Raw genomic sequence first — 72089 nt, forward strand, 5'->3', positions numbered from 1 at the left:
GCCTTAACAGTTTCTTGTTCATCGCTTTCTTTTACAACCGGACGGTAGTTTGCCGAAAGGTAATATACGGAACAAGTAAACTAGATGGGTGCTTTCTGATACAGGGATAGCAGTGGATTACACGATCCTAAAAGTTTTTAGCCAAAATATTGATCCACAAATATATTTTGCAACACCGATGGTGGGTCAAATCAGAAAACTTATCTTGGGTAAAAGCTAGAATGAATTTTCAAAAGATCAAATGTTTTCATAAAGATCCAATTTCCTTAAAAGATCTAAATTTTCATAGTCATGTGGGACTGTAAACCACATCGTTACTATCATTGTTTATACCGCCGTATCAAAATCACTGATGTATAAAGTGTGAGAATAAAAAAAGTGATTCGAGTGAAGTGTGATTTAATTTCAAGTTCTGTATTGCTTGAGGACAAGCAACGTTCAAGTGTGAGGATATTTGATAGTGCTCCAAATGAACATATATTTAGTAGCAATATCCTTCCAATATGTAAAGCTTTTAGTTGCAATTGTTCTATTTTTATGTAATATTCGTTTAAATAAATAAGTGCGAAGACAAAAGAAGAAAACGACGATTTGAAGACGCAAACGTCCAAAAACCTCAAATGTACAAGATACAATTCAAGTGGTTCAAATTATTGATAAGAAACGTCTAAAAATTACAAGAGTACAAGCCGTGAAACGAAAAGTACAAGATATCTACGCGTACGAAAGGACGTTCGAAAATCCGGAACCGGGACATAAACCGGGCATAAATGCGCGACGCAACGGACCTAAAATTACAAGTCAACTATGCACAAGAATAAAATATAATATATAAATAATTATATAAATTATTTATATATTATATATATATATAATAAATATGTCGACAAAGCTAGGATCCAAAATTTGGTGAGCTGGAATCCGAATCTCCGCACTCGCGGAGCTGTAAAGGGTAAAAACTCCGCACTCACGGAGCTGTCTGTTTCAAAATCTGCCTTTAAAAGGCCACAAATTCTGCCGAGTTACAATCCCAATTCAATCTCACTGTCTGTTTAATATATAATATATATATATATATATATATATATATATATATATATATATATATATATATATATATATATATATATATATATATATATAATATAGTTTAGTTTTATATTAGTTTAGTTTGGGTAATGTAAAGGTTATTTTACGGGTTTTAAAGTCGAAATTCTGTCCGTGTAAAGCTACGCGATAAATAATCAATGTAAGTTATGTTCTCCTTTTTAAATTAATGTCTCGTATTTAAGTTATTATTATGCTTATTTGAGCTGAAGTAATCGTGATGTTGGGCTAAATATTAAGACGGGGTTATTGGGCTTTGGACCATAATTGGGGTTTGGACAAAAGAACGACACTTGTGGAAATGGGACTATGGGTTATAATGGACTTTATATTTGATTAATATAGAGATTTACAATTTGACGTAGTTATATATAACCACATACGCTTGATCGGGTACGGTAGGCGGAATATTTATAAATACTAATAATTGTTCATTTGACCGGACACGGGGAATGGATTAATAATCAATGGACTTATTAAAACAGGGGTGGATTACATACAAGGGTAATTGGTGTAATTGTTAACAAAGTATTAAAACCTTGGATTACACGCAGTCGATAACCTGGTGTAATCATTAAATAAAGTATTAAGACCTTATTACAGTTTAAATCCCCAATTAGTTGGAATATTTGACTTCTGGTATAAGGTTAATTTGGCGAAGACCCTCGCACTTTATAATTATGACTGATGGACTATTATGGACAAAACCAGATGGACTTATCGAATAATCCAGGACAAAGGACAATTAACCCATTGAAAGGACCCGTTCATATACATTATAAACGATTCACAATAGTTGATTACATCGCGAGGTATTTGACCTCTATATGATACATTTTACAAACATTGCATTCATTTTTAAAAGACAAACTTTCTTTACAACGAAAGTTGATGGCATGCACACCATTTCATAATACATCCAACTATAATTGACATAATAATAATCTTGATGAACTCAATGACTCGAATGCAATGTCTTTCAAAATATGCCATGAATGACTCCAAGTAATATCCTTAAAATGAGCTAATGCACAGCGGAAGATTTCTTTAATACCTGAGAATAAACATGCTTTAAAGTGTCAACCAAAAAGTTGGTGAGTTCATAGGTTTATCATAACAATCATTTCAATATATTAATAGACCACAAGATTTCCGTTTATAAATATATGTACACTCGCAAGTGTATAAAAGTATTCTATAAGTTGTAGGCACCCGGTAACAAGCCTTAACGTTCATGTTTTACCATCTGAAGTACACCAGATCAGGTGTGTTTAAAATAACTTCGAAGTACTAAAACATCCCATAGACAGGATGGGGTTTGTCAGGCCCAATAGATCTATCTTTAGGATTCGCGCCTACCGTACATAGACAAGTAGTTTAATGTTACCAAGCTAAGGGTATATTTTTGGTTTAAACTCACGTAGAATTAGTTTTAGTACTTGTGCCTATTTCGTAAAATATTTATAAAAACAGCGCATGTATTCTCAGTCCCAAAAATATATATAAAATGGAGCAAATGAAACTCACCATACTGTATTTCGTAGTAAAAATACATATAACGTCATTTAACAAGTGCAAGGTTGGCCTCGGATTCACGAACCTATATTAATTATATATATTTATATGTTGGTCAATATTTGTCTAACAATTTTTGGTCAAGTCATAGTGTACCACAATCCTAATGCTCGAGACTAATATGCAAAAGTCAACAAAAGTCAACTTGACCTAAAATGACTTTTAAAATTTATACGTGTTTATTATATAACTTAACTATAGTCGTTTTATATATTTAAATATATTTATTAGATTTTATAATAATAAAAGTCATTTATTAATAAAAATTTATATTAACGTTTATATATGATAAAATATACTTTTATATATCTTAAGTAGTAAAATTTATAAAGTTCACTTAATATCGTAAAACTATAGTGGTAAGTATTATTAATGTAATTATATTACGCGTGGTGAAAAATATCTTTGTATCCCCTATTTATTTGATAAAATAATATTGATCATAATAATAATAAGTAAAAGTTGTATTATTTTGTAATAATAATTATTATTATTCTATAAAAAAATAACAATATTTATATTTACTAAAAATGGTATTATGATAAAATGATAATACTAATATAATAGTAATAATGATATTTTATAATAACAATGATATTTCTAATAAAATAATAACGACGATAGTAATAATAATCATTTTAACAATAATACTAAAATTCAGTTGACTATAACTTCTAATCCGTTCATCGAAACCATTCGATATCTAAATGAAAAGTTCTTAATTTTTCGCTAGCTTTCCAATGACATGCATATCATATACCCTATCTCAGTAGCATATGTATCTAATTCAGGATTCAACAAACCTATCTAAGGACAATATCGAATGTACAAGCATGCATAATCCTATATACTCGAGCACTAGTCAGGGATACACTATTGATATATAAAAGTTAAGTTATGAGTGCTCACGTATCAATATTGAGATTCAATATTGCAGGAAAGTACGTAGACGCAACGGAGATGATAAATACTAGATTGACCTCATGAGCATAACCATGAACCATACCCATCACCTCCATACCTATAACCCATAATTTCCTTAGCTTCAACACATTCAAAAAACTATTTTGAAATCACTCGGACATCACTCCGTCGTAATATTTTATGTATACTAATAATATCTTGAAATAATACAGAGCAAATATATATATAGTGAAGGAAATAAGATTATAGTGATTCGTCATATCTTTTGACGTCATCACAATTGATCTCCGAATTTAAAGAAAATATTTGTAATCTATGTTGGATTTGATGCTTCGGTGATTAAGGAATTTATGATTCTCTTTGAATTAATACGATAATCCATCTTGATTTCTCTGTCGGTTATTTCACTATAAATCCACCTCCTTCGTTTCCTTACAACTCACACCTTCTATTCTTTCTCCCTCAACTCATATTTTAAAGTATTTGTCAATATGCTTTATCCAGTACTGATTCTCGATATACTCCTCAGTTTCATATCTGTTTTCATCTGCCTCCGGAAGAATCTATTTACTTTTACTATACTCTCGGTTTTATAGTGTTTTTAGTTCTTCCGTGTCTTTATATTGCTATATGCATCGATATATACGGTTTATAATTTTTGGGTGGTTGTTGGTTTTTATATCTTCCCTTATATTTCAAAGCCCCTGCTTTTATCTTCTATAATCATTGACATCCATAGTTAATGCTCCCTTCTATTTGCTGCGATTTATACTCCAATTTCTATTTTGGAGTTTTGTCCTTTCGTTTCTTCTTCTTGCGATTAAGCAACGTTTGTAATGGTCCAGTATTCGCAGATATGAATTTCAGAATGAACATAGTTAATGTTCTAAGAAGGAAATGGTAATGGCACGATCTTGATTTGTTAATTTACCAGAATACCCTGAAAAGACCGAATCATCAAGAAAATATATTCTTGATATTTTTAGAGATTAAATAGAATACAAGAGTCGTGTAACATGGAACATGATGACAGCATGGTCTGTGAATCGTCATGTCCCATTAGAAACTTAGCATAACTTACTGTAATATAATCACGTTGATCAAGTGTCATTATATTATACTAACTCATGCTTCAGTTCCCAACACTACTTTAAAACATTCATAATTTAAACTCGAAAGTTTATAGAATATAGAAACTAATAGTTTCTTATATGATGCAACACTGATAGCGCAAAGAGATAAATGACTTCAGATAAGATTAGTTGTGAAAATATCTTCAGAAATATCGCGGATATTTATAATGAAAGATATGATAATATCTTAGAATTTCTAATATTGATGGATGATGATGAAGATTTTTCTGTAAAGGTTTAGAATAAAGAGTAAGGTATTCGTTAATGACTTTAGCAGGTACTGAATCATTTGGATTCTTTGAAGGCAGATTTAGTCTTTGTAATTTGTCCACAGCCTCCTTCATAGTCTGTTCAATCCGTTTTCCAGTTCCAAACCTTCTCTTTTTCTCAGCTTTACCACCTTACTATTCTTTGTCATCAAACTTTTTACTGTTAAAATCGTTTACAATTTTTGATGCTTCGTCAGCATTTCAAGAACTAGTTTGCAGTTCAAAATATTTTTCAGAACTTCACATTCAAAGTATGTAAGTCCAGGAGATAGACATTTTACGTACACATATAACTGTTGGCGTAGACATGCTGCGAGATTTCAAAATACTGGTTACTATTTTCCGATGATTCGTATGACAATTCTCGTTACAAGATGCGAATGAGTAAATGATGTGATTTCAATAAATATAATGATTTTTTGAAAAGTCAAAGATAATTGAAGTTGTTGGTAAGTTTATTGCTAAGGTGGCGAGATATGAAAGGTCCCCAGTAACGATGACGAAAGGGCAACGTATCTATCGAGGTTATAATAAGACTAGTCCGACTGAAAAGTTGAAGTTGACTTGCTGGAGCTGTGACAAAAATGTCTACTTTGAAAAGGAATTGAAAAGTCATTTTAGCTAATAAATGCCAAAGGGTCTGACACGGATATGCGTCGAACTATGACTTTGGCTTCGAGAGCTTTTTAGGTACATAAATGTGGGTAATATGTGGTTGGATCATCATCTCGATTGTTCATTGTTTGAAGTGTCTTCGAAAACTTTGGAGTGTTTGAACACAGTTTGTAATCGTTAATATACATATGATGTTCTAACACAGTTTTGAAGTCAAAGTATAGCTTTGAAAGATGTAGGAATCTAAGAGTGATGTCTTCTGTTAAATCATGACTTGGATTTTGATTTGTCAAAATCAGAATGCGTAATCAAATTTGGGTGAGAATGGTTGTTTTGATTTCTATACAAGAATGTATATTGTTGTGAGATTTTGGGAGTATAGTTGATGATTTGCTTAATCAGATTCGAAAAATGTAACATATTAATTGTGAATTTATATATCTCTCGGGTATTACCTACCCGTTAAAAAAAATTTCACAATTAATATTTTGTACAACAGAATTTTATTACAGTCTTTATGAAAATATATATGTGCATATTTTCTTCAGATGTAACATAGATTTAATGAGTTAATATTAAATTAAACTCATTTGATTTACGGTTGAAACTAGAACTGAATAATCCCTGAAGACTTTAGAAATTACATAACTTTTACGGAGTATTTATTCAATAAAATTGAAATTATGAATTAATACTTCGTTATTTGTTGGTGTTTGTGGAATTCTTGTGAATTTCGCAAGGTACGAATAATGTTATTTGAAAAGTTTCGAGTACATCGACGATGAAAGTGGAAAATCAAACTTATATTTGAATAATTCATTTGATTTATTATAAATTGGGATTTATTGAATTGAGGCAGAGATTGTAGTTAATGATGGTTAAGTTGTGGACGAAGGACGTACATTATTGCATATTGGTAATATGAATTAACCGAGTAGTTAAGATTCACATATAATAGCTTAGTACGGAAATATTTATTATGGTCTAAAAATTTATATATATAAGATATACATATAAATCCTTCAGTGGAAATGAGTTAATACTTCATAACTCATTGATATGACATACTTCTTGTTGATTTATAATGATGTCCACGGTGATTCTTGAACTGACGGAGTTTGTGATGTTATAGGTGCTGCTGATTCTGACAACGCTGATGGCACTGACTGTACTGGTGATGTTCATGGTACTGTTGATGCTGTTGGTAAATCAAGTCTAGCTTGTAAACCACACATCATTCTTGTCAGGGTTTCTATTCTTCCTTCTATCATTTGGGTTCACTCATCTAATTTATGGTTAGGGCTAGAATAGATAATCTCTAAGACTTTAGAGACTACATAATCGTCGCAAAATGTTTCTCCAGTGAAGTTATGAATCAATACTTCATCGTTTGTTGTTGTTGTTATTCCTTGGTATCTATAGAGTGTATGTCATTGGTACTCGTGGGATATAGGTTGTGATGTTGAAGTGTGAGATGCGGATGTTACTGTTGGTGGTGGTGATGGTACTGTTGGTGTTGCTGATGGTGGTACTGGTTATGCTGCTAGTGCTGTTGTTGGTGTTTGTAACCCTTGCACCATATTCTCTAAAGCCACTACTCGAGCGAAGCGCGTTGACTTCTTCTATTACACAGGGGTGATTGTCGGTTCGGACGAGCGGATAAATAAAATCTAGAATTTGCTGTAGTATATAATCGTGACGAGATACTCTGGAAATGAGAGAGAAAATGGTGTTTCGGACCGGTTCACCGGTAAGTGCTTCAGGTTCATCGCCAAGAGGGCAATGTGGTGGATGGAAGGGATCACCTTCTTCTTGTCTCCAATTATTGAGGAGGCTACGAACCTATCCCCAATTCATCCAGAATAGATGATGGCTAATTAGTTGATCCATTCCGGTCACACTGCTTTCGGAGCTTGAGTGGGATTCCATATCAGAATTCGAGGGACTTGAACTAATGACAATTCCATTTCGTTCGATTGAATAAAGGATTTTTCGATATGAAATGATTTTTCGGCTATCGGGTGGTATTCTAATTACATAGAATATCTATATATATAGCGCAAAAGATTTCGTAGATTACGGAGGAATTTACGGGATATGTCAGGAAAAGTTTACAGTAACAGATACGCTAAGATATGGATTAGCAGATACGCTAAGATATGAATTTTGTCTATACACTATTCATGCAATCAATGCAGTAAGACGTGTCTAGACTAAGAATGATAAGCAGGTAATTTCTGACAAAAATGATGAGCAAAACTTTTGACATGCAGACACGGTCGAAGTCCAGACTCACTAATGCATCCTAACGACTATCAGTTAGACACACTAATGCAGACCTGGTTCGCTAAGACCACCGCTCTGATACCAACTGAAAGGACCCGTTCATATACATTATAAACGATTCACAATAGTTGATTACATCGCGAGGTATTTGACCTCTATATGATACATTTTACAAACATTGCATTCGTTTTTAAAAGACAAACTTTCTTTACAACGAAAGTTGATGGCATGCACACCATTTCATAATACATCCAACTATAATTGACATAATAATAATCTAGATGAACTCAATGACTCGAATGCAACGTCTTTCAAAATATGCCATGAATGACTCCAAGTAATATCCTTAAAATGAGCTAATGCACAGCGGAAGATTTATTTAATACCTGAGAATAAACATGCTTTAAAGTGTCAATCAAAAAGTTGGTGAGTTCATAGGTTTATCATAACAATCATTTCAATATATTAATAGACCACAAGATTTTCGTTTATAAATATATGTACACTCGCAAGTGTATAAAAGTATTCTATAAGTTGTAGGCACCCGGTAACAAGCCTTAACGTTCATGTTTTACCCTCTGAAGTACACCAGATCAGGTGTGTTTAAAATAACTTCGAAGTACTAAAACATCCCATAGTCAGGATGGGGTTTGTCAAGCCCAATAGATCTATCTTTAGGATTCGCGCCTACCGTACATAGACAAGTAGTTTAATGTTACCAAGCTAAAGGTATATTTTTGGTTTAAACCCACGTAGAATTAGTTTTAGTACTTGTGCCTATTTCGTAAAATATTTATAAAAACAGCGCATGTATTCTCAGTCCCAAAAATATATATAAAAGGGAGCAAATGAAACTCACCATACTGTATTTCGTAGTAAAAATACATATAACGTCATTTAACAAGTGCAAGGTTGGCCTCGGATTCACGAACCTATATTAATTATATATATTTATATGTTGGTCAATATTTGTCTAACAATTTTTGGTCAAGTCATAGTGTACCACAATCCTAATGCTCGAGACTAATATGCAAAAGTCAACAAAAGTCAACTTGACCCAAAATGACTTTTAAAATTTATACGTGTTTATTATATAACTTAACTATAGTCGTTTTATATATTTAAATATATTTATTAGATTTTATAATAATAAAAGTCATTTATTAATAAAAATTTATATTAACGTTTATATATGATAAAATATACTTTTATATATCTTAAGTAGTAAAATTTATAAAGTTCACTTAATATCGTAAAACTATAGTGGTAAGTATTATTAATGTAATTATATTACGCGTGGTGAAAAATATCTTTGTATCCCCTATTTATTTGATAAAATAATATTGATCATAATAATAATTAGTAAAAGTTGTATTATTTTGTAATAATAATTATTATTATTCTATAAAAAAATAACAATATTTATATTTACTAAAAATGGTATTATGATAAAATGATAATACTAACATAATAGTAATAAGGATATTTTATAATAACAATGATATTTCTATTAAAATAATAACGACGATAGTAATAATAATCATTTTAACAATAATACTAAAATTCAGTTGACTATAACTTCTAATCCGTTCATCGAAACCATTCGATATCTAAATGAAAAGTTCTTAATTTTTCGCTAGCTTTCCAATGACATGCATATCATATACCCTATCTCAGTAGTATATGTATCTAATTCAGGATTCAACAAACCTATCTAAGGACAATATCGAATGTACAAGCATGCATAATCCTATATACTCGAGCACTAGTCAGGGATACACTATTGATATATAAAAGTTAAGTTATGAGTGCTCACGTATCAATATTGAGATTCAATATTGCAGGAAAGTACGTAGACGCAACCGAGATGATAAACACTAGATTGACCTCACGAGCATACCCATGAACCATACCCATCACCTCCATAGCTATAACCCATAATTTCCTTAGCTTCGACTCATTCAAAAAACTATTTTGAAATCACTCGGACATCACTCCGTCGTAATATTTTATGTATACTAATAATATCTTGAAATAATACAGAGCAAATATATATATATATATATATATATATATATATATATATATATATATATATATATATATATATATATATATATATATATATAAATTAATTGAGAGAGTTTAGAGAAATATATTTTCAAGTTTCTATGAAATAATAAAACCTATTGAATTCTATTTATAATAGATTTTTGAATTATTAAAGTTAAAGTAAAGTAAAAGTAAAGTAAAGGTAAAGTTAAAGTATAGTAAAAGTATAAAAACTATGTATGTATAATACGCGTATAAATATATATAATATTAATTTAAATCGTTATATATATTTAATGAAATAAAATATAAATATAGTTATATTTATCATACTGGTTAAGTAATGAGTTTTCAAAAGCGATTCTAGATATTTATAAAAGTTATATACGTTTTAATAATAAAGTTCTTTTTAAACTGAAAACGTTTTTGTACGTTTGAAAATAGATTAATAGAATATTATGGAAACCAATTCTCCATAGCTTTTGTCTAACTTTCGTAAATGACACTTTTTATTTTTATTTATAAATAGCTTTACAAATTATTCCGAATATCGTTAAGAGGAATAGATTTTCTCAAATCATAATGGACCTCTCAACAGAGACTTGTAATCATAATTCAATGTTTCTGATAATTCAATCATTTAATATTTTTTTTTTATTTCGTCGATAATCATATTGAAACAAATACGTTCATATAAAGCATTATACGTTTAAATACTTTGTTGACATTTTCAATTTATAACATATACACATATACATACATATTCATATATGTTCATTTAATGGTTCGTGAATCATTGGAATTTGGTCGAGGTTTAAATGAATGTATAAACATAATTTAAAATCCTTGAGATTTAACTTAACAAACATTTCTTATCGTGTCAGAATAATATAAAGATAAAGTTTAAATTTAGTCGGAAATTTCCGGGTCGTCACACCCAGGGTAATAAATAAAAATTAAAACGTCAAACATCATGAGTACGGAAGTTTAAATAAGCATAATATATTTGATTTCATATTTCCTCGTACTTTTATTTATTGTTATTTTAATTATTGTTATTTATTTTATTGTTAGTTAAATATCGTCATTTACTTTACTCTTCGCTTAAAATATTAAAGCGACAAACCGGTCATTAAATGGTAAACCCCCTTTTATATATTATTACTATATATAATATATTTTGTACAAATATAATTGTTTAAAAATATAGTGTAAAATAAGTCATCTCCCTGTGGAACGAACCAGACTTACTAAAAACTATACTACTCTACGATTAGGTACACTGCCTATACTGTTGTAGCAAGGTTTAGGTATATCCCATCTGTAAATAAATAATTAAAACTTGTGTAATTTGTAATGTATTTCGTATTAAAAATATATAGTATTTCGTACCCCACCTTGCACACATCAATCACCCCTCAACCAGCTATGTTAAATTTAATGCTGATGAGGTGGCTGACATCTCCACCTTGGCTATCTATAAGACACTCACCAAAGTTACACCTGATCTACAAAACACCATTCGCACTGCTATTGTTGATAGCGTGACTGAAGCCATACGCAACGCTGGGCAAGTTACCACTTCAAATATTGAATCCCAGCTCAGACAAGTATGTGCCTTTGCAGATCTTGCGGTGGATGCCATTTTCAGACAACTTGAAGAGGAGGAGGATTTAAAGAAACGAATCATCTCTCACAGTATACTGAGGATATTGCCCGTCTTCAAGCTGATTTGGATGCTGCTAATCGCAGAATTCTTTTTCTTAATGAAGAAAATACGATGCTACATGAGAGATTGGATTCGCAGGAACAACAAATGGCTAACATGATTTCTGCTTCTGCCTACGTTCAAATGGTAGAAAATATGCAACGACTGGCTGCCCTACAGGGTGATATTAGGGCCATTGTTGAACAGATGGCTATGGGTGTTGCAAGGAATGAAGTTAGGTCTTCCAACCTCCTTCTTCAACAATTTGGCGTGGATCCTGGTGCCCATCTTACTCCTGAAGTTGTTGACTGGAATAATTTTGCATTCTATGTTCCAGATTCAGATAGTGACCTTGATGCACAGGTCTCCCCTGTTCACCCTTCTACCCCTGCTGATGACAAAAAGGGGGAAAAGAAATCTAAAAAGAAACTCAAAAAGAGAAAACAATCAGAGGGGGGGCATGAGCATGAAAAGGCTCCAAAACAACCAAGGAGTGATGGTGATAGTGATGGTGATGGTACTACTGGTCAAGACTCTGGCACTAAGCCCAGCAACGCTCATACTGAAGCTGATGTACAGGCAGCTGGTGAATCTCAACCCAGTGTGTCTGCCACATCAGTGGATGATATTGGTTCTGGCAGTAAGCCCAGTGATGTTTCTGCATTGGCTGTTGTTGAAGCTTTTGTTATCTCTCAAACTATTGAAAGAAGAATGAAAATAAAACTGGAGAGATATCAGAAGAGACAGCAAGATTTAAATGATGCCTTCAATGTCAAATGGGATGCCTATGTTGCTCTTAAACGCCACAGAATTGAGCATAGGAGATGGCTAACCCCAAAAAAGAGAGACATTGATGATGACCTGATTAGCATTGACAAATTTAAAAAGGATGCACGAAAAAGAAATGCTAAGTTCATGGTCAAATACGATAAAAAGAGGGCAAAGCTGTATGCTGAGCGAGCAGACAGTATCAAATGGATGACTCCTGAAGAAATGAAAGATTATCTTGCATCTACTGAGTCAGGGGGAGGAGTTAGAGCTGACATTTTTATGAAATGGTTAGATGCTATGTTAGAAACCAGCTCATCTTCTCGACCAACATCTTCTGCACAGCCAGCTACACAACAAAAGCCAGCAGAAATAATCAATCTTGATGATGATGTTCAGGGGGAGCATCTTGCTATTGTTCCCTACCTGCCTCCAGAAGAACCAGTATCAACACAAGAACCATCAGCTGAACCCAAGCCTATTGACAAAGGGTGAAATCCACTCCTAGGGACAACCAGCCCCTCAGGAAAGGACCCCTATTTGAGGCAGCTGATGAAGGTACTGTGGCAGGTGTGCCAGCTGATACTAATCAGTTAGCTGGTACTGAAGACACAGCAAGGAGTGCTGTGAATGAAGACCCATCCAGTAGTGTGCTGCTGGGTGAAACAAGTGTTGAAGATCCAGCAAATGTGGATGTGTTGGGTGCTAAACAAGACGATTATACGGTTAATCCTGCTGACTTTACAGTCTGGGGTAGTGGAGATCACTTATTTGTTCAATCACCTATCTCTCCCAGACCCTCACTTATTTTAACAGAACACAGGATAATCGTGTTAATCAGTTTCCAGTGAGTTCATCTGGCATAGGTGAATCAATCATGTATCCTCCATCTTCCCCAAAACGTCATGGTAAACACAGAACTTGGGAAGATGATTCTGTTACCCGTGGTGAGCCAGACTTATTTAAAATGAATCCAGATGAAAGAGATGCTTACAGGCTGGTGATCACTGTACAATAATGGCTTGAGCAAAGACAAGCTGCTATTAATGAAAGGATACGCTAAGTTAGATTGCTGCATCATCCCCTTGATCAGCCACTCTACATCACTGCCTTGACTTATGGCATTGAAATTGGTGTATACTTAAACAACAGTGGTCAAAGGCTCTCTACTGATGAGGAGAAAGCTCAATTTCAAGAGGCTCGCCAGCTGGGTATGGATCTAAGGGAGTATCGTGCTGCCCTTAGAAATGAAGAGGGTAGAAAGATGATTGAAATAGCAAAATCCCTGAAAATTATTGCCGACGATTATTTGTTGGGCTTACAAGCTGTAATTCAAAGAATGGAGACTGCTGATGCTGAACTCGCTGAGAGGGTAAGGCTTCAGGAGATAGAAGACAAATTGGCTGCTGATAGAAAGCTAGAGGCCGAGTCCCTAAAATTAGCCAAATCCATTGTCAAAGAACAGGATAAGGCACTTGATGAGATGGAAGCTGCTGAGAAAGCACCTGCTACTGCTCCTATAGAACCTGTCCGTACCATTGAATTTCCTGATCATTATTATAGGAGTAGGTATGGTGATGTGAATAATAGAAGATCCAATCCCAGCAGGATCATCAAAGTGAACAGAGGGTCAAAAAGAGCTTTCAATGTCATAAGGGAGAATAAGGTTCAAGAAAGAATAAACTATGACGAGTTAAGATCCCTAGGATTTAGTGAATGGATGGAGATCTTGGAGTATTTCATTGGTAAAGGTGAAAGTGCTATCAAAAATACACTTAAATCTGAACTCCAACAGCTCTTCAAGAAAGCAACAATGTTTGGGAATGCACCAGTAGTGAATGTAGAAGAAGTTCTTTCTCAAAAGCCTAAAGGAAAGCAATCTACTGGTGAAGGACCAACCGGAAGAGGCCCCATCATTCTACATCCTCATATCCCTGTATTTGACCCTGCTGATGTACCTTATCTGTTCCCTGAAGCCTGGAGAATCAAACAAGAGGAGCTATCTGAAGAAGAACGAGATAAAGATGAAGATAGATAGTCTCCTATGTGCTCAAATTGTATCTTTTGTTTAATTCACTTTTCATTTTGCTGTTGCTGTAATTACTGTACATACTCTGTTGTAATGGAAGTGAAATGAGTTTTTCTTCAAAATCATATCAAATTATAAGATATGGATAACTCACCAAAAGATCCCAAAAACAAACTTAAAAGGGGACAAATTTACTGCCTATTTTTCATTAGGTCCCTAGGTGCTGGCTTTAGTGTTTTCTCTATATGTCATAGGTTCTGTCATCATCAAATAGGGGGAGATTGTTGAGTCCCCAAAATAATTAAGGATTTAATTATGAAAAAACTATAATTTATTTACACTAAAATGTTATGTGCAGTCAGCACAAGTTTGTTTATGTATAGACAGCAGATTTTAGTGTGTCGAGTGTTTAGTTTGATGCTCAGTCTACCATAACAAGGTAGACAGTGTTCTTCAATCAGCACAGGATGTGTACTCAGCAAATCAAGAATATGAAGTGACTCAGCAATGAAGAACCAGCACAGCTGGAATGCAGCTTACTACACAAGACAGCTATGCTCCATTATAAGCATAGTAGTTTCTCGAGTGATCTACATCAATGGTACTATTCAGCAGAAGTCAAAGACAAAGTTGAACAGAAAAGGACACGCGTCGGCGGCTGACAAGTGACCTTACAAGACCACATGGGAATGCAGAAGTTTAATGCATGTGCAGACATGGGTTATAACTTATCAACACCTAGGGAACACAACATTCTATTTGTTTAATCAAATAGTGGTGCCAAACCAAATTGGGGTGTTCCTGCAAATAGCTACCAAAGAGGAAAGAGGAGAGCATGCTCTCTGATGTAGTTGTCCCCACAAGTACAGACATCCTATGTACCAGTGGACAATAGAACCATTACATGGTTAATAGGACTACTATAAATTGTTGTATCCACTATTGTAACAACTAGTGGTGTGGGTTTATTTTTATAGAGTCAAAACGTGTAATAGCTGTTAGTTTACCTCTTAGCTATAATCTAGGTAATCTGTATCAACCAACTATCATTCCGCCTAGGATAGTTGTGTTTCTTTGTGATTCAATCAATAAAGAATAACTGTTGAAAATTACCTGTGACTCTATTTATTTGCATGCTTGAATACTAATCGTGTTTAACTGTTAAGTTATTTTAAAAGAAATTGTATTCACCCCCCTCTACAATACTCATGTTGTTATCAAGGGACCAACAATCCCATTTTAAATACTTTATCGAATAAATATTCCAAAAATTATCTTTTCTTGGCTTATTTTGTAGATTTCGTAAAGTGAATCCAATGGGGCAAGAATCGAAGAACACGGAGCTATAAGGAAGAAACCAGAGCCAAAAAAGTACACGATCGAGAAATGCACCCCCGAAAAAACATCGGCTCTGGGTACCAAACAAATGGTACCCGGACCCGGGGAGGCAAAATCGGCCGAAATGGGATCAAAAGGGGATCAGAACCGACACCAACCCACGGTGTCAGAACCGACGTGTATAAACCGCCTGGTATTTTCCTAAAGGGTGTCGGAACCGATACATACCCGTGGTAGGTTTCGGAACCGAGGTAATGCACAAAATCGGGGTTCGTAGGGGCGGAACCGAGGCAAGGAGCAAAAATCGACGCCCTCAGGTGTCAGTTCCGAGGGGCTGAAGCAAATTCGAGGATTTATTTTCAAGGTTGGAATTTTATTCTTGTTTTCATACCGACACTTGCACCCTACAATGAATCCGGGGACTAAACATGACCAAGGTTTGAGGGACTACTTTTGTAACATCCTATAAATACCTCCTTAACTCCCACATTTCATAGACACTTCCACCTTCCTGTCACTAATCACTTTCAAATAATTAATTTTAGTAGATAGCTTCTAGAATAGATAAAATTATCAATAGTTTAGTGATAATTATCTAGATTTTAGAAAAGAAGTTTGTAAGGAGCACAATGCATCGGAAGTTGTCAACCCTTTTGTAATTCAGAACTAGTTATAAACTACGGTCAATTCCTTCCTTTTTATTATCTATCTTTATTTTATAATACTTATTTATTTATCGTTATGTTTAGATTTGTCATGATTAGCGAGTAGTTATCTTGTGTGTTTGTTATGATGTAATTAGTTAATTATTATGGATAAATATAAAGATGCGATATTGTTCTACGTTTTCTGACAAATATTATCTTTATAGATTCAAATCACTTTTAATCAAAGAACGTGGTTTTAACTTTAATATTGCGACGTTGCGAACCTTGATATAAAGTGACTATCTATGTCAAACATATGATTAGATACAACACTATGTGAGCTTTATGAGATACATAATGTTGTGGTTTCGAAGGCACACCGGTTGTAGTAAGTACCATTCAAACATTATGAACTCTGCATAAATAAACATAGTGAAGTATAGCTGGTAATGGAAGTACTCTTTACTCACATGTTAGTATAAATAAAATCCCGAGGAACAAGTAAAGTACATTATACCATCGATCAATTTTATAAAACATAGTCTGGAATTAGAAAAAGGGATATGCTTAAGTATCGTACCTTGACCCGGTTCTAGAGTATCGTTGATCTGATATAATAAAGCAAGTTTATAAATAAATATCGCAAATGAATCTTTCGCAAACTAACATTCTGAAAATATGAAAAGACTGTGGAATTAACAACCACCTTAGTAACCACTAAGTGACACTTTTGAGGTCCAGTACTTTCACCCTTAAGTTTCTAGAAAAGTCATTACTTAAGAAAGTGTAGCGCATTTTCACATTTTAACTAGAGTATTATATTGGATTACCTTTGTTGGTGTTAAGAACGGTTGGACCTTAGGAGGTTGGTAGCCCATTTCGATAGTCCATGATAAGACTGGTCACTTGACTAGCAGATTTCTAGGATATCGAAGAAGAAATGTTTTTATCCTCACCTTAGGGTTTTGGGTAGACGTCGAGGATAAGATATCAACCAGTCTAATCAGAATCCTTAAACTTAACCTTCACTGACATACAAAAAAAATTAATAGCAGTTTAAGGTCAAACTTCATATGTGATAATTACTAATACTCTGATATTTACTAGCATCTCAAAACTAATAATCTCATAACTAATGACTAGTGAAATTTTATAGCAAGAACCAATTCCATAATCTGAATTTACAACTGTGAAAGTACACTTACTCCTACTGCATTGTTCTCTTTAAACGAACGACCCTAGGTCATACTACCGCTACTACCTTTTTAGGAATAGTGATAGCGAGAATTAGGCCCCAACATTAATTTTTAAGATATTCCCTTTGTATACACTAGACTGACCTTACGCCTAACGATACATAAAAACTTGACTAATCGAATCATATCACGAACTAAAATAACAAAACATGTTTATATACAGTAACTATAATTTGATGCATTTTGTGCGCGCCCTTTTTTTTAAAAACGGACCCTGCCATAAACTATTATTCATGTACAAAGACACTATCAATACAAGAAATCTAGTCTAGGTTGATAATAAGATCAAAGCATTAGTGTATCCTCAAAAATAAAGTTATAAAGGACACCTAGTCAATATTGCACATTTCATTTAATAAAGTTAAATAAAAGGCCTAGTAGAATATAAAATTAAAACTCTAATTAATCAAACCCGGCTGTCTTTCATGCTTAAGAGATCAAGATTCTCTTTATGTGTATTAAAAGACTAATCCCCCCACTTGCTAACTAACATATATATGATTATTGCATGTCATTCTAACATGAAATATAAACACATACACATTGGCACTTGCTACTTTCGGAAAAAACACTTTTTCCTATGATTGATCTTCTTGATCATGGCCAATCAAGAGTGAATAAAAATTATCTACAACTCATTCTATGAACTCATGAAACCCTTTGTTTATTAAAATGGTGTACTTGAAATTATTTGATTAAAATTTTATGGAATATGACATCATAACATCATAAGCTAAACAGGGAGTGGTCTAATAATCATAGGATAAAGGATTAACTAAATTTTTCTTAATATATTTCAAGTTGGAAATGATTGTTTGCTTATTTGTATCCTTTTGTTCGTATCCATTTTAATGATTTTAAAATTGGACTATTATTTTTTCTCTTGAAAGGCTGATTAACAATTGCAATACCTTTTTTCTATCATTCTATGTTTAAGTTCTTTTTTTTTAATTAGACACAACATGATTTAAGAAGTATAAGTAACGATAAATCTTAAATATAAGATAAGAGAAGTAATAATTAGATCCAAAGGGTGCGTTATCATAATTGAATGGTTCAACATTCAAATCTTAAACTGTTTATCATTCTTGTTTTCAACATCTAAATGATAAATGAGGTTGAACGATTCAAAATTTAATCATTATATTCTATCAAACACACCCTTAATTTGTTTGTAATGTTACTTAAATCGAACTATCGTCTAATGATATATTTTCAAGTTGCAAATAACATTTTTGTAAGTTATCACTAATCACCAAGTCAAGTGAGGTTCATTGGATTTGCAGAAATATAGCATGACAACCATAAGAGCAAGCTGTACATACAACATACCAATAGCTATATATATGTATGAAATTCCAAAAGATATAATGTTACATTTGGGCTACAAAAGAGGTCCGCAACAACATGCCAAGATGATACGAAGGCAGGATCTTTCATATGGTTTTCTATGATTCTATTCCAACTTCAAAACATTTAATCATTTCCGCTACTTAATCAGATGATTGTGCAAAACCGAAGCTCGAATCTCAGCTCTAGATTCTCCTTTGCCTGAAATTTGTTTCGAAGAATTTAGACCTAATCATCCCCATTGATTCATATAATTAATCAAATGTTCTTAAAAGAGTGGGGTTTGTAGAAATACTTGCGGTTCTTTTGTTGTGAACGCCATACGTATGCCACTGCCCCAAACAAACAGCTAGCCACTGCAATCGCCATAGCAGCCCCAACAGGGACCGCAAGTGCGTTTCTTGAAGCCACCAAATCTTCTGAACTTGTGCTGGTTTTCGAGTCATATAAACTCATGGTCTCTGTGTCCTTATCCTTATAACGCGAAATAAGCATATTCCCATAGTAACCAATTAAGAACTTGAAGACCTCATCATAATCCCAATCCCAATCGATAGTGCTGTTTTCTGTTTGATTTTTGGTGGTATAACAAGACGGGCAGAGCGGTTTTGGTGGCCAAATTATTTTCGGGAATTTGGGATCACCAGTTCCAAGAGATGCTTCGTTTTTCATTAATCTTTCATTGACTTTGTTATGTGTGGTCCACAACCAGAGTACAAACGCACGTGTCGTATTCAATGGGGTAGTAACACTGTATAATGATTGGATGAGAATAATGTACATATAAATATGGTGAATTGCAATAAAACCATAACCAACTTTGTCCAAATTCTATCAAACCAAATTTTGCTTGTCAAGACATACCATAAACCTTTCAAGATTCGCAAATTCAGCTGAAACGAAATTTTAAAATTTTTGATCAACTCATCTAACCTGATTACTGGTCTAAATTGATGATATGGCAAGGACAATCACATAAAAGCATGCTAAGTTAGGATATTAGTACATTACCTTCCATCATAATTTTTAAACGTTATAAAGTCGGTTGCCTAGAATAGAATCTAGCCAAAGTTAGTTACGTTTTTTTTACCATAAACGTGAAACTGTTTAAAACCATAAGCTAGAAGATAGAAATGTCATAAAAGAAATTCAAATAGTGATGATTACCTTGAGCACATGTCATAGAAGTGTTGACGACACTCTTCACAAATAAAAAACTTGTGGATAAAATCACACGTGGCTATAAATGCCAGCTGGATCTCTCCATCGTCCACTCTAACAGAGAGTGAATGTAACAGTACCCATAACCCACAACTGACAGTCACAAAATATGTTTAAAAAAATACAATTGGAAGCAAATAAATCAATCAAGAAACATATATCGCACGTAACATAATTGTATACCTGAATCCCCTAGTATCGTTCTTGCTGCCACGACAAAACATCTACATTTAAATCATGAAAAATCCATAAAGTTACCATAAGTTTGGTGAATCATAGGTCATTAGAAAACATATTTTATTATTGATTTACCCAATATCCACAAGGAATATCTTTTCCACAAATCTGAAACGTATGCATAGCACTAAATATAGTGCTATTAGTTGGTTCATCTTTGTTCATGGACACCATTCTTGAAGAGTACAAATCGTCAAAATTCACAAGTATTTCAGCACTACCTTTTCGACACCTGATTTCAGAATTCCACAATTAACAATAAAAAAAAAAGTAGCACATTTATGAAGAAAAAAAACATTGTGTACCAACCTTCTTGAAGGGTTATGTGCCACTGTTAACACCTATTTCCTTATGAGGTAAGGCTTAGTATGTCAACAAGAGACCAGAAGTGATCTAGCTTTTAGGAGGGCGGAGTGTTGCCGATTGATTTTTACCCTCGGGAAATAATCCCTGCAGACCCGGTACACAAGTGTAAGAACTTGTGGGGTGGCTTAATCAATCTGCCGTCCGCAGAGCGTATAAGTGCTAGCCGGATGACTTCTAGTGAGAGAAAGTAGAGAGAGAAAGAGAGAAGTGAAGTCTCAGCTCTCAAAGTTGTCAGAATGTCTGAACTATGTAAAATGACGACCCAAGGGGTCTATTTATAGTGTTAGATCCACCAGATTGCTCAGGGACACGTGTCAGATGATGATACGTTCTGTTACTCACGGTCCGAAATTTATGCTAAAAGTGCCGTTCTCCGGCGAGGGCTTACACGCTAGGCGGCCTTCAGGGCTTACGCATGACGGAGCAGCCTGTACAGCGGAGAACGCTGGACGGACAATTCCACAAAACTGTTGTTTCCAGCCTTCCTGATGCTATTTTTATGCAACCATTATGCCTTTTATGTGTGTATACGATAGGATACACCATTAAGTCCCCCCAGTTTAAGGACTTAAGCATTTGAAAAATGATTAAGTTGTTAAACTTTTGATAACGCATGCCAACCAAAATCTTCACATTTCACCTTTTCCTTTCGCATTGGGAATCACACCACAGGCATTAAATGATAGGCGAATTTTACACACATAAAAGCTAGATCAGGAATAATGGTTGCATAAAAGGCATAATGATGATAGGCATAAACAATTTTACACACATAAATGATGATAGGCATTAATGGTGTATCCTATCGTATACACACATAAAAGGCATAATGGTTGCATAAAAATAGCATCAGGAAGGCTGGAAACAACAGTTTTGTGGAATTGTCCGTCTAGCGTTCTCCGCTGTACAGGCTGCTCCGTCATGCGTAAGCCCTGAAGGCCGCCTAGCGTGTAAGCCCTCGCCGGAGAACGGCACTTTTAACATAAATTTCGGACCGTGAGTAACAGAACGTATCATCATCTGACACGTGTGCCTGAGCAATCTGGTGGATCTAACACTATAAATAGACCCCTTGGGTCGTCATTTTACATAGTTCAGACATTCTGACAACTTTGAGAGCTGAGACTTCACTTCTCTCTTTCTCTCTCTACTTTCTCTCACTAGAAGTCATCCGGCTAGCACTTATACGCTCTGCGGACGACAGATTGATTAAGCCACCCCAAAAGTTCTTAAACTTATGTACCGGGTCTGCAGGGATTATTTCCCGAGGGTAAAAATCAATCGGCAACACTCCGCCCTCCTAAAAGCTAGATCACTTCTGGTCTCTTGTTGACATACTAAGCCTTACCTCATAAGGAAATAGGTGTTAACAATGGCGCCATCCATTATTAAGACGAATCATCTCACCAATACTGATAAAAACGGCGAGGATAGTGAATTCATACCCATAGAAGTGGGCATGATACATCCATGGAAAGCTGGACAACGAAGGAAGGCAGAAGTATTAGAAGATTGGGAAGAACAATTAATATCATTTCCTTCTATGTGTAACACAAACCCATCTGATGGTCCAGTAGTTATAGAAGCGCGAGTTGCAAATTGCTTAATACGCAACATTTACACTGACACAGGAGCTGGAGCAGACATTATGTATGAACATTGTTTCATACAGCTACCCAAAGATGTGCAAGAAGGAATGAAGGAAACATATGTGCCGTTGGCAAGTTTTACAAGTGAGCCATCGTGGTCTGAGGGAAGTATTTTGCTTGAAGTAACCTTGGGCAAGCCACCCCTAAGACGTACAACCAACAATGAGTTCTTGGTAGTTAAAGCAAATTCACAGTACAACATAATTTTGGGAAGAACTGCTTTAATGACGTTTGGAGCTGTAACGTCAACTGTACATGGTATGATGAAGTTTCCAACACCAGGCGGAGTGGCAACGTTATATGCAGAACGGCAGAAGTCAATTGAGTGTGCCCAAGTAACAAAGGCAGTAATTAAGCCAATCATACACGATGATGGGTCAATTTCACCAAATCTTAAATTTCCAGATCAGAAAATCATAATTGGGCATACGTTTTCCACTGAATGTAGAGAAAAATTATACAATATTTTGACAACAAATTTAGACGTTTTTGCATGGCAGCCGTCTGATATGACCGGTGTTCGAAGGGAAATTGCAGAGCATAGGCTAAATGTGAACCCCAATGTACATCCTGTTTGTCAGAAAAAGCGTGGCATGGCGCCAGAAAGAAACAAGTTCCTTCGTGATGAGGTACGAAGTTTGGTAGATGCTGGGATCTTGCGAGAGGTTAAATATCAGACATGGGTAGCCAATCCGGTCATGGTTAGGAAATCGGATAATTCATGGCGGATGTGTGTGGATTTCACGGATATCAATAAAGCATGTCCAAAGGATAATTATCCTTTACCTGAAATTGATTGGAAGGTTGAATCATTAGCAGGATATCGATTCAAATGTTTTCTAGATGCAGCTAAGGGATATCATCAAATCCCGATGGCTTTAAAGGATGAAGACAAAACAGCTTTTCACACGACGGAAGGCATATTCTGTTATATGAAAATGCCTTTTGGTTTGAAGAATGCAGGAGCAACATATCAACGACTTATTGATATGGCGTTTAAGGATCAAATTGGGCGAAACTTAGAAGCTTACGTTGATGACATTGTCATCAAAAGTCATACTGAAGAAAAGATGTTACGAGATATACAGGAAACTTTTGCATCTCTGCGAAAAATTAACATGAAATTAAATCCCAAGAAGTGCACGTTTGGTGTGGAAGAGGGAAAATTCTTAGGTCATATTGTCACAGAACATGGAATTAAAGCTAATCCTAAGAAAATTCAAGCAATTGAAGATATGAAGTCACCAACTAGCAAGAAGGATGTTCAACGGTTACATGGATGTCTAGCAGCATTAACAAGATTCTTGTCCAGAGCAGCTGAAAAGTCACTTCCATTCATGAAGGTGTTAAAGGGCTGTTTGAATAAAAAAGATTTTATGTGGACGGCGGAAGCCGAAAAGGCATTCCAAGAGATCAAGCAGTTGTTAAAAACATTACCTACGTTAACAGCACCAAAAGAGGGGGAAACCCTAATTTTATACTTAGCTGTCTCAAAGGAAGCAATAAGTTCTGTTCTAATCGCAGAACGGAGCGGCGTGCAAATGCCCATATATTTTGTTAGCAAGGTGTTGTAGCTTAGTGAAACAAATTATCCACCACTTCACCGAATGGTTTATGCCCTTGTGCATACTGCACGACATCTACGAAGATATTTTCAAGGTCATCCCATCTTAGTGTTGACGGATCAACCATTGAAGCAAATACTCCGGCGCCCAGAATCATCTGGCCGTTTAGCGAAATGGGCCATCGAGTTGGGGGAGTATGAAATCAATTTTTCTCCTCGAAATGCAGTTAAAGGGCAAATTTTGGCAGATTTCCTCTTGGAGACAAATGAAAAAGTAGAGTATGACAACAAAATGGCACCATCACAGCATGAGTGGGAGTTACACACTGATGGGGCATCCAGTGAAGAGGGAACAGGTGCAGGGCTAGTTTTAACAAGTCCAGACGGTGAAGAATATACTTATGCACTGAAATTCTGTTTTTTATGCTTCAAACAATGAAGCAGAGTATGAGGCATTACTCTCCGGCCTCCGCATAGCGGTAGAAATGGGCATAACAAATTTACGAGAGTATGTTGATTCTCAAATTGTTGCCCAGCAGGTTAATGGAACATTCGATGCAAGGGATGCATCCATGAAGCAATATGTAAAGTTGGTGGAAGCAATTTCAAAGAAATTTGATAACCTTGAAGTCGTGCAAATCCCTCGAAATAAGAACAAAAAAGCTGATGTTTTGAGCAAGTTAGCCACGTTAACATTTGATCATTTGCACAAACGAGTGTTGGTTGAAGAACTTAAGGAGAAATCAATACATGGAAAACCAATTATTGCAATAGTTGAAGAAGCTAAGAAAACTTGGATGACTCCATATTTGAGATATTTGCATGACGGATGGTTACCTGTTGATAAGGCGGAAGCAAGAAGAATAAGAGTGACTGCACCAATGTATGAAATAGTTAGTGGCGTCCTTTATCGAAAATCAAACAATGGTCCGTTGTTAAGGTGTCTAACCGATGATGAAGCGTTAAAGGTGGTCAAAGAAATGCATGAAGGAGTCTGTTCGCAACATTCCGGTTTCCGTACTGCGGCATCACGGATCATGCGACAAGGGTATTTTTGGCCTTCACTTTATCGGGATGTTGCAGAAATCATCAAAACATGTGAGAATTGTCAGATGCATGGAACAATTCAGCGTCTTCTAAAGTATGACTTGATACCGGTATCATCCGCTTGGCCGTTCTGTAAATGGGCTATTGACATTGTGGGGCCATTCAATAGGAGCACTGGTAATGCTAAGTTCTTGGTGGTAGCAATCGATTTTTTCATGAAATGGGTTGAAGCAAAGGCTTTAGCAAAAATCACAGGAGAAAATGTCAAGAAATTGGTTTGGCATGATATTATATGCCGTTATGGGGTGCCAAATGAAATAGTTAGCGATAACGGCAAGCAATTTGCAGAAAATTCATTTCGGAGTTGGTGTGAAGAGCTGGGCATCAAACAAAATTTTACATCTGTTGCTCATCCTCAAGCGAACGGACAAGTGGAGGTTACCAACAAGGAAATTGTTGCTGGCATTAAGGCACAATTAGGTCTAAGTCAAACTGGATGGGTGGATGAATTGCCAAATGTATTGTGGGCACACCGGACGACGCCAAAGCGGAGCACGGGGGAAACACCTTTCAGTCTGGTGTATGGAACAGAGGCAGTGATACCGGCTGAGATATGTGTGCCAACGCAACGCATTATGGCATTTGATATTGAGGTTAATTCTGAGGCGTTAAGAGAGAATCTCAATTTATTGGAGGAAAGAAGGTTGATGGCCGCCATACGGCAAGCGGATCACAAACATAAAATGGCAAAATATTATAACAAGAAAGTGCAGCATGTGCAATTTGAAGTAGGTGATTTAGTACTACGTGATAATGAAGCAAGCAGGCAAATCAAATTTGGAAAGCTTGCCCCAAAATGGGAAGGACCTTATAAGGTCACGAAAGTAAATTAGAACGGATCCTACATGCTTGCTGCACCTTCCGGCGAGCAATATGAAAGAGCTTGGAATGCAATGAATTTAAAGAAATTTTATGCGTAGCACTATATGCTTGGACAGCTTGATCAACTGTCAAATGCATGAGATATAGTCATAAATGTAAAAATTTCTTTAAAAAATGTGAATAATAGCAATTATTCTTATGGCAATATTTTTCAAATTTTATCCGGCCAAGGATTTTTTAGCCCAGGTGTCACATAGCTGTGTGTCATCCCTACCCGCAGAAAGAAAGAGAGCCTTTCGGTGGTAGAAGTACAATCATACTCAAAATGGTTGTATCGATAGTGAGACATGTAGAACTCACTAAAACATCGAAGCGATGAAACGAATCTACAAAAAATGTCATGACACATATACACAAAATACAAAAAAAAAAAAACAGAAAACGGATCATAGTGTCCAGCAAAATATCTAAAGGCGAAAATAATTCATAACTTTTCCTCATGAATTTCATGACGGAAGGCGTATAGCGGAGAATATGTTTTTAATATTCATAACTATAATGATTGCAACGTACAATCTCAGTATCTTGAACATTAAGTTACATCATATCTTTCTAATATACATAACTAAATGCAATATTAAGCGTTATGTAAAAGCAGATGTATAAAAACATAATGTTTTATTCATTCTGTGGAGTGTAATTCAATACATCATCTATTGTTACATCCGGCCTTTTACACAGATTTTCAAGATCAGAAAACTTTATATTTTCTATTGAGGCACCGGCTTCATCAGCTTCTAAAATAGTATTTTCATTAATTTTTGATGTGATTACCTCAGGAAGAGGATTTGGAAGTTCTGGTAGTTTTTTCTTCATAAAGTTGAAAAAATTTAACCGTTCAGCAGATTTTGCAGGGCGGACAAACTCACGGATTCTGTGAGATAGTGCCTGACAGTTAAAGACACGCTCTACAAGTGCAGGAATGTCAGTTATCATTCGTTTTTCGTTCTCCTCTTTGGCTTTAAGCTGTTCCTTCAATATGTTATTTTCCTCAACTAATTTTTCTTTCTCCTTCACTAGTTCATCAATTTTGCTCAGATGCCGTGTTTCTCTGAAGGATAGTACTTTAACTTGCTCCTTATATTCCGCCCTCTGACTGTTGCAATTTTCATAATGCCTCTTCATTGTCTCGTATTCCCTCTTCATCTCTGTGGCTATTCGTTCAGCCTTGGTTACTTTCTCTTTTTCAGCAGATAGCTCCTTATTTGTAGTGACTTCACTGTTCTGCAAATCAGATAGGCGTTGAAGGTCATTCAAACCAGAAGCAATGTTCAGAATAATGCTTTGTGCCTTAACTTTCTTGGCATCTGCATCAGATAAGTTGCTAAAAAATTGCGCTAGTGAAGGACACACCATGGCATTCAGAAAAGTCATGAAATCTTCATACGAATGTGGTGGTCCTTTTAAAAGAGAAGAGAGCATGTTTGTGTCAAGATTGGGAAGCGTAATTTGTTTTTGAGAAGAACTAGGGCCAGCTCTCTGTTGAGCAGATGACGAAGGAATTTGACCAGTTCTTCTCCTCTTGGCGGAAGGCGGAAGAGTTACTAAGATAGTGTCTTGATGTGATGCACTAGCTGTTGGAGATAAAGGAAAATTGTTACTTATAAAAGAGTTCCAATATGCTTCACAACATTTCAAAGGTGGCATAAAATATAAGGAAGGGTTTGGATTATAAAATCCACCAGTACTGGGTATGTAAGAAAACAAGTACAGGTTTTGGTATGGAATTTTGCATAATTCAGTGTTGTCATTTTCATTACCCGAGGTACGACGTTCTCTAGAGGCAATCCGATTCATACCTATGTCTTCTTCTTCTTCTTCTTCTTCATCATCTTCCTCCTCCCTCACTTCATCTGTTTTGGGGGTATCATCGATAATTTTCTCAGTGCTAAAAGTAAGCTGTGAATAACATGATGATCGCATAGCGGTAAGCGGAGTAATTTCTGCAAAAAGTTAAAGCGTCACAGTGATTAAATGGATAGATACAGAAGAACATTTTATTTAAGCATATATAGCAAAAGTAAATGCTTACTCTTTTTCCCAGCAAGAATACAAGCATAACCTTGAGAGATATCCCAGTCTTGGCTCATGGATGTCAGCGAAAGCATGTGTTCCCCATATTTAATATCATTAATTTGTTCAGCTTTAATCTTCTTAAACAAAAGATTTTCTTTGGTGACGAGTTTTGGAAAGGTAACAGAAATGTTATGCGAATATTTGCGCCATACTCGAGTAGCTGAGTATTGTTTATCAATTACATCTTCATTTATGAAAATAAATGAAGCATACCAGTTATCGCCAGGATGATCAACTGCAGGTTTCAGAAACCCATGAACTTTAGTGAATGTAAACCAACCATTTTCATGGCGTGCTATGCGTACCAGATGACAAAATATTCGAATTGATGGCTCAATTTTCCTTGCGTGACAATACATTTCAAAAATCAAGATCTTTCGAATTGATGCTGGTTCGAATTGACCAACAGCAACACCGAAAAATATGCAAACTTCTAAGAAGAAGGGTGTAAATGGTAAACGTAAGCAAAATCTGAAGATTGAATGGCCATAAATGGCAACTTTGCTAGGGGGCGGTGAACAGGCTCTGGCATTAATTGCAGGAATCACTGGTTCAACACCAGCTAATCTAGGGAAATGTTGCAGTAGCTCGCTTAAATATCTCTCATTTACTCTGCTAGGAATAGCTGCAACATCCTTTATGGCCGCCATTAATGTTCTAATGAAACAGAAAATAAAGAAGGTATTAATGGAAGAAGATGAATACTGTAGAAGGAAGTTGTAAACGCGAATTATCGGCTAGGGTTTATGATGGTTAAAAGTAAGAAGATATAACAGCTGTAGTTAATGGTGAATTGGAGGTTTTGTTTTCAGCCACACACGTATAAGGACAAGATAAAAAGGTGAGTACATCGAAGAGTCCTTTTACAGCTAAGAGGCACGTGCGATATTTTAGCAATCATCATGTTGTCAGTAAAATTCGCCTATCATTTAATGCCTGTGGTGTGATTCCCAATGCGAAAGGAAAAGGTGAAATGTGAAGATTTTGGTTGGCATGCGTTATCAAAAGTTAAACAACTTAATAATTTTTCAAATGCTTAAGTCCTTAAACTGAGGGGACTTAATGGTGTATCCTATCGTATACACACATAAAAGGCATATTGTTTGCATAAAAATAGCATCAGGAAGGCTGGAAACAACAGTTTTGTGGAATTGTCCGTCCAGCGTTCTCCACTGTACAGGCTGCTCCGTCATGCGTAAGCCCTGAAGGTCGCCTAGCGTGTAAGCCCTCGCCGGAGAACAGCACTTTTAGCATAAATTTCGGACCGTGAGTAACAGAACGTATCATCATCTGACACGTGTCCCTGAGCAATCTGGTGGATCTAACACTATAAATAGACCCCTTGGGTCGTCATTTTACATAGTTCAGACATTCTGACAACTTTGAGAGCTGAGACTTCACTTCTCTCTTTCTCTCTCTACTTTCTCTCACTAGAAGTCATCCGGCTAGCACTTATACGTTCTGCGGACGACAGATTGATTAAGCCACCCCACAAGTTCTTACACTTGTGTACCGGGTCTGCAGGGATTATTTCCCGAGGGTAAAAATCAATCGGCAACACTCCGCCCTCCTAAAAGCTAGATCACTTCTGGTCTCTTGTTGACATACTAAGCCTTAACTCATAAGGAAATAGGTGTTAATAGCCACCATAACTTTTAAGAACTTAATAAATGCGGCTCGAGTATCCGGTGAGATCATCTATTAACCATTCACACTGAAAAAGAACATTTTAAAAACAGAAATTACACGTGGCAAGATATAATTGAATACTAAGAATAAAAAATGTTTAACCTTGTGTTCCATAATGATGTCAAACGCAACAGATGTAGCTTCTTCAACATCATATATACCACTAGCAATCTAACACATATCTCAAACATTAGTCACTTTCTTAATCGTTAACAGGAATAAATAAATTGTATACAAAGTTGTGAACCTTTCCAGCGTCTGAGATATTTGAGAGTAAAAGGTTATCGTTTTCAAATTTCTCATCTTCCAAACAATATGAGCTAAACAGAAAAAACAGAACATGTAGTTACATAACATACACGTATATGAGAAGTTAAAACTATTCAAGTCTCTCCAGACTACCTTCCCAAGTGTGTGTTAATCCATGTCAGCAAGAGGTCAGCAGTCTTTCCATCTTCAATGGGATAAATTCCATTTTGTTCCTTCTTCCCATTCCAATGACCACCCACAAACTTATAAGGCGGACCCCATAAGAGCAATGGATAATAAGGAATTGAAAACTTATCACAGAGCTTAGTATTAATCTGTGCTGCCAAGAATGTATCGATCATAATTAGTTGCTAAACCTTAAAGTAAGTATCGTTTTCCGTAAGGATCAATACATAATGTAAGGTAATACTATACCTTACTAGCACAGTCTACTCTTGTCATTAATAAAATCCCAGGATGAACTGCCTTGGTATGACGACCCTCAATTTTTCAGTTCTGTTATATCTGTTATATGTTCCATTATTAAGACTTTGTGTACTCGTAAACTTTGTTTAGCAGCATTGATTAAATATTAACTTTTGGTCGATACTTCCTGTTATATAAAGTTTATGTTTATGTGTATTATCATTATTAATACAAACAATATATATACATTAGTACTTAAAAGTGTTATTATATAAACTATAAAAATTAATACAAACTATTTGGAACAAATAATATTTATAAAAGATTAGGGACTATAAATAAATAAAATGTATCTAAATAAATATAACCCTAATAATAATAATAATAATAATAATAATAATAATAATAATAATAATAATAATAATAATAATAATAATAATAATTGTAAAAAAAAATATAATATATATAAATAAACAAGTATTCCGTATAAAAAAAATAAAATAAGAATACATAATCATAAAACTAATCGGCTGCATATATTTTTCTTTAGGAAATCAACTTGAACACTAAGTTTCCATATCTTAGTTAATCTCTAATTCCTTCCTTAATCCCCAAGAATCATAGTGCAATTAGGAAACTAACAATTCTATATAAAAGCCATCGTGATTTTTAAGTTAATCACCACAAATAAAGCCTGCAAAATAAGCCGACTAATAACCTGCTTTCTCTCCAGTTTCTGTCGACAACAACCCTCACAAAACACCCTCCTGCATTCGTTTCTGCCCAGCTTCTTTTTCTTTACTGTAGCCTGCTTTTTGTCGAATCCAGCCTGCTCAATTCGCTATTGTTTCCTGCTCCAGTTCTGCTGTAAGTTGCTTCTGTTTTTCTACTGAAGTATTCGATCCATAACAGCCTTTTGAAGTTTGATTAATTGTTGTTTGTTTTCTGTTTTTCTGTCGATCAAAGAAGGCCAAGAAGAACCTTCTGTGGTCGTGGTTCTTTGCTGATTCTGCTGCTGCTATAACCTGTTTCTGTTTCGCCATTCATCATCACCAATCCTTGTCTCTAAATCTTGCTTGAGGTAGCCTTTAAAACCTAGTCTAATGGTGTGTTTAAATCAATTATACATAAGTATATTACTAGGTATTATGTTAAGTATAATGTTGAAGAATGAATAACAATTGTGTTTTAAAGTTTTTAAAGATTTATGAATTTATGTAAGGTTAATTATAATGATTAATAATAAAGATTATGATCAAGTATTATAGTTAATTGTTAATAATAAGATGAATGAAAATAGTTAATAATGATTAGGGTTAATGAATATAACTAGTAAATATGTTAAAAGTTATGATTTTATGTGAAAAGTTAATAATTAGTTAGTAAAGGTAGATAAAGATTTTTTATTAATGATATAATTAAGGTTGTTAAAGGTTAAAAGTTTGATCAAGTGTTATAACTAGTTAGTAATAAGTAGTTAATGATAATAATATGATTTGTAAATAATGAGTATGAGATAGATAATCAAAAGGTATTGTTATGAGTAAAAGAATAGGGTTAATTATGATTATAATCTTTGTGTTGAAAATAGATGAGATTATGAATTGGTATTGATTAAAAAGATTACTAGTTGTAAGTTAAGAACTCCTGATTTTATGTTAAGGTTATAAAGGTGGTGATTAAAAGATTAGGTTATGATTTCATGTAATGATAATAATAGTACATGTGCATGTATCCATGCATACGTACGTATGTGCATGTATACCCTATATGTATATGTGTATGTATGTGTGTATGTATATATGAATGTGTATTATGTAAAGTATAAGTTAGTAAACTTAATAAAAAAATAAAAGTGATAAGTATATGTATATGTACCATCTTACACTATTATATATAAGTAACACATACATCTACTATATATATATATATATATATATATATATATATATATATATATATATATATATATATATATATATATATATATATATATATATATATATATATATATATATATATATATATATATATATATATATATATATATATATATCATATAGTTATAAATACATACATGAATAATAATAATAAAGAATGTATATATGTATGTATCACATAGATATAATTACACACGTAACATATAATGATAACTTACATAATAGTTGAATAATTAAAGTAAATAATAAAACTATTATTAGTATAACATGTACACATACCTATGTAGTAACACTTATAACACTAAGTATATTATCACTTATATACATATAACTTTCTCGAAAATGGTCACTGTTAATATAGTTTATTGTATTAATAAACAAGCTATATGTCTATTGGACATTACCTAATCGAATATTATATCTCTAGGTTGAGATCCTCGATTACACATTTTGTACTTACTACTTGCGTGGAATACGTATCTGCTAATAAGGTGAACTTCATAGCCCCACTTTTTAACTGTTTCTATTACTTATTTTAAACTTTGGGGTGAGACACATGCTTGCTTTCAAACTGTTTTACGCTTAGACACAAGTACATGAAAACTTTCTTTTGATTAGTTCAAACTGTGCTGCATGCTTTGATTCATGCTAAATCCCTGCCATGATATCGTTAATTACTGGAATTTGGTAAGCTTAGTTATTGTGAATAGCGCTATTGAGAGTGACGTCTCTAACCATTTGACCGCTGGTCTTTGGTTACATAATAATGATTCAACGACACGAACGAATAAAAGTGATCAAAGGGTAACTATGTTTAGTCTCGATATCATACACCTCAGCACTACTACCGAACTGATTGAACTTTATTATTATTAAATCTTATGGTCTAAAACTATATATTAAACCTATGTTGTTCACTCAACCTTTTTGGTTGACTCTTTAAGCATGTTTTGTCTCAGGTGAAGATTGCTAAAGACTTGTGTGTGCTATTTGGACTTTTACTGCTTTTGGAGTCCGCATATTACTGTTTACAATATTGCATTAAAACATTTGAATTTACCTTTACATTTTTGAATTTACATTTGTAATGACTTAATACATTCCGCTGCGTTAATACATTGGTTTTTAATTAAAACGTCTCATATAGAGTCGTTCTCGCTTTACACTTGTGTTTTGGTATTGGTTAGTCACAGATTACCCCCGGTTCCATTATGGGGGTGTGACATATTGGTATCAGAGCTAGGTTGTTATAGAGAACCAGGATTGCATTTTATGTGTATGCCTTATGTGTTAGCTAGGGTGCCTTAGTGATCCATAGGACTATAACCTTTCCTGCCTTGAGTTTTAAGTACTTTCCTTTACGTTTTAATTCGTGCTTTTGCGTCTTCCTTGGAACTTGCCTAACTTAGTTCTTTCGTGTCTTTTAGGATGTCTCGCGTTAGCCCGATCACCATCTCCGACAACGAGTCCGAAGGATCTGTTAACTCACCGGACTACACACCTACTACTTTACCCGTATCACCGGTTTATGAACCTGCTACACCGCCTACATCACCTGTTTACACGCCCGCTACTCCTCCACACTCTCCTTCTATGGGAAAATCCCGTACCGATGCTAATTATGATGGGGATGACAAGGAGGAAGAACCCAAGTCCAAACCCCCTGTTGACCCACCTCACTCTCTAAAGAGGAAGGAACCCGAGACCCTTACTAGTGTTATCCCCGGTCCTTCTAAAAGACAAGACACCACAAATTTGGCAATGATCATTAAACGCCAAGATAGGTTGGAAAAGGAGCTAGAGAGCATCTTTGATTTCATGTCTGATTTTATCAAGTACCAAAGGCAAAGGCACCAAGTATTTGAAGGTTTCATGAAAGATGTTCAAGATCTCCTAGGGGATAAAGAGCAATCGCCTGTTCATGCCCGATTGGCTAAGGTCGAGAAGAACCAAGTTCAACTGGGGAAGATGATGGCCGACATGAAAGCGTTTCAAGATAAGTCAATGAAGGATTTTGAGGATTTCTTCAAAGAGTACCATTAGATAGTGTCCTTCTAGTATATGTTTACCGTTTTCGTATTAGTATTTCCATTCATTGTAAAGGCTTTGCCTAAAACTACTATCTTAGTTTCGTTTCGTGTTTATTCTAGTTTTCGTACCGTGTAATAAAAGATGTTAGTTATCTTTGTGATGTTCAATAAAATTTGAGTGTTTTTATTACATCTCGTTGTTTTCTCTTACATATATTCCCTAGTACTTGTTGTGTGAAATTTGTGCATTTATTAAACAATTTATAACATATTAGCACCATAACTCTTCAACTAATACTGTTTTTATGTATTGAAGATCATGGCTCAATCAACTCGTGGTGCTAACACTCTTCCAAACGTCACTTTGACACCCGCACAATTTCAACAACTGCTTGCTGCCGCCCAAGGCAACAATAATCAAGGGAACAACCAAGGGAATCCACCTACATCATGCACCTACAAGGAGTTCATGAACTGTAAGCCTCCATCCTTCAATGGGAATGAAGAAGCAGTCGAGTTAACTCGTTGGTTTGAAAAAGTCGAATCAATCTTTCGTATTTGTAACTGTGCGGAAGCCGACAAGGTGAAGTATGCCACTCACACACTAGGTGGCCTTGCCTTGACTTGGTGGAACGCTTATGCCCAAACTGTGGGACTAGATGCTGCTAATGCTATTCCATTAGCCGTTGTGAAAAGAATGATGACGGATAAATTTTGCCCAAGGAATCAAATTCAAAGGCTAGAAGTGGAGTTTTGGGAATTGAAGGTCATTGGTACTAACATTGAAGCTTATACTAACAGGTATATAGAGTTGGTTTCTCTATGCCCGGATATGGTTCCCACTGAACAAAAGAAGATTGAGCGATACATAGAAGGTCTTCCTGATGAGATTCAAGGAAACGTTATTGCTGCTAGTAAGGAGACCTTAGATGCAGTGATACTTATGGCTCAAAATTTAATGATGGCTAAGAGGAGAAAGGCTGCGGCTAATAAACAAGCCGAGGCTAAGTCTAGTGAGGGTAAGAGAAAGTTTGAACCATCTCAAGGTTCAAGTCAAGGTTCAAACAAGAAAGCTGCCGATAGTTCTAGAAGTGGTTATGCTGGGATAAAACCACAATGTGGTCGCTGTGATAAGCATCATTATGGGAGGTGTATGGCTCATTGCACCAAGTGCAAGAAAACTGGACATATTGTTAAGTATTGTAAAGCTCCCGCTACAAAGTTAAACGCTTTTGTTCCAACTTGCTATGATTGTGGAGAAGTTGGACATTTCCGCAATCAGTGTCCAAAGAATAAGGGTAACAATGGTAATGCTAAGAGTCGTGCTTTTGTGATAACTGCCGAAGAAGCCCGTGAGGATGATGAAGTGATAACGGGTACGTTTCTTGTTAACAACATCTATGCTACTGTTTTATTTGATTCTGGTGCCGATAGAAGTTATGTGTCTACTGAATTTTGTGCCTTATTCACCGAAAAACCACAAGCATTAGAAATTAAACGACTTGTAGAAGTAGCTAATGGTAAGGTTATGAAAGTAGACAATGTGTATAGAAACTGTGATCTGATCCTAGCCGATAAAAACTTTAAGATCGACCTTTTGCTAGTCGTGTTAGGAAGCTTTGACGTAGTCGTAGGAATGGATTGGTTACGCCCATTAAGAGCTGCAATCATGTGCTATGAGAAAACCATAAACATTCCTCTAGAAAATGGTGAAACCCTAATCGTTCAAGGAGACACGAGTGGTTCTAAACTTAATATCATCTCTTGTATCAAAACCCACAAATATCTAATGAAGGGATATCAAGCTATCTTAGCTCATGTTAAGAAAGTCGAACCGGAAGAAAAACGTATTGAAGATGTACCAGTGGTTAGAGACTTTCCCGAAGTTTTTCCTGAGGAACTCCCTGGTCTCCCTCCCCAACGACAGGTTGAGTTTCAAATTGATTTGACTCCCGGTGCTGCACCTATTGCAAAGGCACCATACCGTTTAGCTCCATCCAAAATGAAGGAATTATCTAGCCAACTACAAGAACTTTTGGAGAAAGGTTTCATTCGTCCTAGCTCGTCTCCGTGGGGAGCCCCTGTTCTATTTGTCAAAAAGAAAGATGGCACGTTGAGAATGTGTATTGATTACCGAGAACTCAACAAGTTAACCATCAAGAATCGTTATCCTCTGCCGCGTATTGATGACCTGTTTGACCAACTGCAAGGGTCAAGTATTTATTCGAAGATTGATCTTATGTCGGGTTATCATCAATTGAGAGTCAAGGAAACTGATGTTTCTAAGACTGCTTTCCAAAATCGCTATGGGCATTATGAGTTTCTTGTCATGCCTTTTGGTTTAACCAATGCTCCTGCTGTATTCATGGATCTTATGAACCGTGTATGCAAACCTTATCTTGATAAATTCGTGATTGTTTTCATCGATGATATTCTAATCTATTCCAAGAACGAGAAAGAACATGAGCAACATTTGCGATTGATTCTAGAGCTCTTAAAGAAGGAACAACTGTATGCCAAGTTCTCTAAATGTGAATTTTGGTTGCGAACCGTACAATTTCTCGGACATGTAGTTGATAGTGAAGGAATACATGTCGACCCGGCGAAAATCACTGCTATTCGGAATTGGGAAGTACCTAAGAGTGCAAAACATATTCGCCAATTCTTAGGACTTGCTGGTTATTACCGAAGATTCATCAAAGATTTTTCTATTCTAGCCAAGCCTCTCACCAAGCTAACTCACAAGGGGAAGAAGTTTGAGTGGTCCGAAGAACAAGAATCTGCTTTTAAGGTTCTAAAGGAGAAATTGACCACAGCCCCGATTCTATCACTACCCGATGGCAATGACGATTTTGTAGTCTATTGTGATGCCTCGAATCAAGGTTTCGGATGTGTCTTAATGCAACGTAACAAAGTTATAGCTTATGCATCTAGACAATTGAAGAAACATGAGAAGAACTATACCACGCATGACCTAGAGTTAGGAGTTGTGGTATTCGCATTAAAGATGTGGAGACATTATCTCTATGGGATTAAATTTACGGTGTTTACCGATCATAAGAGTCTTCAACATATCTTTGATCAAAAGTAGCTGAACATGAGACAAAGGCGTTGGGTCGAGTTATTGAATGACTATGACTGTGAGCTTAAATATCATCCCGGTAAGGCGAATGTAGTTGCCGATGCCCTTAGTAGAAAAGATCGTGCCAAACCGATCCGAGTCCGAGCTTTAAACATACGTATTCGTACGAATCTTGCATCTCAAATCCGTGAAGCACAACTTGAGGCATTGAAGGAAGAAAACGTTCAACTCGAGGGACTTAAAGGTCTCGTGAAGCAACTTGAACTCAAGGGAAACGGAATAAGGTATTTCAATAACCGAATCTGGGTCCCAATTTTTGGAAGCCTTCGAGAACTAGTCTTGGATGAAGCACATAAGACTAGGTATTCTATTCACCCGGGCTCTAGTAAAATGTATCACGATGTGAAAGAGTTTTATTGGTGGCCTAATCTTAAATCTGATATTGCCAATTATGTGAGCAAGTGCCTTACTTGTTTGAAAGTGAAGGCCGAGCATCAAAAGTCGTCTGGATTACTTCAACAACCGGATATTCTGCAGTGGAAGTGGGAATGTATCACTATGGATTTCATCACCAAGTTGCCTAAGACTTCAAACGGCAATGATACTATATGGGTCATAGTGGATCGTCTTACTAAATCTGCACACTTCTTACCGATCAAAGAAACTGACAAGATGGAGAAATTGTCACAACTTTACATCAAAGAGATTGTCTCTCATCATGGAGTGCCTATTTCAATCATTTCAGATCGCGACAGTCGATTTATCTCCAGATTTTGGAAAACTTTACAATCTGCTCTTGGAACCCAACTCGACATGAGTACCGCTTATCATCCGCAAACCGATGGTCAAAGTGAATGAACCATTCAAACATTGGAAGATATGCTTCGTGCTTGTGTTATCGATTTTGGCAAAGGTTGGGATAGACACTTGCCTTTAGCCGAATTTTCTTACAACAACAGTTATCATTCAAGTATTAAGGCTGCACCTTTCGAAGCCTTGTACGGACAAAAATGTGGATCTCCACTGTGTTGGGATGAACTAGAGGATAGACAAATAACTGGTCCGGAAATCATTCATGAAACAACCGAAAAGATCGTTCAAATTAAGAAACGGTTAAAAACTGCCCGTAGCCGACAAAAGAGTTATGCTGATATTCATCGTAAAGATTTAGAATTCCAAGTTGGTGATAAAGTCATGTTAAAAGTATCCCCTTGGAAAGGAGTCGTTCGTTTTGGTAAATGAAGCAAACTAAGTTCGCGTTTTGTTGGACCTTTCAAGATTACCGAAAGAATTAGTCCCATGGCTTATCGATTAGAACTACCTGCCGAGCTTAGTAAGGTACACGACGTGTTCCACGTCTCAAATCTCAAAAAGTGTCTTGTTGATGACACACTCGTTATTCCTTTGGATGACATTCTCATTGATGAAAAGATGCACTTCATTGAAGAACCAATTGAGGTCGTTGATCAAACCGAGAAACGCTTAAACAAAGTACTATACCTATTGTTAAAGTCCGTTGGAATTCGCGACGAGGCTCCGAGTATACCTGGGAACGTGAAGACCAAATGAGACGGAAATATCCCCATCTCTTCTCAACCGCAGATGCATCCGAGAAGTCCACCTAAAACTTCGGGACGAAGTTTTTATTAACGGGGAGGTACTATGACGACCCTCAATTTTTCAGTTCTGTTATATCTGTTATATGTTCCATTATTAAGACTTTGTGTACTCGTAAACTTTGTTTAACAGCATTGATTAAATATTAACTTTTGGTCGATACTTCCTGTTATATAAAGTTTATGTTTATGTGTATTATCATTATTAATACAAACAATATATATAGATTAGTTCTTAAAAGTGTTATTATATAAACTATAAAAATTAATACAAACTATTTGGAACAAATAATATTTATAAAAGATTAGGGACTATAAATAAATAAAATGTATCTAAATAAATATAACCCTAATATTAATAATAATAATAATTATAAAAAAAATATAATATATATAAATAAACAAGTATTCCGTATAAAAAAAATAAGAATACATAATCATAAAACTAATCGGCTGTATATATTTTTCTTTAGGAAATCAACTTGAACACTAAGTTTCCATATCTTAGTTAATCTCTAATTCCTTCCTTAATCCCCAAGAATCATAGTGCAAGTAGGAAACTAACAATTCTATATAAAAGCCATCGTGATTTTTAAGTTAATCACCACAAATAAAGCCTGCAAAATAAGCCGACTAATAACCTGCTTTCTCTCCAGTTTCTGTCGACAACAACCCTCACAAAACACCCTCCTGCATTCGTTTCTGCCCAGCTTCTTTTTCTTTGCTGTAGCCTGCTTTTTGTCGAATCCAGCCTGCTCAATTCGCTATTGTTTCCTGCTCCAGTTCTGCTGTAAGTTGCTTCTGTTTTTCTACTGAAGTATTCGATCCACAACAGCCTTTTGAAGTTTGATTAAGTGTTGTTTGTTTTCTATTTTTCTGTCGATCAAAGAAGGCCAAGAAGAACCTTCTGTGGTCGTGGTTCTTTGCTGATTCTGCTGCTGCTATAACCTGTTTCTGTTTCGCCATTCATCATCACCAATCATTGTCTCCAAATCTTGCTTGAGGTAGCCTTTAAAACCTAGTCTAATGGTGTGTTTAAATCAATTATACATAAGTATATTACTAGGTATTATGTTAAGTATAATGTTGAAGAATGAATAACAATTGTGTTTTAAAGTTTTTAAAGATTTATGAATTTATGTAAGGTTAATTATAATGATTAATAATAAAGATTATGATCAAGTATTATAGTTAATTGTTAATAATAAGATGAATGAAAGTAGTTAATAATGATTAGGGTTAATGAATATAACTAGTAAATATGTTAAAAGTTATGATTTTATGTGAAAAGTTAATAATTAGTTAGTAAAGGTAGATAAAGATTTTTTATTAATGATATAATTAAGGTTGTTAAAGGTTAAAAGTTTGATCAAGTGTTATAACTAGTTAGTAATAAGTAGTTAATGATAATAATTTGATTTGTAAATAATGAGTATGAGATAGATAATGAAAAGGTATTGTTATGAGTAAAAGAATAGGGTTAATTATGATTATAATCTTTGTGTTGAAAATAGATGAGATTATGAATTGGTATTGATTAAAAAGATTACTAGTTGTAAGTTAAGAACTCCTGATTTTATGTTAAGGTTATAAAGGTGGTGATTAAAAGATTAGGTTATGATTTCATGTAATGATAATAATAGTACATGTGCATGTATCCATGCATACGTACGTATGTGCATGCATACCCTATATGTATATGTGTATGTATGTGTGTATGTATATATGAATGTGTATTATGTAAAGTATAAGTTAGTAAACTTAATAAAAAAATAAAAGTGATAAGTATATGTATATGTACCATCTTACACTATTATATATAAGTAACACATACATCTACTATATATATATATCATATAGTTATAAATACATACATGAATAATAATAATAAAGAATGTATATATGTATGTATCACATAGATATAATTACACACGTAACATATAATGATAACTTACATAATAGTTGAATAATTAAAGTAAATAATAAAACTATTATTAGTATAACATGTACACATACCTATGTAGTAACACTTATAACACTAAGTATATTATCACTTATATACATATAACTTTCTCGAAAATGATCACTGTTAATATAGTTTACTGTATTAATAAACAAGCTATATGTCTATTGGACATTACCTAATCGAATATTATATCTCTAGGTTGAGATCCTCGATTACACATTTCGTACTTACTACTTGCGTGGAATACGTATCTGCTAATAAGGTGAACTTCATAGCCCCACTTTTTAACTGTTTCTATTACTTATTTTAAACTTTGGGGTGAGACACATACTTGCTTTCAAACTGTTTTACGCTTAGACACAAGTACATGAAAACTTTCTTTTGATTAGTTCAAACTGTGCTGCATGCTTTGATTCATGCTAAATCCCTGCCATGATATCGTTAATTACTGGAATTTGGTAAGCTTAGTTATTGTGAATAGCGCTATTGAGAGTGACGTCTCTAACCATTTGACCGCTGATCTTTGGTTACATAATAATGATTCAACGACACGAACGAATAAAAGTGATCACGGGGTAACTATGTTTAGTCTCGATATCATACACCTCAGCACTACTACCGAACTGATTGAACTTTATTATTATTAAATCTTGTGGTCTAAAACTATATATTAAACCTATGTTGTTCACTCAACCTTTTTGGTTGACTCTTTAAACATGTTTTGTCTCAGGTGAAGATTGCTAAAGACTTGTGTGTGCTATTTGGACTTTTGCTGCTTTTGGAGTCCGCATATTACTGTTTACAATATTGCATTAAAACATTTGAATTTACCTTTACATTTTTGAATTTACATTTGTAATGACTTAATACATTCCGCTGCGTTAATACATTGGTTTTTAATTAAAACGTCTTATATAGAGTCGTTCTCGCTTTACACTTGTGTTTTGGTATTGGTTAGTCACAGATTACCCCCGGTTCCATTATGGGGGTGTGACACTTGGCTCCATTAAAAAGCCTTGCAACTTTTTCATATTGGGGCTGTATAAATTAAACAAATGACATACAAAAATAATACAAAAGCAATCACCGCATGGAAATGTATCCAACTTATCGTGCATTGTTATTATGTGTAGTATATTTCCAAAATGTGTGTATACATGTAATAGAACTTCGATGTTTACTATTTTATTTCAACAACGAAACCCTAATTTTTCAATCTTTGTAAGTTCCTTACTGACGTGATAACAATACGAAGTACTGAATCATCATAACCAATACTAATCAGTCAATTTACTGGCTATAAAAGTACACATAAAAGATTTAAAAGTTTAATAAACACATAATACCTAAATATGCTCGATTAGTTGTATACATTTCATGTACAACTAGCAAAACAAATAACTAAACAACAAATATGCAAACTACTAGTATAATACTGAAATAGGAATACCTTATAGTTTCTACAAGCAGGGCACCTGGCAGGCAATAATAAAAAATAACAAGTATTAAATAATGATCGAGTAAGCTCTAATTAATATAATCCCTAGAAATAGAAATAATATACCAGTGAGCATAAAATTCAACAATGACAAACGAAGCAGGGGTTTCTTTGAGAACTAAATCGAAATTTGTGGCGTTTAAATCAACCACAAAATTGGATTGGTGAATATCGCGTTTGATTGCACGTAATATCGAACGTGATCCTATGGTGGAGAAATTGGGGAAAGTTGATGATGATGAAGAGGAGGATATGAAGGTTGATAAAATTAGGAGAGTTGTGAATAATTTGAACATTGAATTATATATATATATATATATATATATATATATATATATATATATATATATATATATATATATATATTGTATGTAAGTCAACGGCGGAGGAGGGAGGTTAGACCACCAGCGGTGATTAAGAATGTTGATCGATGGATGCCTGGGTGGTACTAGTGGTGGAGGAGGAGGAATACATGAATTTTTTTTTTTTTGGGTAATTTCTTTTGACAAACTTTTTTGTACATTATAGTAATTTGTTATTTTCAGTTTTTTTTATTATTTTGTTTTAAAAAAAATCTATTCTAATAACATTCAAATCAATATTATATAATTCAATAATTGGTAATTTAAATTCCATATGTAAAAGTTACGTAAAATAACTTTATGCATATTAACGACATCCTTAAAAATTGTTGAAATATCATTTCTAAAAGAAAAATTAGTGAATATGATGAATGCCCACCAATGAACTCGAACTTACTTATTTTTGTAGATTGGCGAATTGAGATGCAATGGAGAAAAGGGGAAAAGATAGGTAAGAGAATACATTCATATTATTTGATTGAGGGTTTAAACCATTTATTCAGAATGAAAATAAAACAAACTAAACGGGATCCCCCAAATCACCGGGATTAACCGAAGATCGGAAGATTACTTTGTTCGACGTTTTGTATCTCAAGACGAAGAGGGCAACTCTGATATCATATAAAGTTATGAATAATACAAAATTACATGGTCAGTTCCAGAACTGAAAGAACTCGAATCCGTTTATCAAAAACGAAGCACATTTTTTTATAAGTTAGGTCCCATTAATGTTAAATACATCATAATGCAAGATCAGTTTAACGATAGTTTTAATGTGCCCAATATACAGCAAAATACATGTTTACATTGTGAGTAAATCCAAAACGTACAATTCGACGCGACCCGTTACACAACAAGTGGGTAATTACGACTCATTTACACTACAAACCGGGTTAAGACTCAATAACCCAACCCGATACCAAGAGCATAATCTCGAGGACTACCAAATCCCCAATCCGCGTTCAAATATCCAAAAGCTAATCCTCCAAGATTAAGCAACGTCTAAAAATCCAAGTCTAGCAACTAGGTAACTCCGCATCAACGATGCCTATAAAAAGGTAAACAACGAGAGGGGTAAGCATGAAGCTTAGTGAATGCAATAATTATACATATACATATATAATCTACTTACTTGCAAACACTTACACAAATACTGCATACGAGCTAGCAATTCAACAACCATGCAATCACAATGCAAAACTAAATATATGCAATTCACAATAAGCTATCATCGCCAATAGCATATAGTTCACAATTTAATATGCTAAAACTACAACACATAACTATGGTTAACCAATAGCACAAGGGAATGGTACCCGCGAATGACCATCGGTGTTCACAACAACCTTTAGCGTACAACGACATATATCACTAACCCCGAGTGGTACCGTACACTCGAACTTTAAACCCACCCATCACGTGAATTGTGGTATCGTACACGCGAACTATAAACCCACACTTCACGCCCACGCACACATGATGATATGGTATCGAACACGCGAACTTTAAACCCATACCACATGCTAATACGATGTGGTATCGTACACGCGAACTTTAAACCCACATCGCATCCCACACAAGTAAATACACCATATACATACACGTATAATTATTCCACTCACCTTGAAATGCCCGCACAAGTCATGTATGTAAATCGCCTCCAACGCAACCGAGTGTAAATCGCCTCCAACGCAACCGAGCAAGCCTTTACCTATAATACACACATAGGTACAATACACATAAATAACAATTCTCTAAAAGAGAACCCGATGTAGTGACCCGAACTTTTCCATGTTTATATATATATATTAAATGAAATTGATATTTACATGATTAAGTGTTTCCAACATGTTAAGCAATCAAACTTGTTAAGACTTGATTAATTGAAATAGGTTTCATATAGACAATTGACCACCCAAGTTGACCGGTGATTCACGAACGTTAAAACTTGTAAAAACTATATGATGAAATATATATTATTATATATATAGTTAACATATATTATGATAAGTAAGTATCTCATTAGGTATTTTAACAATGAGTTATATACATAAAATTGTGTTTATTGAATTAAGAAACTCGAAACGATATATATAACGATTATCGTTATAACAACGTCTTACTAATTACATATGAATCATATTAAGATATTGTTACACTATGTTTAATCATGATAAATGATAAGTAAACATGTCATTATGTATATTAACAATGAAATACATATGTAAAAACAAGACTACTAACTTAAGGATTTCGAAACGAGACATATATGTAACGATTATCGTTGTAACGACATTTAAATGTATATATATCATATTAAGATATATTAATATATCATAATATCATGATAATATAATAATTTAACATCTCATTAGATATAATAAACATTGGGTTAACAACATTTAACAAGATCGTTAACTTAAAGGTTTCAAATCAACATTTACATGTAACGACTAACGATGACTTAACGACTCAGTTAAAATGTATATACATGTAGTGTTTTAATACGTATTCATACACTTTTGAAAGACTTCAAGACACTTATCAAAATACTTCTACTTAACAAAAATGCTTACAATTACATCCTCGTTCAGTTTCATCAACAATTCTACTCGTATGCACCCGTATTCGTACTCGTACAATACACAGCTTTTAGATGTATGTACTATTGGTATATACACTTCAATGATCAGCTCTTAGCAGCCCATGTGAGTCACCTAACACATGTGGGAACCATCATTTGGAAACTAGCATGAAATATCTCATAAAATTACAAAAATATTAGTAATCATTCATGACTTATTTACATGTAAACAAAATTACACATCATTTATATCTAATCCATATACCAACGACCAAAAACACCTACAAACACTTTAATTCTTCAATTTTATTCATCAAATTGATCTCTCTCAAGTTCTATCTTCAAGTTCTAAATGTTCTTCATAAATTCTATAAGTTCTAGTTTCATAAAATCAAGAGTACTTCCAAGTTTGCTAGCTTACTTCCAATCTTGTAAAGTGATCATCCAACCTCAAGAAATCTTTCTTATTTACAGTAAGATATCTTTCTAATACAAGGTAATACTCATATTCAAACTTTGATTCAATTTATATAACTATAACAATCTTATTTCGAGTGAAAATCTTACTTGAACTTGTTTTCTTGTCATGATTCTGCTTCAAGAAATTTCAAGCCATCCAAGGATCCTTTGAAGCTAGATCTATTTTTCTCATTTCCAGTAGGTTTATCCACAAAACCTGAGGTAGTAATGATGTTCATAACATCATTCGATTCATATATATAAAACTACCTTATTCGAAGGTTTAAACTTGAAATTACTAGAACATAGTTTAGTTAATTCTAAACTTGTTCGCAAAAAAAAGTTAATCCTTCTAACTTGACTTTTAAAATCAACTAGACACATGTTCTATATCTATATGATATGCTAACTTAATGATTTAAAACCTGAAAACACGAAAAACACCATAAAACTGGATATACGCCGTCGTAGTAACACCGCGGGCTGTTTTGGGTTAGTTAATTAAAAACTATGATAAACTTTGATTTAAAAGTTGTTCTTCTGGGAAAATGATTTTTCTTATGAACATGAAACTATATCCAAAAAATCATGATTAAACTCAAAGTGGAAGTATGTTTTCCAAAATGGTCATCTAGACGTCGTTCTTTCAACTAAAATGACTACCTTTACAAAAACGACTTGTAACCTGTATTTCCGACTATGAACTTATACTTTTTCTGTATATATTCAAAAACTTAAGTTCAATATGAAACCATAGCAATTGGATTCACTCAAAACGGATTTAAAACGAAGAAGTTATGGGTAAAACAAGATTGGATATTTTTACTTGTTGTAGCTACGTGAAAATTGGTAACAAATCTATATTAATCATATCCTAGCTAACTTATATTGTATAATACATATATTCTAATATTTATGTAATCTTGGGATACCATAGACACGTATGCAAATGTTTTGACATATCATATCGACCCATCTATATATATTATTTGGAACAACCATAGACACTCTATATGCAGTAATGTTGGAGTTAGCTATACAGGGTTGAGGTTGATTCCAAAAATATATATACTTTGATTTGTGATCTAGCCTGAGACGTGTATACACTGGGTCATTGATTGGGTCAAGATAATATATATCAATTTATTTCTGTACATCTAACTATGGACAACTAGTTGTAGGTTACTAACGAGGACAGCTGACTTAATAAACTTAAAACATTAAAATGTATTAGAAATGTTGTAAATATATTTTGAACATACTTTTATATATATGTACATATTTGTTATAGGTTCGTGAATCGACCAGTGGTTAAGTCTTACTTCCCGACGAAGTAAAAATCTGTAAAAGTGAGTTATAGTCCCACTTTTAAAATCTAATATTTTTGGGATGAGAATACATGCAACTTTATAAATGTTTTACAAAATAGACACAAGTACATGAAACTACTTTCTATGGTTGAACGATCGAAGCCGAATATGCCCCTTTTACTTGGTAACCTAAGAATTAGTAAACCAGTCTACTAATTGACGCGAATCCTAAAGATAGATCTATTGGGCCCAACAAACCCCATCCGTTGTAGCGGATGCTTTAGTACTTCGAGTTTTTATATCATGTCCGATGGATGTCCCGAAATGATGGGGATATTCTTATATGCATCTTGTTAATGTCGGTTACCAGGTGTTCACCGTATGAATGATTTTTATCTCTATGTATGGGATGTATTGAAATATGAAATCTTGTGGTCTATTATTATGATTTGATAATATATAGGTTAAACCTATAACTCACCAACATTTTTGTTGACGTTTTAAGCATGTTTATTCTCAGGTGATTATTAAGAGCTTCTGCTGTTGCATACTAAAATAAGGACAAGATTTGGAGTTCATGCTTGTATGATATTATGTAAAACTGCATTCAAGAAACTTATTTTTGATGTAATATATTCATATTGTAAACCATTATGTAATGGTCGTGTGTAAACGGTATATTTTAGATTATCATTATTTGATAATCTACGTAATGCTTTTAAAACTTTATCGATAAAATAAAGGTTATGGTTGTTTTAAAAATGAATGCAGTCTTTGAAAAACGTCTCATATAGAGGTCAAAACTTCGCGACGAAATGAATTAATATGGAACGTTTATAATCAATATGAACGGGACATTTCACCCGACACTCACATCCTTTAGTCGATGGATCTCACCTTGCTCGTTTGACCCTCCCATTTATCTCCTAATGAGCTCAACCCAATTACCACTTAGGGTGGTAATTCAAACTCACACTAATAAGTACAAGTTAACCCAATTTGCACTTTACACTAACTAAACCAACTTAGGTCCCGACACTAGATTACTACTTAGGTAGTGATCATTTCAAACACCATTTACACAAAAATCACAACACGTGCAATATTGACCCATATTGCATTTGACCACGTTTGACTTGTTAAAACATCGCTTTGACTCAAAATCACTTCTCATGTGTGATTACTTCCAAAAATGCCATTTAACACTTAACACGAGTGTTTAAACATCCATTTGACCAAGACTAGTGTCCCAATCAACTTACCCATTTTGACATAAGTCCCAAAAACGACCAAAATCACTAACGACTAGTGATTATATTTCCAAAACACCAATTAATACCTAAATCACGTATTTACACACTTAATTCACCAAAACTTAACTCAAAACTTATTTTGACAACAAATCAAAGTCAACACCCATTTTGACCAACAACATGTACTTAAGAACACCAAAATCACTAACAAGCTTACAATCTAGTAACTAACACCCAAATTCATGACAAATACTTCCAAGTTTGTCATCAAACCTTAAACCCACAATAATCGGCTTTACTTACACAATACATACAACAAAACCCCCAATTTCATGAAAAATGGGGTTTATAACCCTAACTAGCACAAACCCTAACCCCAAGTCAAAATCAAAATAATTAAAATCGAATCTAGGCTTTACCTCAACTCCAAAAACGAGCTAGTAGCTAAAAACTTTAAGGAGAACTAAGACCCGCTTCTAATTTGGGAAAAATCACCATCTTCATCACCAATTTAAGCTTCCTCTCTCTAGAACTCACTCTCTCTCTCTAAGATAAGATGGGAGTGTTTGTGGATAAGAAATGAGCTCTAGATGAGCCTTGGGTCAGTTTTGTGGCCAAAAACCCGACCCCAAAGTGAACGGACCAAAACACCCCTTAAAAATCCTCAAAAAAGGAGTTAAAAGCTGTTTCCTGGCTCAATTCTTGCGACAGCGATTAAAATCTCGTGACGGCAATATACCCCATTTCCGCATTTTTGGTGAAACTTGTTTTGGTCGTAACTTTCAGATCGTAACTCCGTTTTTGATGAATCAAATATCGTTGGAAACGTAATAAGATCTACTTTCCAATGGTAAGGTTCTAAAACATTAACTCAAAATTTATTTGGGGTCAAAATATATGGTTACATGCCTCGTAATTCAAATGACGTTCAAAATAACGCGTAACTGAAAAACGGGATGTTACAACTCTCCCCCACTTAGACTGGATCACGTTCATGTGATCCTCATCATTTACCAAGAGGTAAGTGCTTCAATACCTTCACCCTTACATACAATAGGAACCACGCCCTACAAACATACGAAATACAACCAAGCCCGACATCCATAATATCCTCTATTAATCTGAAGATTTCACCACACGCTAATAATCACTAGCGTGTGTTGGTACTATTATCCGTATAGCTGGTGTAAGGTACGAGTACAGAACAATAACAGCCTAGCGTTGAGCCATTGGATGCCGATTGATGTTTGCCCTTGGGAAATAATTCCTGCAGACCCGGAACACGGATGAAAGATCTGTGGGGTGGCCTCAATCAATCTTTGGGACTGAAAAACATCCCGTAAGCGGGTGTAAGGTACCAGTATAGAACAATAACATCCCGTAACTGAAAAGCAGGATGTTACAAGAACTTCGTTTCAAATTGCATATCAGAGACTTAAGTTCTATTTTGACTTAGAAATTGATCCCTGAGTCTGACAGACGTTAAGCAAAGTCCGTTAAATGTGAGGATATTTTCTTCCTTCAGTTTTCGTTCTTTATAATATATTTAATTTGTTAAGAAAAAGGTGAAATGTGAATTTGCAGGTCTGTAGAAAAGGGAAAGAAAGAGGTAAGGGGAAAAAGAAGAAAGCAAATGATGAAAATACCCTCATGTGAGGAGCACATATGAGTACTTAACGGAATTTTATTTAACGACCGTCAGACTTAGGGACCAAATGCGTAATAAGTACAAAGTTTAGGGTCATCCAAGTAAAGATAGAACTTAAGTCCCTAATGTGCAATTTGGAACAAAATTTAAGGACCAACGCGTAATTTTGTCTATAAATAATGAATAAGTTTGCTTGATTGATTAAGTGATTATGAAGATCCCTATTTATATATAAGCTAACAGGAAAAAAGTTCGAAGATTTTTCCTGTTCAGTTTACTTAGAAAGGCGAGTAATTCAATCTCATACTCCTTACAAGAATGTTAGGGTCTCAACCACCGGGTTGGTTACCTTGAGATGATTAATAAGCTAATAGAAGTATTTTTTATTTATTTATTTCCTACATATTTTGCTCCGAAAACTTCAAATTTTGTCTAAAATTCTCTAACTTTTGCCTCAAAACCTTTAAATTTTGCCAAAAATCCTTCATAATTTGCCTAAAAACCTCAATTTTTTGCACCAAAACCTCCGCATTTTGTCCAAAAAAATTGCTACAGTTTTAAAAAGATTTTTGCCCCCGGTGAAAAAAATCCTAGTTCCGTCACTGATCATAAATTTATTTTTAGTTAAATCCAGTAGTACTGTATTACTTTAGCATTCCGTCAACTATAATCTTTTTAGTTCCTAAAGAAACAATCAGGATTAAGAGCAGTTTTAAAACCATAACCTTAATTTACACTAACTAGTGAAATGACCCGTGAAATCACGAGTTTGTTTAAACGAAATAATTTAATGACATCTTTTAAGTATTAAGTGAATGTAAATGTTAAAGTCATTTATTTTAATGACCCGTTTGACTAAGAAACTTGTCGTTGTTTTTACAAATATATAGAGACATGTATTTTCGCATACATATGTAACGTAATTAATTTTGTAAAAGGAATCCATATTTGAATATTAATAATATAATAATTATAATTATAATTATTATATTAAAAGAAAATAATAATAATAAAGTTCGCTCAAATTTGAGTATTTATATTTTTAATAATAATAATAATTATTATTAGTAATAATAAATGCCTTTTAAATTTTTTTAGAAAATTAAAATTACAATTTAAGAGATATTGGTATTTCCTTTTATAAAAGATTTTGTATTATTTTTTTAATTAAATTAATATATAATTATGACATCATCATTATAAAAATTAAAGGGTAATTAGCTTAATGATAACATCATCATTTTAGAGTTTTATATGACTATATAGATATCAATCTAATGCTCTATAATTCAGAAATACACCTCTTAGAATATTCTTTTGATACACAAGTCGTGATAAATTCATACATTGCCTTCGTTTGATTCAAATAAATTTCAGCCCATTTTATTATAAAACTATCTTGAAACCCTACTTACACCTAAACAATCTTGTTTAATTAAACCCAGTTCTGGGAAAGTTTGTCAGTTAGGATCATCTAAAAATGGCATAAATGTATCCCAAACGTGTGGAGTATTTTTTTGTCTTCTTTTTTGTTTTCTATAATCAGTTACAATGAATAAATCGTTGTTGATCATAAGCATTAGCGTTTTCCATTTAACAGTGACATCCATAACGTTTTGTTCCGCTGTTTTATCTACTCGTAAAATGGTAGTGTTGTTAGGATATTAGGACCCAAACAACACTAGTAATTCTACAAGATTACTAGCCGAGTAGTGATACTATCAAGATCACTCAACCCACTTAATGAACGAAAGATAATAAATGCGAAAATGTAAGAACGACACAAGATATAACGTGGTTATATGCAATCGTTGTGATTGCTTTAGTCCACGGACCAACTAGAGATTGTTATATTACTGAATACTTGAGAGTGGTGTGTTACAATGACTATGAATGAGCTCTATATATAGAGCAAACAAGAAACCAACCAAACTACAACTTGATCTTCAAGTGTGCTAGTAATCATGAAAGATAAACCAACTAGCCATGCTTTACATCCACTAATGACATGATCACAGCCACAATTAGTGGTGTAAAGCAACCCACTAAGCACCTAAAGTGAAAGGAGAATCAATCAAGATCGGATCCCATGTGTGCAAGTTGCCCACTTGCTGCCAGACATCGTGCGCGCCGTGCACACTTAAACGTGCGTGCCGTGCACACTCCCAAACTTCGAGCAAGCCTTCTGATCAAAACTTCTCTAGTGCGCGCAGGGAGCACGCCGCGCACCATCACCGCACAATCAATTTGCTCTGTTTTTGATCTATTTTTCTCTGTTTCACGCTTACCGAAATCTGCAAAATCCGTGCAAGTGTTGAAACAGTTTTTAGTGACACTTTTTCCAGTTTTGTTTAAATGTCTCCACACTCCAACAATCTCCCACTTGGAGACTTTGAACAAGCTCCATTCATATCAATGAATTTACCAAGAACATTAAACCACCTTCGATTACCGCCAAATATCATTTGGGACACGTACGCTCAACACATTCTTCGGATGAGTAGACTTTCGATAAAAGGTCTTCAATACTACTTGTTAAACTTGTAACACCATTCACATCTCTAGCTGGGGTCTTCTCTCATCAATTCATGAGAAGACCAATTGAGGAAATGCAAAACCTCAATTTTTCGGTCGTAACCACCTTAGTAAACATATCGGCAGGATTCTTTGTACCAAGGATTTTCTCCAAGAATAAAGTGCCATCATTTATATGTTGTCGAATAAAATGATACCTTATCTTGATGTGTTTCGTTCGACTATGAAACACCGGATTCTTCCCAAGATGAACCGCACTTTGATTATCACAATACAAGACGCAATAGTCTTGTCTTTTACCCAACTCGCCTAAGAAGTTCTTCAACCACACTTGAAATGTCCCGTTCTTATTGATTAAAAACGTTCCATATTAATTGATTTCGTTGCGAGGTTTTGACCTCTATATGAGACGTTTTTCAAAGACTGCATTCATTTTAAAACAAACCATAACCTTTATTTCATCAATAAAGGTTTAAAAAGCTTTACGTAGATTATCAAATAATGATAATCTAAAATATCCTGTTTACACACGACCATTACATAATGGTTTACAATACAAATATGTTACAACAAAATAAGTTTCTTGAATGCAGTTTTTACACAATATCATACAAGCATGGACTCCAAATCTCGTCCTTATTTAAGTATGCGACAGCGGAAGCTCTTAATAATCACCTGAGAATAAACATGCTTAAAACGTCAACAAGAATGTTGGTGAGTTATAGGTTTAACCTATATATATCAAATCATAATAATAGACCACAAGATTTCATATTTCAATACACATCCCATACACAGAGATAAAAATCATTCATATGGTGAACACCTGGTAACCGACATTAACAAGATGCATATATAAGAATATCCCCATCATTCCGGGACACCCTTCGGATATGATATAAATTTCGAAGTACTAAAGCATCCGGTACTTTGGATGGGGTTTGTTAGGCCCAATAGATCTATCTTTAGGATTCGCGTCAATTAGGGTGTCTGTTCCCTAATTCTTAGATTACCAGACTTAATAAAAAGGGGCATATTCGATTTCGATAATTCAACCATAGAATGTAGTTTCACGTAATTGTGTCTATTTTGTAAATCATTTATAAAAACTGCATGTATTCTCATCCTAAAAATATTAGATTTTAAAAGTGGGACTATAACTCACTTTCACAGATTTTTACTTCGTCGGGAAGTAAGACTTGGCCACTGGTTGATTCACGAACCTATAACAATATATACATATATATCAAAGTATGTTCAAAATATATTTACAACACTTTTAATATATTTTGATGTTTTAAGTTTATTAAGTCAGCTATCCTCGTTAGTAACCTACAACTAGTTGTCCACAGTTAGATGTACAGAAATAAATCGATAAATATTATCTTGAATCAATCCACGACCCAGTGTATACGTATCTCAGTATTGATCACAACTCAAACTATATATATTTTGGAATCAACTTCAACCCTGTATAGCTAACTCCAACATTCACATATAGAGTGTCTATGGTTGTTCCGAAATATATATAGATGTGTCGACATGATAGGTCGAAACATTGTATACGTGTCTATGGTATCTCAAGATTACATAATATACAATACAAGTTGATTAAGTTATGGTTGGAATAGATTTGTTACCAATTTTCACGTAGCTAAAATGAGAAAAATTATCCAATCTTGTTTTACCCATAACTTCTTCATTTTAAATCCGTTTTGAGTGAATCAAATTGCTATGGTTTCATATTGAACTCTATTTTATGAATCTAAACAGAAAAAGTATAGGTTTATAGTCGGAAAAATAAGTTACAAGTCGTTTTTGTAAAGGTAGTCATTTCAGTCGAAAGAACGACGTCTAGATGACCATTTTAGAAAACATACTTCCACTTTGAGTTTAACGATAATTTTTGGATATAGTTTCATGTTCATAATAAAAATCATTTTCTCAGAATAACAACTTTTAAATCAAAGTTTATCATAGTTTTTAATTAACTAACCCAAAACAGCCCGCGGTGTTACTACGAAGGCGTAAATCCGGTTTTACGATGTTTTTCATGTTTTCAGGTTTTAAATCATTAAGTTAGCATATCATATAGATATAGAACATGTGTTTAGTTGATTTTAAAAGTCAAGTTAGAAGGATTAACTTTTGTTTGCGAACAAGTTTAGAATTAACTAAACTATGTTCTAGTGATTACAAGTTTAAACCTTCGAATAAGATAGCTTTATATGTATGAATCGAATGATGTTATGAACATCATTACTACCTTAAGTTCCATGGATAAACCTACTGGAAAAGAGAAAAATGGATCTAGCTTCAACGGATCCTTGGATGGCTCGAAGTTCTTGAAGCAGAATCATGACACGAAAACAAGTTCAAGTAAGATCATCACTTGAAATAAGATTGTTATAGTTATAGAAATTGAACCAAAGTTTGAATATGATTATTACCTTGTATTAGAATAATAACCTACTGTAAGAAACAAAGATTTCTTGAGGTTGGATGATCACCTTACAAGATTGGAAGTGAGCTAGCAAACTTGAAATTATTCTTGATTTTATGTAACTAGAACTTGTAGAATTTATGAAGAACACTTAGAACTTGAAGATAAAACTTGAGAGAGATCAATTAGATGAAGAAAATTGAAGAATGAAAGTGTTTGTAGGTGTTTTTGGTCGTTGGTGTATGGATTAGATATAAAGGATATGTAATTTTGTTTTCATGTAAATAAGTCATGAATGATTACTCATATTTTTGTAATTTTATGAGATATTTCATGCTAGTTGCCAAATGATGGTTCCCACATGTGTTAGGTGACTCACATGGGCTGCTAAGAGCTGATCATTGGAGTGTATATACCAATAGTACATACATCTAAAAGCTGTGTATTGTACGAGTACGAATACGGGTGCATACGAGTAGAATTGTTGATGAAACTGAACGAGGATGTAATTGTAAGCATTTTTGTTAAGTAGAAGTATTTTGATAAGTGTATTGAAGTCTTTCAAAAGTGTATAAATACATATTAAAACACTACATGTATATACATTTTAACTGAGTCGTTAAGTCATCGTTAGTCGTTACATGTAAGTGTTGTTTTGAAACCTTTAGGTTAACGATCTTGTTAAATGTTGTTAACCCAATGTTTATAATATCAAATGAGATTTTAAATAATTATATTATCATGATATTATCATGTATGAATATCTCTTAATATGATATATATACTGTAGCGACCCCGACAAATCGTCAAGTGACGGCGTCGGCTACGTGGGTCCCATTACCTGATTATAAGTCTTTAAGATAACGTTTGACCAAAATATGTCGCCTTCATTTCAAAATAAAGATTGTTCCCAAAGTTTACAAGAATTGTTCAACCAATAGTTAAGTTACAACGTTATAATACGAATGAAATCTAGGCGACACGGTTTAAAGTAAAGTCAAAAGACGCTCCATGAAATGCACATATACTCGACATCCAATGCAAGTATCAAATAATGAGCGGAAGCATGTATCATGTATCGTTCAAGGACCTGAGAAAAACATAGAAATCCGTCAACGAAAACGTTGGTGAAATCATAGGTTTAAGTAAGTAAGTACAAGTGAACCACAAGATTTGCATAAATGAAATAATAGTAATACATTCCAAAAGTTTGTTTCACGAGCACCCAATTATCAAAGCTTAACATTCCTTCCATTGTATACCCCATCACTTAGTGCTAGAACAAACACTGATTCTCGAAAATATATTTCATCCATAGACGGTAGCGAACCGTCAAAGATGAGGGTTGTCAACCCATATGGCCATATAACATAAGTTCTCGCTTACACCCGGTAAGTGTAACTAATGATAATCGAATTGAGGATTTTTGTTCTAAACTCGTATGTAGAATGTTTGTTTTCCCGTTCTTGTGTTCACTTAGTTCAAAAGAATCGTTTATGTTTTCTCATCCCAAATATAAGTTCAAAAAGAATAAAAGTGGGACTATGATCTCACCTTTGATTGCACGAGTATAAATGTACTTCACAAAGTAAACGTGTGCATGAATGTTGCTTAGCCTTGACCTAAACAAATAAGTTGTATCAATTAACCGGTTACGACACAAGGTCGGGTGAAATGTGTTCAATTAGTCCTATGGCTCAATACGACTTGAATAGTATAGCATGTGAATCACGTTGTCAAGTTTCATGCAAGAATCACGTACCAAAGCATGTTAGAACGATTGTATAAAAGTTTGGTTAAGTTTGACTAAAAGTCAAACTTGGTCAAAGTCAACGAAAAAGTCAACGCGTTCGGGTCGGGTCCCGGACTATTTTTCTATGCTAAATATTCATATACAAGTATATTAAAACAAGTTTCATGTGAATCGGAGGTCCGTAGTATGCCAAACATTTTCCATAAAATGGACACCGGAGACAGAAGCTGGGCACGGCTTATGCCGCGCCGCGGCACCCTTCTGTCGTGCCGCGACAATAGGCGGGTGCTGGTGCCTGGTCTGTTTCACTTGTCCAACTTGATCCAAACTTCAAATAAGCATAAAACGCAAACCACAAACACTTAGGACTCGCACCTTATATCGTTGGAAAGCTCTTTTGACATAGAATGCAACTAAACACAATTTAACAATCAAAAACCTCATTTGTAACAACCGAGTTTTCCAACCAAGTGATCATTCAATGCCCACATTAATGCTTCAAACTCACCAATGCACATTTAATGATTTGGGCATTCAATGCATACATGTGACAATAACCGAAAACTCGTCAATTGATCAAGAAAGGTTTATTTTCAAAGTTTCAAGTTCGTAAAACGTATTTTATGATTCGGGAATCCAATTTACACATACGATATGCCGTTTCGAAGGTAATTAAGCATACATTACAACTAATCACTAACAATTAACATTCCATGGTATTCAAGCATCAAAAGTTCATGTCAAGAACTATCAAACCCTAGTCAAACATCACAAAATCAATATTCATGTTTTTGAAGTTTTCTTAATCAACCTACGCATCAAAACGAAGCTAGTGATACTAGTAACACAATTAAAACATGCACTTTAACAATCTAACAACATTAACTCATCCAAAATCAAGGATTAAGCACACCCATTTCAAGTTCATGCTAGTTACTCCAAAAACAACAAATCGAGCAAACCAAACATATATTCATGTTAGACTCGAGCCATAGACACTAACTAACACCATTTCAAATCAAAAACACGAATTTAGAGAAATCTAGAGTTTTAGAAATGTTACCCAAACGAGATGAAGTTGGTATCAAATTGTAGAGGATGAAGAGAGGATTCCAAATATGTAATCGGATTTGTTGTGAGCTTCCAAGATTGAATTTAGATGATGAATGAATGGAATGGGTTTGTGTGTGTGTTCTTGAGATGGAGAGAAAAGGGATGAGGGAGATGATGGAATGGATGAAATGGGTTGACTAGTTGACCTAGTCAACTAGTTTGCCCATTTGGCAACTCCGGTCCCTCGAGTTTCAAAGCGGGTGCGGGATTTAACCGATCGAATATTTTTAAAACGCAAGTTAACGAGAGATGTTATAATTAAATGACGGAATTATTATGAACGTTAGTCAACGGAAACTACGAATTTAAATAACGAAAGGTATTATTTAAAAGAAAAAGACGGTGTTAAAAATAAATTTAACGGAAAAACGCGGGATGTTACATTATCCACAACTCAAAAGAAATTTCGTCCCGAAATTTAGTTGGAAGTAGTAGTCGATATCTCTTACTCGAGACTTTACGTTGTCAATGCTATGAATAAGTGAAAGTACGTTCTTGAGGGTTCTCATGAATTTGGATAGTCAGGGTTTTACGTTGCATTAAGGTTCGGTTTTTACGATCCCCAGTTTCAACTGGTTTTCCTATGAAGAGAAGTTTGTCATCGATAGTTGATGTATCCAGCAGGATTGCACGTTCCTGTTCCGCAGGACACGTTTCTAAGTTTGTTACACGAAATGTAGGGTAAACGGAAACTTAATTGAGTCGGAAGTTCTAAACGGTAGGGAGCGGTTCCAATACGCCCCAAGGTTTCAAAAGGGTTAACATGTCGCGGGTTTAACTTTCCCTGATTCCCGAAACGGATTACACCCTTCCAAGGTGCGGGTTCTCAATATTACGCGGTTACACACTGGGATTTGTGAGGTTCTCCTCTAAGTTTGGTATAACTCTTCTGGCGACAATGGGTTGTCTCGAGCCCTTCTCGGACTTGAATGATCTCGATTGTTGTTTCTTGATGGAGTTCAGATTTCGGTGGTTGATGCTTTGGTTAAATGAACAGGGTATGACATTAGCGGTCATATAGGGTTTCGGAAAGTGCGTGTGAACACACGAGTGGTAACTACTGTTGTAAGAGGGATCTACTAAAAGCGACCATGCAAGTTTGAAACATGTCTTTCGAAGACGTAAATCGTTCGTTTGTTCGGTTCGTCTGTTTGTGGGTGGTACGCGGTACTCATGTCTAAGCAGGTTCCCAAGGTTTCTTGTAAAACTAGAAGTGAAACGAGTATTTCGATACAGAATAATTGACAAAGATACACCGTGTTGGAAAAGAATCTCTTAAGATACGTTTGAACAAGTTAGTTAGGGTTCGAAAAATGTTCGTTAGGACTATTCACCCTCGTGGCGAATACTTATGTAATATGAGGAGTTTCTCTATCCATGGAGAAATGTTACAAGGAGTTTCTTTAAACGGAAATGTGAGCGATAAAGATAGGAGTGAAATGAGGACTTAGAATAGGATGAGTTTACATCTCGAGGTTGCCATAACGTGCCTCTAGTTGTCAAAAGTTGAAGTCTGAAAGAGAAACGAGATAGTACACTTAGTTGTATAGTTCGGGGTTGAATAATAGTTGGCCGATTATCAGGAACACAAGGGCGTTAAGTCAAAGAAGAGTGAAGTATCGTTGGATTGTGTGTTATCTTAATTTCCAGTAATATCAGACAGTAACGGTGAAATAACAGAGGTATGTAGTGTGGTACGTGATGACAAGAATATTGATCGGATCTACAATTTAGTATTCGAATTCTTCATGCAAAATAACGAATTTCCGTCCCGTTGATTTCGAGTCGAGGGAGTATGCCTTTCGGCGTCCAAGTAGAAATATTTCCATATTTGAGTCCCATCTGGTGTTGTACGAATTTAGCTAGAAATGTTGGTGTGAAGAATCACGCTCAAGGTTCGATCGCGGAGAGATTAAAGTCGTGTAATACGAGAAAAGTCAGAAATGAATCTTCGGTAACAACCGGTGAGATCTAAGATTTTTACGAATACAAGTCTGAGTTGGGAGAGTTTCCTGATTACATGTGGCTTGATTTCGAGATTGATTGTAATTCCTTGACCATTAACTTCATGGTCTAGAAAATTGGACTTCGTTCAACAGAAATTCTCACTCGGAGAATTTGGTATAAAGTTGCTCTTTTCTCAAAAGTTCGAGCGTAAGATGGTGATGTTGTTCGTTTTCCTTCTTTACTTAAATAAGTTAAGATGTCATCTATAAATACGATAACAGATTAGTCTATATGAATTTGCATACGCGGTTCAAGAGGTTTATGGATACGGGCGAGCCCTAAATAAATCAAGCGGTACTAAGAGAGATTTACAACTAACGTTGCGAGTTCGGAAAGTGGCTTAGGAGACATCGTCTCACTTAACCCCCAATTGATGATAACCGGAACGGAGGTCGATTTGGAACATACGAGATTCGTGCAAATAATCATGAGGTCATGGATGCGAGGGAGAGGGTATCGGTTTCCAACCGAAAATTACTCAGTTCACAATAATCTATACAAGATGATGGGGAAACATTTTTTTTTTTTTTTTTTAAAAATTATTTTTTTTTTTTTTTTTTTTTTTTTTTTTTTACGAATAGGTTCCGAGCTCCCTAGTTCTATAGGTGTCAAGTCAAAGGTCTTAACGTATTTCCTCCAATAAAATTTATAGGCACACAATATTTTTCCGTCGGTCACTTAAATCGTCTAAGTAGTATCTGGGGGAAAGAGGTGGAATATAAAGAGCATGAGTCAAATCCTTGGTTATAAAACGTCTAGCGGTAATCGAATCGAACAAGTATGAAATATACGGTTTGTTGTGAAGAAACGTACCCGTTACTAGTCCATCGTCGTTCCGGGCATCCTTGGTGTCGATGTCGAAGGTTCAACGGCGTGCGTTGGGGTTGATTTTCTTATTTGGGCACACATTCCTAAAATGACCCAGTTGGCCACATTCGAAGCAAGCACCCGTTCTGTGTGCGTTGGGCATCTTTCGAGCGACGGGTCCTTGGCGCCGGTGGCGAAACCTGCCACATCCTTCAAAGTGATGCTTGTGGCATTCGTCACAAAAAGGCAGTTTTCCGGCATAGCCTTTCTTGTCGTTGGAGGTAAAAGGCTTCTTGGCGGGGTTGTTGTTATTGTTGTGGTTGCTTGATTGAGAGGCTTCCCATGTTCTTTTGTTGTTACTCGGGTGGTTCTCGACCATTGGTGCCGGTGCTTCCATTTCATTCACCGTTTCTAAGGCTTGGCGGGCCATTGTTAAAGCCTCTTGTAGGTTAGTGGGTTGAGATGTCATTACCTTGTGTTGAATGCTCTTAGGGAGGCCATCCATGTAAAGTTCGACTCTTAGGGATTCGGGAGTCATGAGAATTGGACACATCGAGACTAGTTCGGTAAACCGTTGATTATAAGCCTTGAGGTCATTTCCGGCCGTTTTTAAATTCTTTAGACCCTGTTCGAGCCTTCGAGTCTCGTCGCGCGGGAAGTATTCGGTGATCATTCTTTCTCTTAATTCGGGTCCAAGAGAGTGTGTGGGCTTCATCGCTTCCCACTAATTGTACATACGTGTTCCACCATGAGAGAGCAATACCGGTGAAAGTGAGGGTGGAAAACTTGACCTTATCTTGGTCTCGACAACCGCTTGTGTTAAAAACGGTCTCCATTTGTTCAAACCATCGGGTGAGAGTAACCGGTCCCCCGGTTCCATCGAAAGTGGGAGGATTGTACTTCATGAAGTTCTTGTAGGAGCAACCTTCGATTGAATTACCGGCTCCATGATTGTTGTTGTTAGAAAAGTGATCGGCCACGGCCGTACCCACGGCGGTGGTTATCATTCGTTGAAGAGCTTGTTCTAGAGTTTCGAGAGGAGTATTGTGTTGACCTTGGTGAGCCATTGTTCCTTCATGAGACAAGAATATCGTTGGTTAGTATTTTCAACAATACTAACCGTGGCATGGAATAAGGATAGAGAGAAAATTTTTCCTTGACTCGCCTTAAATTCTCTATGTCATAATGTCGGAACGTCCATGTGAATCACCGTAATATAATCCCGGAAATTATATTACCCTGATCCTCATGTGCATTTAACATTACTTCATAAAGTCAAGGTGGCGCACCAACAAAATTTATCAACGTAAGATCAAGATCGAATACGAGTTAGATATGATAGAAGAGTTCGAGTATAAATGCACAATTAGTCAAATAATTCCTACTTCAGTCTATATGCCGGTTGTAGTCTAGATTCACCTATGTACCCTATGACTCGGGGTGAACACAAATGAACTCTAAATCCCTACAACCAAGGCTCTGATACCACCTGTAGCGACCCCGACAAATCGTCAAGTGACGGCGTCGGCTACGTGGGTCCCATTACCTGATTATAAGTCTTTAAGATAACGTTTGACCAAAATATGTCGCCTTCATTTCAAAATAAAGATTGTTCCCAAAGTTTACAAGAATTGTTCAACCAATAGTTAAGTTACAACGTTATAATACGAATGAAATCTAGGCGACACGGTTTAAAGTAAAGTCAAAAGACGCTCCATGAAATGCACATATACTCGACATCCAATGCAAGTATCAAATAATGAGCGGAAGCATGTATCATGTATCGTTCAAGGACCTGAGAAAAACATAGAAATCCGTCAACGAAAACGTTGGTGAAATCATAGGTTTAAGTAAGTAAGTACAAGTGAACCACAAGATTTGCATCAATGAAATAATAGTAATACATTCCAAAAGTTTGTTTCACGAGCACCCAATTATCAAAGCTTAACATTCCTTCCATTGTATACCCCATCACTTAGTGCTAGAACAAACACTGATTCTCGAAAATATATTTCATCCGTAGACGGTAGCGAACCGTCAAAGATGAGGGTTGTCAACCCATATGGCCATATAACATAAGTTCTCGCTTACACCCGGCAAGTGTAACTAATGATAATCGAATTGAGGATTTTTGTTCTAAACTCGTATGTAGAATGTTTGTTTTCCCGTTCTTGTGTTCACTTAGTTCAAAAGAATCGTTTATGTTTTCTCATCCCAAATATAAGTTCAAAAAGAATAAAAGTGGGACTATGATCTCACCTTTGATTGCACGAGTATAAATGTACTTCACAAAGTAAACGTGTGCATGAATGTTGCTTAGCCTTGACCTAAACAAATAAGTTGTATCAATTAACCGGTTACGACACAAGGTCGGGTGAAATGTGTTCAATTAGTCCTATGGCTCAATACGACTTGAATAGTATAGCATGTGAATCACGTTGTCAAGTTTCATGCAAGAATCACGTACCAAAGCATGTTAGAACGATTGTATAAAAGTTTGGTTAAGTTTGACTAAAAGTCAAACTTGGTCAAAGTCAACGAAAAAGTCAACGCGTTCGGGTCGGGTCCCGGACTATTTTTCTATGCTAAATATTCATATACAAGTATATTAAAACAAGTTTCATGTGAATCGGAGGTCCGTAGTATGCCAAACATTTTCCATAAAATGGACACCGGAGACAGAAGCTGGGAACGGCTTATGCCGCGCCGCGGCACCCTTCTGTCGCGCCGCGACAATAGGCGGGTGCTGGTGCCTGGTCTGTTTCACTTGTCCAACTTGATCCAAACTTCAAATAAGCATAAAACGCAAACCACAAACACTTAGGACTCGCACCTTATATCGTTGGAAAGCTCTTTTGACATAGAATGCAACTAAACACAATTTAACAATCAAAAACCTCATTTGTAACAACCGAGTTTTCCAACCAAGTGATCATTCAATGCCCACATTAATGCTTCAAACTCACCAATGCACATTTAATGATTTGGGCATTCAATGCATACATGTGACAATAACCGAAAACTCGTCAATTGATCAAGAAAGGTTTATTTTCAAAGTTTCAAGTTCGTAAAACGTATTTTATGATTCGGGAATCCAATTTACACATACGATATGCCGTTTCGAAGGTAATTAAGCATACATTACAACTAATCACTAACAATTAACATTCCATGGCATTCAAGCATCAAAAGTTCATGTCAAGAACTATCAAACCCTAGTCAAACATCACAAAATCAATATTCATGTTTTTGAAGTTTTCTTAATCAACCTACGCATCAAAACGAAGCTAGTGATACTAGTAACACAATTAAAACATGCACTTTAACAATCTAACAACATTAACTCATCCAAAATCAAGGATTAAGCACACCCATTTCAAGTTCATGCTAGTTACTCCAAAAACAACAAATCGAGCAAACCAAACATATATTCATGTTAGACTCGAGCCATAGACACTAACTAACACCATTTCAAATCAAAAACACGAATTTAGAGAAATCTAGAGTTTTAGAAATGTTACCCAAACGAGATGAAGTTGGTATCAAATTGTAGAGGATGAAGAGAGGATTCCAAATATGTAATCGGATTTGTTGTGAGCTTCCAAGATTGAATTTAGATGATGAATGAATGGAATGGGTTTGTGTGTGTGTTCTTGAGATGGAGAGAAAAGGGATGAGAGAGATGATGGAATGGATGAAATGGGTTGACTAGTTGACCTAGTCAACTAGTTTGCCCATTTGGCAACTCCGGTCCCTCGAGTTTCAAAGCGGGTGCGGGATTTAACCGATCGAATATTTTTAAAACGCAAGTTAACGAGAGATGTTATAATTAAATGACGGAATTATTATGAACGTTAGTCAACGGAAACTACGAATTTAAATAACGAAAGGTATTATTTAAAAGAAAAAGACGGTGTTAAAAATAAATTTAACGGAAAAACGCGGGATGTTACATATACATTAAATGTCTTTACAACGATAATCGTTACATATATGTCTCGTTTAAAAATCATTAAGTTAGTAGTCTTGTTTTTACATATGTAGTTCATTGTTAATATACTTAATGATATGTTTACTTATCATAGTATCATGTTAACTATATATATATATATATATATATATATATATATATATATATATATATATATATATATATATATATATATATATATATATCCATATATATGTCATCATATAGTTTTTACAAGTTTTAACGTTCGTGAATCACCGGTCAACTTGGGTGGTCAATTGTCTATATGAAACATATTTCAATTAATCAAGTCTTAACAAGTTTGATTGCTTAACATGTTGGAAACATTTAATCATGTAAATATCAATCTCAATTAATATATATAAACATGGAAAAGTTCGGGTCACTACAGTACCTACCCGTTAAATAAATTTCGTCCCGAAATTTTAAGCTGTTGAAGGTGTTGACGAATCTTCTGGAAATAGATGCGGGTATTTATTCTTCATCTGATCTTCACGCTCCCAGGTGAACTCGGGTCCTCTATGAGCATTCCATCGAACCTTAACAATTGGTATATTGTTTTGCTTAAGTCTTTTAACCTCACGATCCATTATTTCGACGGGTTCTTCGATGAATTGAAGTTTTTCGTTGATTTGGATTTCATCTAACGGAATAGTGAGATCTTCTTTAGCAAAATATTTCTTCAAATTTGAGACGTGGAAAGTATTATGTATAGCCGCGAGTTGTTGAGGTAACTCAAGTCGGTAAGCTACTGGTCCGACACGATCAATAATCTTGAATGGTCCAATATACCTTGGATTTAATTTCCCTCGTTTACCAAATCGAACAACGCCTTTCCGAGGTGAAACTTTAAGCATGACCATCTCTCCAATTTCAAATTCTATATCTTTTCTTTTAAAGTCAGCGTAGCTCTTTTGTCGACTTTGGGCGGTTTTCAACCGTTGTTGAATTTGGATGATCTTCTCGGTAGTTTCTTGTATAATCTCCGGACCCGTAATCTGTCTATCCCCCACTTCATTCCAACAAATTGGATACCTGCACTTTCTACCATAAAGTGCTTCAAATGGCGCCATCTCAATGCTTGAATGGTAGCTGTTGTTGTAGGAAAATTCTGCTAACGGTAGATGTCGATCCCAACTGTTTCCGAAATCAATAACACATGCTCGTAGCATGTTTTCAAGCGTTTGTATCATCCTTTCACTCTGCCCATCAGTTTGTGGATGATAGGCAGTACTCATGTCTAGACGAGTTCCTAATGCTTGCTGTAATGTCTGCCAGAATCTTGAAATAAATCTGCCATCCCTATCAGAGATAATAGAGATTGGTATTCCATGTCTGGAGACGAATTCCTTCAAATACAGTCGTGCTAACTTCTCCATCTTGTCATCTTCTCTTATTGGCAGGAAGTGTGCAGATTTGGTGAGACGATCAACTATTACCCAAATAGTATCAAAACCACTTGCAGTCCTTGGCAATTTAGTGATAAAATCCATGGTAATGTTTTCCCATTTCCATTCCGGGATTTCGGGTTGTTGAAGTAGACCTGATGGTTTCTGATGCTCAGCTTTGACCTTAGAACACGTCAAACATTCTCCTACGTATTTAGCAACATCGGCTTTCATACCCGGCCACCAAAAATGTTTCTTGAGATCCTTGTACATCTTCCCCGTTCCAGGATGTATTGAATATCTGGTTTTATGAGCTTCTCTAAGTACCATTTCTCTCATATCTCCAAATTTTGGTAACCAAATCCTTTCAGCCCTATACCGGGTTCCGTCTTCCCGAATATTAAGATGCTTCTCCGATCCTTTGGGTATTTCATCCTTTAAATTTCCCTCTTTTAAAACTCCTTGTTGCGCCTCCTTTATTTGAGTAGTAAGGTTATTATGAATCATTATATTCATAGATTTTACTCGAATGGGTTCTCTGTCCTTCCTGATCAAGGCATCGGTTACCACATTTGCCTTCCCCGGGTGGTAACGAATCTCAAAGTCGTAATCATTCAACAATTCAATCCACCTACGCTGCCTCATATTCAGTTGTTTCTGATTAAATATGTGTTGAAGACTTTTGTGGTCGGTATATATAATACTTTTGACCCCATATAAGTAGTGCCTCTAAGTCTTTAATGCAAAAACAACCGCGCCTAATTCCAAATCATGCGTCGTATAATTTTGTTCGTGAATCTTCAATTGTCTAGACGCATAAGCAATCACCTTCGTTCGTTGCATTAATACACAACCGAGACCTTGCTTTGATGCATCACAATAAATCACAAAATCATCATTCCCTCCAGGCAATGACAATATAGGTGCCGTAGTTAGCTTTTTCTTCAATAACTGAAACGCTTTCTCTTGTTCATCATTCCATTCAAATTTCTTCCCTTTATGCGTTAATGCAGTCAAGGGTTTTGCTATTCTGGAAAAGTCTTGGATGAACCTTCTGTAGTAACCAGCTAGTCCTAAAAACTGGCGTATGTGTTTCGGAGTTTTCGGGGTTTCCCACTTTTCAACAGTTTCTATCTTTGCCGGATCCACCTTAATACCTTCTTTGTTCACTATGTGACCGAGAAATTGAACTTCTTCCAACCAAAATGCACACTTTGAAAACTTAGCGTACAATACTTCCTTCCTCAATACTTCTAACACCTTTCTCAAATGTTCACCGTGTTCTTGGTCATTCTTTGAGTAAATAAGTATGTCATCAATGAAAACAATGACAAACTTGTCAAGGTATGGTCCACACACTCGGTTCATAAGGTCCTTGAACACAGCTGGTGCATTAGTTAAACCAAACGGCATGACCATAAACTCGTAATGACTGTAACATGTTCTGAAAGCAGTCTTTGGAATATCATCTTCTTTCACTCGCATTTGATGATACCCGGAACGTAAGTCAATCTTTGAATAAACAGACGAGCCTTGTAGTTGATCAAATAAGTCGTCGATTCTCGGTAGTGGGTAGCGGTTCTTGATGGTAAGTTTGTTCAACTCTCGGTAGTCGATACACAACCTGAATGTACCATCTTTCTTCTTGACAAACAAAACAGGAGCTCCCCACGGTGATGTGCTTGGTCGAATGAAACCACGCTCTAAAAGTTCTTGTAATTGGCTTTGCAGTTCTTTCATCTCGCTGGGTGCGAGTCTGTAAGGAGCACGAGCTATTGGTGCAGCTCCTGATACAAGATCTATTTGAAATTCAACGGATCGATGTGGGGGTAATCCCGGTAATTCTTTCGGAAATACATCGGGAAATTCTTTTGCAATGGGAACATCATTGATGCTCTTTTCTTCAGTTTGTACTTTCTCGACGTGTGCTAGAACAGCATAGCAACCTTTTCTTATTAGTTTGTGTGCCTTCAAATTACTAATAAGATGTAGCTTCGTGTTGCCCTTTTCTCCGTACACCATTAAGGGTTTTCCTTTTTCTCGTATAATGCGAATTGCATTTTTGTAACAAACGATCTCTGCTTTCACTTCTTTCAACCAGTCCATACCGATTATCACATCAAAACTCCCTAACTCTACTGGTATCAAATCAATCTTAAATGTTTCGCTAACCAGTTTAATTTCTCTATTCCGACATATATTATCTGCTGAAATTAATTTACCATTTGCTAATTCGAGTAAAAATTTACTATCCAAAGGCGTCAATGGACAACTTAATTTAGCACAAAAATCTCTACTCATATAGCTTCTATCCGCACCCGAATCAAATAAAACGTAAGCAGATTTATTGTCAATAAGAAACGTACCCGTAACAAGCTCCGGGTCTTCCTGTGCCTCTGCCGCATTAATATTGAAAACTCTTCCGCGGCCTTGTCCATTCGTGTTCTCCTGGTTCGGGCAATTTCTAATAATGTGGCCCGGTTTTCCACATTTATAACAAACTACATTGGCATAACTTGCTCCGACACTACTTGCTCCGCCATTACTCGTACCGACACCATTTGTTCCTTTCGTTCTATTAACCCCTGGTCCGTAGACCTCACACTTTGCCGCGCTATGACCATTTCTTTTACACTTGTTGCAAAATTTGGTGCAGAACCCTGAGTGATACTTTTCACACCTTTGGCATAGCTGCTTCTGATTGTTGTTGTTGTTGCGGTTATTATTGTTATTGGGATGATTGTTGTAGTTGCTGTTGTTGTTGTTGTTGCTGTTGTTGTTGTTGTTGTTGTTGGGCCGTTTATTGTAGTTGCGATTGATGTTGTGATTGTTGGGATAATTGTGGCGATTATTGTTGTAATTGCTGTTGTTGTTGTATTGGTGATTCTTATCATCGTTTTCCTCCCACTTTCTTTTGACTTGCTTCACATTGGCCTCTTCAGCAGTCTGTTCTTTAATTCTTTCTTCAATCTGGTTCACTAGTTTGTGAGCCATTCTACATGCCTGTTGTATGGAGGCGGGCTCGTGTGAACTTATATCTTCTTGGATTCTTTCCGGTAATCCTTTCACAAACGCGTCGATCTTCTCTTCCTCATCTTCGAATGCTCCCGGACACAATAGGCACAATTCTGTGAATCATCTTTCGTACGTGGTAATATCAAATCCTTGGGTTCGTAACCCTCTAAGTTCTGTCTTGAGCTTATTGACCTCGGTTCTGGGACGGTACTTCTCGTTCATCAAGTGCTTGAATGCTGACCACGGTAGTGCGTACGCATCGTCTTGTCCCACTTGCTCTAGATAGGTATTCCACCATGTTAACGCATAACCTATGAAGGTATGCGTAGCGTACTTCACTTTGTCCTCTTCAGTACACTTACTTATGGCAAACACCGATTCGACCTTCTCGGTCCACCGTTTCAATCCGATCGGTCCTTCGGTTCCATCAAATTCCAAAGGTTTGCAGGCAGTGAATTCTTTGTAGGTGCATCCTACACGATTTCCTGTACTGCTAGATCCAAGGTTATTGTTGGTATGTAGCGCAGCCTGTACTGCGGCTATGTTTGAAGCTACAAAAGTACGGAATTCCTCTTCATTCATATTCACGGTGTGTCGAGTAGTCGGTGCCATTTCCTTCAAAATAGTCAAATGGAACAAGTTAATCATACAGAATATTAAGAGTAGTTAATAGTATTTCGTAGCATAATATGAACTCATTTATAAAAGCTTTTTCTTCATATTAGCGTTTTATAAGTTTAAATTCGGGTAGTACCTACCCGTTAAGTTCATACTTAGTAGCTAATATACAATTCAACTACTACAATTCTATATGAAAAACTGATTATAATAATATTTCGCGTTCAAACTTTTACACAATATTTTACAAACTTACAATACTGCTTATTTTACATATAGCATGAATATAGCACACAATAAATTTGATACAAGATGGTTGTGAAGATAATTCTAGCTAGTACACAAGTCGTTCAGCAAAGGCAATAAAGACACATAATTCATACGTCCAGAAACAAGTCATGCATTCTGGTTTTACTAGGATTACTTCCCATCCTTGGTCTTTTGCAACATAACCGTTATGGCCGTTGATAAGACAGCGTGTTGTAACGTCGTCAAAGGGACGAGGGTTACGTAATGTCCAACAGTCCCGTAACAATCTAAAAACCTCATTTCTTACCCCAATTACCGACTCCGTCACTTGTGGGAACGTTTTGTTTAATAGTTGTAGCCCGATGTTCTTGTTCTCACTTTGGTGAGAAGCGAACATTACTAATCCGTAAGCATAACATGCTTCTTTATGTTGCATGTTAGCCACTTTTTCTAAATCACGAAGTCCAATATTCGGATATATTGAGTCAAAATAATTTCTTAACCCATTGCGTAAAATAGCATTTGGGTTCCCCGCAATATATGCGTCAAAGTAAACACATCGTAACTTATGGATTTCCCAATGTGATATCCCCCATCTTTCGAACGAAAGCCTTTTATAAACCAAGGCATTCTTGGAACGTTCTTCGAATGTCTTACAAACTGATCTCGCCTTAAATAGTTGTGCCGAAGAATTCTGACCGACTCTAGACAAGATTTCATCAATCATGTCTCCGGGTAGGTCTCTTAAAATATTGGGTTGTCTATCCATTTTGTGTTTTTATACTGTAAAATAGACAAGAGTTAGATTCATAAAAAAATACTTATTAATACAAGCAATTTTTACATATATCATAAAGCATAAGCACACTATATTACATATATTACACCACACGAATACAACTATCTTATTCCGACTCGTTTGTTTCTTCTTCTTCGGTTTTGGTTCGTTTTGCCAAGTTTCTAGGGATATATGATGTTCCCCTAATACGAGCCGTCGTTTTCCACATTGGTTTAGAAAAACCTGGTGGTTTAGAGGTTCCCGGGTCATTGTTACAACTTAAGGACTTCGGGGGTTGACGATACATATAAAGTTCATCGGGGTTGGAATTAAATTTCTCTATTTTTATGCCCTTTCCCTTATTATTTTCTTTTGCCTTTTTAAATTCAGTTGGGGTAATTTCTATAACATCATCGGAATTCTCGTCGGAATCCGATTCATCGGAGAATTGGTAATCCTCCCAATATTTTGCTTCCTTGGTGGAAACACCATTGACCATAATTAACCTTGGTCGGTTGGTTGAGGATTTTCTTTTACTTAACCGTTTTATTATTTCCCCCACCGGTTCTATTTCTTCATCCGGTTTCGATTCTTCTTCCGGTTCCGATTCTTCTTCCGGTTCCGACTCTTCTTCCGGTTCCTCTTCGGGAACTTGTGAATCAGTCCACGAATCATTCCAATTTACATTTGACTCTTCATTATTATTAGGTGAGTCAATGGGACTTGTTCTAGAGGTAGACATCTATCACATAATATCAAACGCGTTAAGAGATTAATATATCACATAATATTCCATGTTGAACCTCTCTATTACTTTCTCAATATATTTGGATTGAGACAAGTATAGAGTACCCTTCACACGATCACGCACAATACTCATGCCAAGTATTTGCTTAGCACCGCCAAGATCTTTCATCTCGAATTCTCGGGAAAGTAATCCCTTCAACTTGTTAATTTAGGACATGTTTGAACCTGCAAGTAACATGTCATCAACATACAACAATAAGATTATATAAGAAGACTTGGATTTCTTCAAGTAGCAACAGTGATCCGCTTCACATCTTAAGAAACCAATCTTCTTCATAAAATCATCAAACTTCAAGTACCATTGCCGAGGTGCT

The 72089-nt window shown here is 35.2% G+C and overlaps 1 protein-coding gene across 1 annotated transcript; it reads right to left on the minus strand.

Annotated features, from left to right (window-relative positions):
* Positions 1 to 19106: 19106 nt before the first annotated feature.
* On the minus strand, positions 19107 to 42951 carry LOC139870720 (sulfhydryl oxidase 2-like). Its single transcript, XM_071858502.1, has 14 exons — positions 42722 to 42951; positions 42608 to 42632; positions 42127 to 42195; positions 30533 to 30583; positions 30251 to 30432; positions 30096 to 30168; positions 29951 to 30019; positions 29813 to 29857; positions 20825 to 20856; positions 20591 to 20747; positions 20462 to 20502; positions 20225 to 20371; positions 19353 to 19808; positions 19107 to 19258 (listed from the first exon to the last, which is right to left on the minus strand). Exons 1-14 carry the CDS (start codon positions 42949 to 42951, stop codon positions 19243 to 19245), a joined length of 1593 nt encoding a protein of 530 aa, XP_071714603.1. The 3' UTR covers positions 19107 to 19242.
* Between the last annotated feature and the right edge of the window lie 29138 nt (positions 42952 to 72089).

The sequence above is a fragment of the Rutidosis leptorrhynchoides genome, chromosome 10, assembly GCF_046630445.1.
Source record: "Rutidosis leptorrhynchoides isolate AG116_Rl617_1_P2 chromosome 10, CSIRO_AGI_Rlap_v1, whole genome shotgun sequence".
Classification (NCBI taxonomy): domain Eukaryota; kingdom Viridiplantae; phylum Streptophyta; class Magnoliopsida; order Asterales; family Asteraceae; genus Rutidosis; species Rutidosis leptorrhynchoides.

Excerpts from the sequence above, each read along its gene's own strand:
- LOC139870720 (XM_071858502.1), bottom strand. The coding sequence starts at position 42,951 with ATGTTCAAATTATTCACAACTCTCCTAATTTTATCAACCTTCATATCC. Across the intron at positions 30,433-30,532 it reads GAGTAGACTGTGCTAGTAAG|ATTAATACTAAGCTCTGTGA; the intron begins GTATAGTATTAC and ends TTGGCAGCACAG. Across the intron at positions 19,809-20,224 it reads TTCTATGACATGTGCTCAAG|TGTTACTACCCCATTGAATA; the intron begins GTAATCATCACT and ends ATCATTATACAG.